This window comes from Dendrobium catenatum, unplaced genomic scaffold, assembly GCF_001605985.2.
Source record: "Dendrobium catenatum unplaced genomic scaffold, ASM160598v2 fragScaff_scaffold_80, whole genome shotgun sequence".
NCBI lineage: Eukaryota > Viridiplantae > Streptophyta > Magnoliopsida > Asparagales > Orchidaceae > Dendrobium > Dendrobium catenatum.
This window is the reverse complement of record NW_021318542.1, coordinates 1148944-1221032: the sequence shown is the minus strand read 5'-3', so window position 1 is coordinate 1221032 and position 72089 is coordinate 1148944. Positions and strand designations below refer to the sequence as shown.

At 35.2% G+C, this 72089-nt stretch overlaps 2 protein-coding genes and 1 pseudogene across 3 annotated transcripts; 1 reads left to right on the top strand and 2 right to left on the bottom strand.

The window, feature by feature from the left end:
• Window positions 1–37537: 37537 nt before the first annotated feature.
• On the top strand, window positions 37538–43345 carry LOC110104488 (type I inositol polyphosphate 5-phosphatase 8). 2 transcript variants are annotated; one of them, XM_020833633.2, is made up of 11 exons: window positions 37538–37718; window positions 38253–38290; window positions 38373–38454; window positions 38537–38614; window positions 38794–38860; window positions 38943–39053; window positions 39146–39491; window positions 39565–39755; window positions 39880–39988; window positions 40225–40373; window positions 42636–43345. In XM_020833633.2, the coding sequence occupies exons 2-11, from the start codon at window positions 38261–38263 to the stop codon at window positions 42877–42879; spliced, it is 1407 nt and encodes a 468-aa protein (XP_020689292.1). In that variant the 5' UTR covers window positions 37538–37718; window positions 38253–38260; the 3' UTR covers window positions 42880–43345. The 2 variants fall into 2 exon arrangements, with proteins under 2 accessions (XP_020689292.1, XP_020689291.1); XM_020833632.2 differs by having other exon boundaries at window positions 38235–38290.
• A 7646-nt stretch (window positions 43346–50991) lies between these two features.
• LOC110104476 (ras-related protein RABE1c) lies at window positions 50992–67863 on the bottom strand. Its single transcript, XM_020833616.2, has 9 exons — window positions 67648–67863; window positions 67393–67553; window positions 52393–52465; window positions 52159–52259; window positions 51971–52036; window positions 51789–51886; window positions 51606–51668; window positions 51428–51520; window positions 50992–51338 (listed from the first exon to the last, which is right to left on the bottom strand). The coding sequence occupies exons 2-9, from the start codon at window positions 67463–67465 to the stop codon at window positions 51255–51257; spliced, it is 651 nt and encodes a 216-aa protein (XP_020689275.1). The 5' UTR covers window positions 67466–67553; window positions 67648–67863; the 3' UTR covers window positions 50992–51254.
• Window positions 56068–58850, bottom strand: LOC110104440 (annotated as a pseudogene).
• Window positions 67864–72089: the final 4226 nt, after the last annotated feature.

Here is a 72089-nt window from a genome sequence, read left to right as displayed (position 1 = left end):
TGACATGTGTCGTTTATATGGGGCTTGATAGGAAATTAAAGAGCCAGCTGCTCGAAGTGTGACATAATGGTACAGTCTAGATATAATGGAAGAGTCCAAACGATTTTTACTATTAAAAAAAAAAATCTTTGAAGTTTAAGTCTCTTCGTGTTGGGGAAAAATTATTGACATCAATTAAAATTCGTCACGTCATTTTTTTTCTTAGTAACATAGTTTGGTACTATTCTATATTGCTCAGTATCGTGATTGGGTACCTCCTGATTCGTCTCCGAACGTAGAGTTACGTCCAACGTTCACACAGAATAATCTCTCTCATTTGGGAAGATTTTCTTACTTTTTAAAGCAATACTATCAACTAAATTTTTGTATTAAAAAATTGTTTTAAAAAACATTAAAAAAATAGTTTCAAAATGAAGCCTAAAGTTAATTTTTAAAAGTTATTTTAAATGTGGATGAAGCTGTGATCTTGTGGTTAAAAAATTAATTATCGCTAATTAATGATTAATAATTACACTAACTGCTCCCCTTCAAAAATTATTATTTATTTAACTTGGTAATATTATATTTCAGGTAGCTTAAATGTGGATAGAGGCCTAACAAATAGTTAATTTTATTTTTTTGTTTTTATTATTGATTTGTGCTTGAACATACTAATCCTTAATAACGGTTAATAATTACACGGAAGCTCACCGTCCAAAGGTAATAATTAACCTGTTAAAAATTATTATCTATTTAATTTTTGTATATTATCTTTAAGACGCTTTAATGACACGTAGCAGTGAGATGTTTTGCTAGAGAAAGAATCTATGCCATTTAGAATAGGCAGCTGGCCGATGATTTTGCTTATAGAGCTTAAGAAATCATTAAGAAATAATATTTTAGGGTATAGGTCTTAAGAAAATATTTGGTCTTTTTTTTTTTTTTAAATTATGAGTGGAAGCATCTTTAAATTTGTTTTTGCTATTTTTGGCATGGATTTTCAAAATTATGTTTTTTTGTATAATTAAAAAAAGTTAGGAGTAAACAAAAAATTATTTCGTAATAATTTTTTTGCATATAATTATGATAAAAATATGAATCTCAATGTCAACATGGTTTTGCTTCTCTCATTGTTTAGGAAACTGCTAAGAAAAGATAGAGATTATTACGTGCGGAATCTGAACATAGAGACCCGTTTTGTTGTGTGATTGTAAACAGTAGAAGAGAAGTAAAAGTACAGCTACTATTCACACTGCACTTTTACTATTCACAGTTACAAAATCGAACGATTCTATATCTAAACTCTACATGTATAATTCCTCAAAAAAAGGAACACTAGGTGAGGAGTAAGAGCATAATAAATACATCAATCGTATCAAAAAAATTAAGTCTTTTTGAAATAAATTTTTTTTCAGAGAGCAACCATATTTTTATCTAGTTATTATTTTCTAACAATTTTTTTTTATGAAAATTTTCTTTTTATAACCAAAATAACTGAATTAGTTTTCCCACATCATCATCATAATTAACTTTATAAACACAACAGTTGTCCAAAAATGCACCCAAGTAAATGAAAGAAGATAAATAAGCAACATGCATCTATAATTTAATATATGATCACTCAATTCATAATTATATCTTATAGTCACATTTTATTTTATTTCTCACATATTAAATCTAATAATAACGCTCACTTTATAATAAAAATGAATACTATTAAAAAATTTAAATATTTTTCTTAAAATAACACATAAATTATTAGTTAGTTTTCTAAATTTGTATCCCCAAACTTCTAAGAGAGAGGTTCAACCCCACAATAATTCTTTTCCTAATCTCCGACCTCATTTGTTTGCTACTCGAATTCTTCATGGTTTAGGTTCTATTTTTGACAAACCGTTGAAAACTGATAACGCTACTTCCATTAGATCAAGGCCATCTGTTGCGCGTGTTTTGATTGAATTGGATGTGTCCAAAAGCTACCTGGACAAAATCTGGATTGGATCGGATTGCCTTGGTTTTGTCCAAAATGTGGTGTTTGAAGACTTTCCTGAATACTGTGTGCATTGTTCGGCCTTGGGACATTCGATGACTGGTTGTAAAATTTTGCATCCTAACATTGAGTCTGCGCCTCCTTTGGGTGTTTGTGTCCCTTAGGTTAGCCCGTCGAATGTGGTGGTTACTGATGTTCTTGAACCCTCTTCTATTGTTGCTCCTTTGTCTGATTCAAAAAATTTTGTTTTGGGCTCGAGTCAGGATGTTGTTGAGGGTGGGCTTATTGTTCTTTCATCTGCGGACATTGCTCCTGTTCTCCCTCTCTCTGTTAATGCTGTTAGTAGCCCGATCTCGAATGCTTCTGTTTCGGAAATTGAGAATTTTGATTTGGATCAATCAGTTTTGGAAAAAATTAAATCCCCTGTTTTGTTGGTCGAATATGTGGGTGTGAGTAATTGTCCAGTTGTGATTGTTGATGATGTTAATCGTTCGGATGATGCTAATGAATTTTTATTATCACCTAATTCTATTTCTTTTGTGCCATCGGCTTTGCTGGATGGTTGTGACCGTGAAGATGTCATTTTGGTTTCTCCGGCGAATTTGGTGTCGAAGGTGGGTTTTGGTGTGGTGAATGTGATGAATTCCGGTGGATCACCTGTCATGGGTGTTGTGACAGCTAATGGAGGTGCTCAAGTTTTAAAGGTTTCAGATAGTGTTGACGTGTTTCCTGCTGGAATTGAGGCGGAGCTTCTATCTCGTGGTCGAGAGGAAGTTATTTCTATTTCTAAAGGTTTAGTTGAGGTCCCTGTAAGTGAGGTTGATACCCAAGTGATGGCTAACTGTGTGGGTAATTCCTCTGGTTTGGATATTAGGAAACAGAATAATTGGTTGGTTGATTCGTCAGAGGATGATTCGGATTTGGAGCCTATGGAATCTGATCTTGATTTTGCTCTTGTGAGTACTTCAAATATTGGCACTCGTGGTAAGTTTTGGGGGAGAGGTAGACGCAGAAGATGATTTTTTCGCTTGGGTTTTTGATCTGCTTGTTGCTTCTAATCGGGATTGGTCGGCGTTACTATTCGTTTTGTTGCTGCGTGAGGCTTAGAGCAATGATGTGGTCGGGGCTCGCGTTTCGGCCGTTTTTGCTTGTGGCAACCGTAGGCGTGTTGATACACTTTACTGGAGGGTCGGTGCGGGCGTCCTGGACGCTGGAAGCCTTGTCCAAATACTGAGCTCGCTTTTAGCTTCTACTTTTCTTTGTTGTATTCTTTTTTCTGCTCATTTTTTCTTTTTCTTTTCCTGATGTAACTTTGGGTTTGATGATTAATATATTATCTTTTGTTAAAAATAAAAAAAAAATTCAGTCCACATAAAATATTTTTTCATAGAATACATTATGCTCCACATTTTTAACATATATCATATTGAAATTTGCCAAAAATAAGAAGGCCAGCTCCAGCATTTCCATTATTTGCTCGGACATAAATATAAAAAGATCCTCGTAATTCAATGACGCTGGGGGATCAGGATGCGTTGAAGTTGGTGCAATTATAGCATCTAAATCTGTTGTTTATTGTTTTAAATAATTTTTATCATAATTAATTATAATTATCATCTTAGATATGATTTGACCTCATTCACCAATAATCTCGTCACAGGTTCCATACTTTCCCACCAAGGTAGCAGTCACTAAAAAAAGAAGTAATAATATATCGCTAAAGATATAAATTCTCCTTCTCAAAACATACAGAAAAATTCTGCTCTCCCTCTCTCCCATCTTCCTCCTTGACTAATTATATTTAGCTATCAAAATTGGGTCATCGGTCGGATTCAGGTCCAATCTTGAACTAACCAACCATAGTTAATTGACCCTACCCAAACTTAACCTCGTTTTTATATATGGGTAAGATTTTCAACAGAACCTGACCCGCACAAGTTGCCGGGTTGACCCAATTAGACCCACAACGGGGTGAGGCGTTAGCGACTCGGCGAGTTGACGACGAACTAGGACTGTGAGGCCACAGGCGGGGTGACGCATCAACGGCTCGACACGACGATGGGGAGGGCACCGACGACGGCGAACACTCGCAACGGGAAGGCATGCCAGCGCGGCCAATTGACGCTACGACAAGGAGGGCACCGACAAGACGTGGGCACTCGACACAATGTGGGCAGTCAGACAAGATCAACACGGACACTATCTCGCATGCAGAGAGCTCGCTCGACACGGGTAGTCAGACAGTTTTTTCGATTTAATCCGGGTTGAGTTCGAGTTTCCATGTCAACCCAAATCCGGTCCGTTTTTCCAAATAGATTGAATTCGGAAACCCGAGCCCGACCCATTTCAAAATCACGTAGGTTCTAACCTGAAATTTTTTGGTTGGATTTCATGTCATCTCAATTGTCAAATATTGACACCTATAATTGAATTTATTTAAATGAAATTATATAAATATATGCATATGATATCTCCTTCTGTCTCCTATGTATCCCTATCTCCTTCTTGCACACGAATATATGTCATCTTATTTTTTTCTAGTTTTTACAAGTATTATTATTCTTAAACGAATTATGACTTTAGTATATTAATTAATCACTAATCACGCATTAGGAGTTGTATAAGTCGGGATTAATTAGTGGAATGAAAGAATAAAAAAAATATATCGAATTCATAGCTTTATAATTAATTATGCGTCTCTATCATTTTTTAATAAAGGCAACAAAAATTTATGAAAGAATTTACTCTATGAAATGTCTTTAAATTCATAATTCAAATATTTAATCATGTTTATAATTTTTGTTAAAATTTTTAAAGTAACATGACTTCACAATTATAAGGCTTATTGACACCGAAGGACGAGCTACACGCTAATATTTTTAATTGACATTATTATGAATAACTTGGGTCATCTAATAATTTTATAATTAAAAAGGTTATAAATGTTTTTTTAGGTACTAAAACTTTCAATTAGGATGGCTTTGCAATAATCTCACTAAGTATCTCAAAACTCAATTTTTCCCAAAAAAAAAAAAAAATTCTTAAGATCTGCTTACAAGACATGAAAAGAACGCTGGGATTCCCCGTATGGAATTTTTATTAGGTATGGTGTCCTGAGGTAGCTCTACGTTCGGACGCCAATAACATGTCGCCACGTGCTCTTACTTTTTACCGCGCGGCCCGACGACCTGACCCAGACCAGACCCGGGATTGCTATGTTCGCGTATTGCTAGGTATTGTTAGGTATTGCTTGGAAATAACAAGAAATACCACTATGTGAAGACCAATACCGAGCAATACCTAGCTAAACCGAGATATTGGTCGGTATTGCTAGGTATTGGTCTTCACATAATGGTATTTCTGGTTATTGCCGAGCAATATCGAGCAATACCTAGCAATACCCCAGTATACACAAATCAGCCAATACATAGCAATCCCGGGTCGAGTACGAGTCGGGTCGTCGGGCCGCGCGGTAAAGAGTAACAGCACGTGGCACCATTTTTATGGCGTCCGAACGTAGAGCTACGTCAGGACACCGGACCTAATAAAAATTCCTCCTGTGACGTATCCCTTAATCAACGTTGTTGAGAACAACACGTCGCCTCTTTAATCTTAATCCTTCTTTTTAATTTTAATTAGTCATTTTCTCAGGTCTTGAATCACCTTTTTGTATCTCGTCGCCAAGTCCTTTAAACTAATTACATTTGTCAACCACTAATACTTGGCTAATTAGCAGAGCTTTCAGCACAAGAAAATCAATTAAAAGTTCTCTCAGTTGCGCCTACTTTTCCACCGTTCATCCGCATCGCCTTCTCCTTCTGCTTTGTTTAAGAGATTGAGTTGATAGAAAGTCGCTATCAGAAAATGTAAGTCCAAAAATCATAATGATTAATTTAAGATAAGTGTGTTTTAGTCAAAGGTGGTTGTAGAATTGCGAGAGAGCTCATCTCTCTACGTATTCAAATTTGGATTACTATCGGCTTAAATATATTGGATTAAAGTTCTAATTAATCAAGCTTGATATGATTATGTGCTAATTAGTACGATTTATCCTAATTTGATTTAAATTTTAATAATTTATTTCGTTTTGAGTTTAAGAAAAAAATAAATTTGTATTTTTAATACTTTTAATCATTTTTATACCAACAGTATCTTTACAAAAAGTATGATGACGGCCGATGTTGATCCACTTGATTCGACCCCTGTCGTCTGCCAACTACGGTTCTTCCGAACTCCATCGCCAGAAGACGGCCTTTCTGACCTCCGTTCCCCGCCGACTACAGTCCTTCTGACCTCCGTCGCCAGACAACGATCTTTCTTAGCTCTGTCATCACCAACATAAGTCAACGACCAAAGTTGGTCCTTCCGGCCAAACGAATACGTCAATAGTGATTCTTCATATTACCACCATATAATGCACTCTATATGATATATATTTGTTATTTCAAGTCAAAGCCTTCCCCGAATGAAGGGTCTCATTTGTAATCAACTACAAATAGTAGTCGATCCATTCAAATTGGGCCCGTGGCTTTTCCCCTATTTATGAATTTCTATGTAAAAAATCTTAGTGCCTCTTATAAATGTTGCATCTTCTATTTTATCTGATTATGTGCTGGATCTTCGTACAAAGCTAAGACGTTAAACTATATTTTTCTCTAACGCCGCGAATATTCCAGGATGCAACAATTATAATAAATTTTAAAATTATGCTGAAAATTTAATATTTTGACACTTAATATTAAGAAAATTGTATCAGAATGTTTTGATATAATTTTTCTTTGAGATTAAAATAATGAAATTGTTTTGAGAAAAGTGTTTTATATGAAAATTTTGAGTAGTGTTAATTTCAAAATAAATTTACTAATTTACATCCTATTTTCTTATAATTTATATTAGGATATGCTAGCGCATATTTTTCTCAATATTTTTATAAGAAAAATCGAATGATACGTCATATTTTAAAATATTAAAATTTAGAAAAAAATTACTCATCAAATATTTTGATGAGGACTAATCTCAAACCGTTAGATTTATTTTGGGATAAATGCAATGTAAATTTTAATTATTTCTCTTATATTGCATTAGTTTCAAATTAAATTCTATAATTTAAAATTCATTTTGATCAAAATAAATGTAAAATTAACATTTAATTAATTGATGTCAGGGCTAAAAAATTTAATTAATAAGAATATTTCAAACATCAAATAGTGCCACATAATGAAACTTATATTTTTGACCAATTCAATTTAATTAGTGGTTCTCATTTGATAAAAAAAATTGGTAAGTTTCGCATAAAGCAGCAACAACAACAACAATATTAAGCATTTATCCCAACATATGGGATCAGTTATATGACCCGACCCGACCCGACCCATAAACTTGAATTTCTATCTTCCTTCCATAATTTTGCGGGCACAGTCGCTTATTAGCGTGGGATAGCGGGCGTGTAGGGCCTGGGCGAGGTCGAGTCATCACACGGACTCGGAGTGAGGCCAACAGGCTGTTTGTGAGGCAAACTGGCATAGGAGGGGATCAAGTCTCAACCTTGAAGGTCGTAGGTGCGTGCGAGGTCGGAGGGGCTCAAGTCTCAAACTTGAAGGTCGTAGGTGCGCGCGAGGTCGGAGGCAACTCAAGAAAGGCTCTACTTGAGGGCAACGAGGCAAGAGTTAGCCGGAGCTGGGGCTGGCGGTCGGGGCCGCTGGCAGGTAGCAGCGCGGGGTAGGTCAAGTTATCACAGAAGCTAAGTCGACACTCAACTAGGCTAAGTCGAGTCATCATGTGGGATCCGAGTTAGTCAGGTCAACTTTGGGTTGTCAGGTCAATCGAAATCCGACCCATTTTTCAGACAAGTCCAAAATCCGAATCTGGATCCGAATCATTTCATAAGCGGGTTGACCTAAACCCAGAATTTTTCAGGTCAGCTTTCGAGTTGTGTCAATTTTCTAACAAAATTTTCTCGCGTCTTCCTCTACCTTTGTTAACTAGGCCAGTACATCTACTCTCCTAACTGAGTCATTGAAAAGCCGACTCTATATAACGCGTAGTAGAAGTAATGTAATTTACTAATTTGTTAATGAATTAGCTTGGTGGTCTGGAAGACAGTCCAGAAGACAACAAGCCCTTCATAGATCATGCATGATAATTAATTACAGATGATTAACCATTCATCTATAAAATACATTAACAAAGAATAGTCAGAGCTTACTAAAATTAAAATATTAATACATTTATTATTAAATTTTGTATGGCTTATATTTTCTTGACCGATTTCTAGGAAGTAGATATTATTTGGCTGAAAGAGCATTATATACGGTTGAATGCAGCGAAGCGGGGTCAGATTTGATATTATATTGTCATTAGGTAAGATTTGGAGGATTTTTTAGTAATCAATGCCTTCATATATGAATATATGATGCGTTCCTGTGCTCGATGAAACGATCTTGAAAAAAACAAAATTATGGACCAAAACAAAGAGGAAAAGGGAGCGGTTAGATATATAAAATACATTCTTGGGACTATGGCAAGATAAATCTTTAAATAAATTATTAATTTAATTGTCGTATCTTCTTTTTGGAGATGTTGTCTTTCACTAAGGTATGTTGTCTATCACTAAGGTAGATCATTTTCTATTTTTTTAAATATTATTTAGTGTGCTTTTAACATTTTTTTAAATAAATCAATTTATTTTAAAAATGCTGAAAAATAATATTAAGATTTTTTTAGTACTTTTTAAAATATTTATTACAAGCAGCCATTGTTGATACTGTGGCTGGTCAATATTGTTCCATTGCATTGGCAGCGACCACCCCTAGCCTATCAATAATCGTTGTTTTAGGATAATTCTTTTTACTGATTTTTAAAGCAAAATTTTAATTTAATTTTTTATACTAAAATTTTGCTTTAAAAGCAGTAAAAAAACCCACCATAAATGAAGTCTAAATTCTATGATAATAATTAAGAATACATGTTTTTAAGATCATCACAAATGACAGTTAAAAAAAATCATTGGAAGGTGTTCGCCCGCTCTGCTAGGGCAAATGCCCTAGCTCTCTTCGGCATGTTCATTTGGCTGGGGTCACTTGTCGTGGTGGTGTCGTCTTCGTCCGTTCCTTTGGGGAAGTTCTCCTCCCTCTCTGGTTGGGTATAGCTTTTGTTGTTTTGGGTATTTATTTTTTCCGGCGTTGTCGGCAAGCCTCCGAAGCTCTGCGAATCTGATATTTTAGAGGGTTCTTCTTCTTCTCGTTTGTTTGTAGATGTCCTTGCGGGCTCGTCAGTTATATCTAATTTTCCGGAGCTTAGGGTTTCTTTTTTTCATGGTATTCCCTCTCTTTGGATCTCGGAACAAGAAATTTCGGCGTTAGCTGCGCTTTTCTAGTTTTCTCTGGTCGGATTTTTCCCCTCTAAACGGCCATCCTTGGACTCTATCCGCCGATTTTTCTTTAATCTTAAGTTGAATGGTGAATTTTCGGTAACTTTGCAGGACCCGACGCATATCCTCATTAAGCTAAAAAACAATCTTGATTATTGCCAGGTTTTCTTCCATGGATCTTACTTAGTTTATAACTGTTACATGAAGCTTACCAAGTGGTCACCCATTGTGGATATTGGGGTCGAGTCACCGATTGTCCCCATTTGGGTGTCTTTCCATCACCTGCGCCCCCATCTCTTCTCTCCCTGCATTCTTCACGGATTGGGTTTGATCTTTGGCAAACCCCTTAAAATTGATACTGCTACCTCCATTGGGTCCAAGCCGTCCCTAGCTCGTGTGTTGGTTGAATTGGACGTTACTAAATCATATCTGATCGAGTCTGGTTAGGCCCTGAATCGTCTGGATATGTTCAGCAAGTGATTTTGGAGGATTTCCCTCCTTTTTATTCTTCGTGTAAAAAATTTGGGCATTTTCGTGGTAATTGCCTCTCGGTGGTTGATATTCTAGTTCCGTGTAAGGTTTCTAACAAGGATTTGATTAATCATGAACCGGTTATTTCTTCTTCTCCCGTTGAGTCTGAACAATTTATTTATGTTCAACCCCCTTGTCCGGCTTCTGCTTTGTGTGTGATGCATGTGGCTCAGTTGGTTAATGAGGATCATGTTTTGCCTTTGGTGGAGGTTGCTGGTATTATGCAGGTGGCTACTTCTTTAGATAATACCAATGTGAATGTTGAGTCTGTGGATAATCGGGTTGTTGTTTGTGAAAATGTCCCGTTAGTTGTGATTGATTTGGGTTTTGTTGATGAGGTTGCTGCTATTTCTAATATGCGTGTTTCTGAGGGTGTGGTGGGTGGGGTGGTTCCTGTTGCTCTAGACTGTCGAGATTGTCCTAGTGCAAGTGGGCGATTGGGTTGTGTTGTTAACTCCTGTCCCATTTTGGGTACTATGTCTGCCCCGTCCTGTTTGTTTGGGTATGTTGGGCCTGGTGTGGCTATGGATTTTTCGGATTCGTCTCGCAAGCCTAATGAATTTTGTCTTGACCGTGTGGTTGAATCTGGTGTTGGCTTGGCGTTTGTGGGCTCTTCCAATGTTGATGCTTCCCCTATTACGCCCATTAACCAAGTTTCTGGTCATTTTGTTGGAGTCTCGGTTAATCTGGTTTCTCCTAAGGCTTTGGTTGATTATGTGGGTACCAATTCGAGGGAGGCTGTTAGGCTGCAACTAGATTGGCTTCAATGCTCGTCGGACTCCTCTTCGGAGGCTAGTGGGGAGGATGAACCTGCTATTAAGTTTGTTTTGCATAAGGACTACCTGGTTGTATCTGCTTCCTCTCGTGGGAAGGGTAGACTTGGTCGAAAATAAATGAGATCGAGGATGCTACGTTGGTTGTTTTTGTTTCTCCTTATCCGCGGATTCTTGTTGCCTTTTTTGGTTATGCTTATGGTGGCTAGCGGTTTCTGGGCAATGATGTGGCTCGGGCTCATCGCTCCAAACCGTGGCTAGTTGGAAACCTTAGGTGGCTATTCTTTTTAGCGATGATGGCGGTCGGTTGGCTTTTGGTGGTTTTTGGCTCTTTTACTCCTCTGGATGGTCTGTGCCCAGATTTGAAGTGGTTCGTAGTATGTGCCTTTGCTGAGCCTAACGGCCGTTGTGCTTTATTCTCCTTGTTTGGGAGTACCCTTTGTGGTGTTTTCTTTGTGTTTTGGCTACCAACGGTTTGTGGCTTGTTGGCCTATGATATATCTTTTGTGCTTTTGGAATAAAATTTCTTGAAAAAAAAATACATGTTTTTAAGATACTAAATATATTTTATTTAATATTAAAATGTAATAATAAATAAATAAAAATAAAAAAAAGAACCCAAACGTCACCTAAGTGATTCGTCATAAGAAAATCATTTAAATAAATAAGAAATTGTATGCAATTTTTTTAATATTAAAAGATATATTATTTGGGCTAAAAGACAATCTAGAGTTAATTGCAATAGCTACAACTCGAGATCCCATATCCAATGCAACATAGAGAACCGTCTAATAAGTGCCAAGTATGTCACTATCAAGCATCTTGATGCCTGTTTTGATGAGTTCCACCTTCATGCTATCTTTCTTACTACGCTCCTGCAGCACCATATAATTGCTTAGTGTAAGGAGAAGGCACCATCCAAGAGAAATCACTCAATTAGTCTTAATTATTAAGGGAACAGATTTATAAATAATACCTTTATATAATATATTTAATTCTGTTATGAGAGGAATTGCCTAAGGATCACAGTTTTTTTTTTGTTGAGAGAACATTGGAAGCTCTATTATTATCTGGATTCTCTTGTTGTTTGCGAAGATAAGTCTTAGCTTTAAGAATTTAACACTATTGGAGAGACCAGTAGTTAGCTTTTTTAGATAGAGGTGCCTCCCTTAATACCTGATGTGGTGGGGCTAGTTTATGTAGATTATCGAGATTGATTCTATTGAGCTTAACTAGATGTAGGGGTGTCAATTTCAGGGAGAGATTATTAGGTGCAAAGTGCACACGGGGAGAACCGTCCGCACACTAGTATAAAATCACCGGTCGGGTTCGGGTAGAACTTGAAATTGACTCGGCACTAATCGGGTCAACCCGAACCCAACCCGTTTTTGCAAACGGGTCGATTTTGCGAACCTGAACATGACCCGCTTTGGGTCCAGGTCAACCCCACCCGACCCGAATGACCCGGTGCCATCCAAAAATGGGTCAATATCCTTTTTTCGGGTAAAAAATAGATCAATCTCGGGTTGTCGGGTCAAAAACGAGGTTTCGGGCTAAAACGAGTCAATTTCGAGTCAACGGAAACCCGAATCGGACCTGATTTTTGAAACTAGTCGAATTGTTTAACCCGAACCCGACCCTTTTCGGTTTCGGGTCAACCCGAACCCAAAATTTTCGGGTCGGATTCAATATTGACACCCCTAACTAGATGTAACATGCAACATTTAAATATGATTCGAATTTCTTTGTTATGTCAATAATTAAAGCCCACTTAAATATAAGTAAGTATACACACCAGATCAAGTAATAAAGTGGTGAAGGAAAGTGTCGAACCCACGAGAAAATGTTATGCTTACATAAAATAAAACTATTATTGTTTACTCTAATTGCATAAGTTATCCTACTAAAAAAAATATTTTTGAAATCCTATATTTGAATAAAAATAAGTAAAATATTTGATATAAATTTAATAAAATGTTTTAGATTGATAGATGTAAATATCATATTTTTTCCAATGATACTGTGAATTTTAGATGTAGATTAGAGCACATGTATTCCTAGATCTCTGTTAAACTCGTAAGAATGAAAGAATATATATTAGCCTTCTATAATTTTATATCTCCATAGAACCTAAAATATTCAAACATCTTATGTCTAGGCATACAAATATTGTATCTCAATACTGCTCTTGCATTCCTCTGTCGAGCACTCGAGCTTATACATCACACTAAAGTTTAACTACACACATAACCATTATGTGCATTAAATGAGGGGGATATATTAAAAAGATTCATAAATTCTTTAAAGTACAAGAATATATATTTATACTTAATATCATCTTTACATCATCAATAAAAAATAAGAGATCTAGCTAAAAAATAAAAAAACAAGCAAATTCATTTTCATTATATTCATAGAAGAATCAAAGTACAAGATAAATAGTGAAATTTTATCATCATGAAGGATCAAATTATTTTCTCTACACTCATTCCTTTACTTACGAAGTTTCTTATACAAATATAGGCTAAACTATCTCAGAGTATCTTGCAGTTCTCTAACCTTTATTTGATTTTACTCAAAGAGAGTACTACAGAATTACATAAAATATACTAAATTTTACTTATGTGATTGAACTCATTTATATACAGAACAGAACATTTATTTAAAAGAAAACACAAAAATGGCCTCAAGCATTGTAGCGCTTGACAAGGTGGTGTCACGGCACTTAAAGTTGAACTAGTGCCTCAGCATTGATAGTTTTGCTCCGCTGCGGTGCTTAATGACGTGAAATGGTTACTAATTAAACACGTGCATACTTTCATTATGTCGATCGTGACTCTAGTACGTTGTAACTGCTATGCCGCGATGCTCAAGAAATCTGGCCGTTGCGGAGCTCATGTGGAGTTTTAGACGTTGAGGTGTTTGAATTGTAGCACTGCGACATTCATTTTCTCGAAACCCAACACTGCCAAGCTGAATGTTCAATGTAGCGGCGCTCTTAACGCGGCGGCACTGCATGTGATACCATTGTAGCTCTCACAAACAGAGAGGATGGCGTTGTAATATCCTAAAATGATGCTTCAATAAAATCGATTTCAACCCAGCGATGTTGTTTTATCTGACGTCGCCATGATATATGATACTTTGTATTTTTTCATCATTTATGAGTATTTCATGTACAAAAATAAGTAAAATAATATATTTTCACTAAAATTCAAATGTAACACAACACATAATTTGCACCTAGCAATACCTTATAATGTTTGAAGTCGCATGTGGAAAAATGATGCCTAGGAGATCCAATAAATTAACTTTGTTAAAGACAAATCCAGCAGGCATATAACTATATCTTTGAGTGAATCTTATTGAACTTTTTTTTTTTGGAATGGGGGTATTGGACCGCTGCCACATCAGCTTGTGACACGTTTGGCAGTGTCCACTAACCCCTTGGAGAGTTTACCAGCAAACAACCCCACAGGTGTAGGACCTACAGTTCTTTTCTCTCCACTTAAGGAGTCGTGCCGTATGAGAGGGGATTTGAACTTGGGATGGGGAGTTCCCAATCAAGCACGCCCACCAACCCATCTAAGCCCGGTGGGTTAATCTTATTGAACTTCATTTGCAACACAATGTCCATATGCCACCTCATTCTAAAGTTCTCTTTTTAAGAAGAACTAGTTACCGTGCAACATGACCTAGTCCAATTCATAAAATTCTACCTCAAATATATGAAGGAAGCCGTTCATCATGCTTGAGAAGAGGGGAAAAAAGTAATAATCGATGTTCTAGCCAACAAAGGAGAGCCATCCATGATGAATTTTAACTAGAACTACTTTTATTAAGTAAATTTTAAGACTTGTTACTTACTTGTAACATGGATGTTTTTTGTATTGGGGAACATACCACTCAGCTATCTTGAATATATGTCAAGTCTTATTTGGCCATATATATAAAGCTTCAGAGTAGGAGTTTAAAAATATTTGATATGAATCGAAAATTCGACTCTAATCTGACCCAAAAATTTTGGGTAAAAGGTCAAACCTGTTTGTGAAACGGGTTAGGTTAGGGTTAATCAAACTGACTCGTTTCAGAAATTGAGTCGGATTCGGGTTGACCTAGAAACCCAAAAATGACCAGGATTGACCCGCGCTGCCCACTGCGCGTCTGCCCGCGTGACCATGACTGCGACTCGTCTGCCCGCTGCCCGCGTCGTGTCTACCCGGATTGACCGCATGGTCTACGTCTGCCCGTTGTGTCGCCATCGATGCAAGCTCCGACCCTGCTATGTTTTGCTAGCCTCGCCTACTGCCGTCAATGCGAGCCCCACTATCCCTCTGTCTCGCGAGCCCTGTCGTCCCACACGTCTGGGTTTGCAAATCCGTGTTGGGTCGGGTCAACCGGTAATCCGACAGGTCGAGTCGGGGTTCATGTTTTTGACCCGTTTGTATAATCTGATCGGGTTCAGGTCAACCTATTTGATCTTTGGTCAGTTCTAAATTCGACCTGAACCCGACCCGAAACCTGATTTTGACACCCCTACCTCAAAGTCCATTTGGATCATTCAAGTGATCAAATTCAAATTTTTATGTTGGAATAGTCTATTTTCATGGGCGGATTGGATCTGAACTAGCTCTTGAAGAAATATAACTCCACTTGTAGAACATATCATCTTCACATAAAACCAACCAACTAATAACAGTCGTATTAAAAAGACGCTTCCCATATGAATATATGCATGATATGAGCTTTGTGGGGCAACCAAGCCTTATTTTAATACTTTAACACGTAGAGGACATCAAGAGTTTAGCGCTATATCAATTATCAATTATCTATATCCGCAGAGCTTTTAGATTTAAAAGGAAAGAAAAGCTTGGTGAAGTTGATACCTACTCCATCAATGGCAACTATATATTATGCTTCATTTCAAAGATATTTATCATCAGAGAATTATTTTTACCCCTCAAATATGATTTTAATTGCTGTAATGCTTTAGGTTCAAACAGAAAACAAAACATAATTAAAATACTAATTAAATACTTTTTAAACGATGATTAGAGCAAATCAATCTCGGTATTATTTTGCTTATTTATTAGTTTGGACTAGTTCTGAAAACAAGAAAAGGTCATTTTAAGGAAATTTATCTGTAGCGCACATTTTTTTAATTCATAAAATTAACAAAAAAAATATTTAAAATGAACAGTCGATTTTATACATTTACTTGCACATATGATGTTGCTGCAACTCTTAGTATGTTGTATAATATTGAAAACAAATAATAAAAAAATTGTTGCAGATATGAGATCTATATATTCTTTAAGCTCAAGCAGGTATTATGGATAAGATGGGGTTAGTGCAAAGTGGAAACTGCCACAAGAATTGTTTAACTTTAAAAGTGCCTTTCCTCTTAGTGTGCAACACATCCTGATTGGTTGGTTGAGAATTTAGTCTATCAATCAAAAGGTCTTTTGTTCTAAGCTTACATATATGATGTGTATGTGAGTTGTGTTTGCCTTTGATTCACTCAAAAATCCCCAAACAAGAGTTTTCCTCCTGAGTTTGACTTCGTTTGAGACGACTTTTTTACTTAGAATTCATAATAAATTATTTCCCACAAAAAAAAAAATTTATTTCCCATCAAATTGTGTAAATTGGTAGTGTAATTACAATATTAAAAACATTTTGTTAATTATTTCTTAAAGATTTTGTTTATATAAACCTTAAGCAAGGATAAGATTAAGCAGAAATTTTATGATATAGTTCTGATGGGAGAATTTTCTATATTCTCACATAGAAAATTATTATTTTTTAAATGATGCAATGATAAAATCGTACAGATATCTGATAACTTTTTTTTAATTAAAAATATCTCATAAGAGATTTATTATTAATTATTTCTTCGAATTTCTTCAAGTCAAACAATGCCATATGTAATTCCTGACAGAAATTCGACGAGGAGCACCTCATTAACACAATTATATCTGATCACTGACAAATTGTGTTTCAGTCAGGTGTAAGAACTTCTTCCCCTCATAGATTTCTCTACAAGAACTATTGGTCAAAAATTGATCATTTTTGGACGGCTTTGTTGTCCGTTTTTTCTTCTAAGTGTATTGGGCACCCTTTGGTTGATTTATGTCATAAGCATTAGCTTCTTAAACTTTCCATCAAAGGGAATGATTGGGCCAATTCCAATTTGCTGAGCAAACATTTGGATTCTCTTCATCATAAGCAAGAAGACCTTCTAAATATGTTGAGTAGGGATTGTTATAACCCAGATCTCTCTCTTGTTCTCAAAAACATCAATAAACAACTTGTGGAGGTCACTTCCAATTGGACTTCTTGGGTCATGCAAAGGGCAAAAACGAAATGGTTGTCGCATGATGAAGATGATTTAAAGTTTCTCTTCTCCAAAATTCAGATTAGAAGAAATTACAAAAAAGCTGCTCTTTCTCTAATCATGTCCACTACTGCCTCTTTGTACTCTGATGCGGTTAATGATACCATCAATCATTTTCAAACTCTATGCAATCCTCAATCTCTCCAACCTGTGGACATCAGTGTTTTCCTCCAGGGAATTGTACCCCGTTAGATCTCATTGACAATCTTATTATACCGATCACAGATCAAGAAATAAATAAGGTAATTTTCTCTGGAGCCTCTTGCTCTGCTCCTGGACTAGATGGTTTCAATTTTGAATTTTATAAGAGCACTTTGATTATCAATGGCCCAACTATTTGTAAAGCTATAAAGGCTTTCTTTCACAACGGTTATATGCTAAGGGTAGTCAAGAATACTGCTATTACTCTAATTCCCAAGAACAGTCATGCATCCTCTTTATCAGATTTCAGGCCTATCTCGCTTTGTAACACCATCTACAAAATTATTGCTAAAATTTTGGCCTCCAGCCTTAAACCCATTTTGCCTATCATTATTAAAGGGAATCAAACTGGGTTCATTCCTAAAATAGTCTCCACCGATAACATCATTCTTGCTCAAGAATTATTATACCATTCCAGACTTTCCTCCAAATATAGAGTCATGTGTGTCATGCTTGACATTAAAAAGGCATTTGACAGTGTTTCTAGAGAATTTATTTATGCTAGACTTCAACAAAAGAGTTTTCCTACCTTGTTTATCAATTGGGTAGATGCCTGCATTAATGATGTCAATTTTTCTCTTTGTATTGATGGTGCTTTAGAGGGTTACTTTACCTCTACTATTGGTATTAGACAAGTCTGTTCTTTAAGCCCTTTACTTTTCAATGTGGTTATGGATGCTTTCTCCTGCCTTTTGGATGATGATTCCAGTTTTCAAGCTCCCATGTTGGAAGATATTCGCATTTCTCATCTTTTATATGCTGACGACCTTCTCTTTTTTGGTAAGGCCGATGTTGATAATTGCAATACCCTGGTTCATATTTTGGATACTTTCTCTGCTGCCTCTGGCCTATTTATTAACTGTAACAAGAGCTTTATCATCTTACCACCCAATTGTCTTAATATTGATGCCATTTGTTTCACTCTTAATATTCATATTTTCTCTAAATGCATTAAATATCTTGGGATCCCTATATCCCCCTACAAGCTGAAAGTATCATATTATGCTGGTTTGATGGAAGTTATTTGCCACAAATTATTTGGTTGGAAAGTTAAATGTTTATTTTTTGCTGCGAGGCTTCAGTATCTTCTCTTTACTATTTTGAATACTATAGCTTATTGGATTAGAGGTTCGATTTTACCAAAATCTATTATGAAGCAATTTGATAAACTCTGTGCCAAATTCCTATATTTTGGCGATGCCTCTATCAAAAAACTGCATATGATTTCTTGGAGAAATACTTGCAAACCCAAACACCATGGGGGTCTTGGCCTTCCCTCCTTTCAAGCTTTACACTTCAGTTATCACTGTGCTCTTATTGTCATGATCTATAATAACAGGAATTTTCTATCCCATTGGCTTATGTCTAAATATATTTCTCCATGGAAACCGCCAACACAAAAAGCTTCCCCTTTTTGGAAATCTCTGTGCGAACATGCGGTGTTTGCAAGAGAGCAGTTCAATTTTAATGTATGCCATAGTTTTCCTATATCTCTGTATTAGGATTATGGATTAACGATAAAATAATTGAGGATGTGCCTGAGTTATCTCACCTGCAGGGGATTTTTCCCTTAAGTGCAACCATTGAAGCTAGGATGGGTGGGTCGTTCCCTTTAATAGCCGCTCGGATGCTCTTGATATTCTGTATCAACTTCCTGTTGACTTCTCAAACTGCTTATATTGTAATGATGGGAATATCAGGGGCTTCAACAAGTTTATTAATTTTTTTATAGACAGCTTCCCACTGTTAATTGGCACCTTCTTGTGTGGCATAATAAACATGCTTTACGTTTCTCTTCCTACTATTGTATGGCGATCTTGAATGGGTTAAAAACTGCGGACAATCTTATTCATAGGGGGATTTATGTTAGTCTGTATTGTGTTCTCTGTAACTTTTGTACTAAGTCATGTTCCCATTTATTTTTTGAATGTGACTTTACATTTGCAATCATTACGTATTTGCTACCTTCTCTTAAAAGCCATATGCTAAGGCCAAATATTCTCCAAGTTTTAGATTGTTTATCTGGGGCTAATGTTAAAGTTCGGCCTTTATATTTTCTCATGGCTTGCTGCTCTGTTTACATGATTTGGAAAGAAAGAAATGAGAGAAAGTTTGGTAACTCTTAGAACTCTATTCTCACGGCTTCTCACATGATCCGGAAGGCTGTATTTTTGAAAATTTCTAAATGGAGAAAATCAGAATTTATGCTAGACTTGTTGTAACTTGCACTGTTGGGTCTTTTGTGTCTACCCTAGTTGTTTCTTGGCTTTGCTGAAACAGTTTGCTGCCTTTATCTGATCCAATTGGAGAGTGGGTTCAATTTTTTGGGGGCAATGATGTTCGAATTGTCCCTCTCCCCTTGGACGGCAATGTTTTGTCCCTCATTGATGCTGCTGCTGAATCCATTTTTGCAACCATGGGAAATTTTCCTTCGAAAATTCTTTTTACTGAGTCCGTCAAACCTCAGGTTATATTGTTCTCTCTCTCTTCTTTTTTGAGTTTTGATTGTATTAGCTCTTTGGGAATGTTTCTTTTTGTTGCGCCTTTCTATTATTTTGATTCTCTTTTTCTTACTGCACATATAACTATTTCCTGATTAATGGAAAAGGGCTCGGCCGATAATTTGTCCCAAAAAAAAAACCAATTTTATATTTAGATAAGTCATCTTTTTATATAGTTTTTTTCCTGTGCTTCCATTTAGTAATCCACCTTGTCCTATTCAAACTTCGCCTATCAAACTCCATCTGCCATTGGAGATTGTGTGCAATCATCAAACGCTGTTCAGATGCGAATCAGGACTCACCAAGTCACCATTTGATGTGTACTCGTGCTATATACTGGGATAATGTGGAACATCTTGATTCGCCTGCTGGACAATCCAATGATCGCATGTAATAATTTCTACTGCCATTGAACGGCAAAAAAACAAAAGCCCCTTTTGAGGTTTTTATATTTCATGAAAATCAATCTCTAAACCTCCATTAAGCCTGCTTTTTGACTGTAATACTTCTCAGTTAATGAAACTTTAATGCGTATTTAGAAAACGTGTTATGCTCGTATTGCCATTTGCCGGTTGATTATTGATGGTTAATGACTTTACTAATATTCATTGTTTATTATATCACCTATCTAATATTTGCGTGCTTCGTAGGCGAAGACCCGCTAATGACTTGCTAATGATTCGTTATTTTTTTTATTTAAGAACGAATTAAAAGTTTTGGCCAAGTAAGAAAATACAAAAGATAGTGGGAAAGCTATTGAGCTTTTCCTTTTTACTAATAGGAAAAGTGTAAAAGCCATTGAGGAGAAGCTCCCACTCTAAAATTAAATTAAAATTCTTGAGATTTGGTGTTAATGTATTCTGATTTCAAGATTTAATGCGATCTGCGTTGGAGACAATTGGGGAAGTATATGAGAGTAAATAGTGAGAGAAAAAAATTATATCAGAGTATTATAATACAAATTATATCAAGTTGAACTAAAATATTATTAAATTTACTCAGAGATTAATATTTTCTATGAAAAATGTATATTGCACTAATCTCAAAATTAATCTTATAACTTCCAAACTTATCCTAAAATAATTTATCTCAAGATAATACAATTTCTTCTTTAGAGAAGCCTTAATGTGAATTTTTAACTATGCAAATATAATTAAAATCCCACAGAAATGATAGTTTTTAATTAAAATTAAAATAATTACATCTTGAAATATATTTTTTCATCTATGGGCGGTTTGAATTGAAATTAAATGGGTGTAAATGCAAGGGTGAAAATATTGGTATTTGGCTTAAAGTAAAAGAAATGCAAAGTAAAATTTTGAAATAGTTAGAATCCATAATTTAGCTCAATTTTGGTGTATTTAAAAATCCTTAGATTTGGTTGAGTTTCAACAACTAAGCAATTATTTGCTATTATCGCATTAGTTGCCATCGTCTCGTAGTCTGTCACTTGTCACCACAACCAACTATAATTGGACACTGCTTCTAGTTGCAACCTATCACTAGCTACCACCACCGGCCACTAGCCCCAGCCAACTCCGTCGCCACCAGCCACCACGACAATTGACCTTAGGCCACCACCCCCACCACGCACTGGCATACCTCGTTGTCGCCACCAACTGACAACCACTGTCGCCCGACATCGACCACCGCACCTTACCATCGCTAGTAATCATTCATCATCATTATTAAGCTTTACAATTCATTCAATTTCCTTCAAGCAAAGAAAAAAAATAATTATTTGTATTTATTTATACTTATTCAAATAACTCCAAACATTTTAAACACATTACATTTATTTTAAATTATATTATTTTACACTACATTTTTTTTTTAGCAAACCAAACAACCCCCTACTAACAAGTAAATGAGAGCTTACATTTAATTTAAATAAAAAAAAAACTTTTCTATTACATTGTGATTCTAACTATCTTTCTCATCTTCTCGCTTCATGAAGACAAATTATTAGCAGTCAATTAATTTAAAAATTAATTTTAACTTATATGACCTCCTAATTAATTATTCGTATCTAATAATTTCATCTTCATCGATTAGATATTGAATAAAATACTTTCTATTCCCACAGCCCACAAGAGTCTAAGTAATCCCATTGATATTTATTGTAAACCTATGAAAGAGTTGTATGTACTGTAGCAAGATGTTGTAGAATGTTCTGTACAGCTAATTGACAACTCAGCATTACTAACTAATCATGTGATTAGTTATAATGAAAAGCTATAAATATGTACTGGATATCAGACTGAGATAATTGAATACAAGAAATCACTTTTCCTTATTTCTCTGTTCTGTTCTGTTTCTCACGTAAAACCTCACATGGTATGAGAGCTTTGAAACTTCTTTTTCCGCTTTTCTTCAAGATCTTTGTTCTTTTCTTTCAAGATCTTCATCGTATCTTTTCGAAGTCATGAATCCGTCAAATGACTCTTCCACAGCTCAGTCTGCAAATGCAAATACTGTAGTCGCCGGAGCTTTTCTTGAAAGTACGGTCATTCCATCACAACTTAAATTTAGTTGATCACAAAATTTGTTATTTCACCGGTTCAAAAAAAGTCAATCGTAAGTACAAATCAAATAATATTTTCCCTTTTAAAATTTTTTATTAAATCTGATAATTATATTTGTAATTTTAAATTTGTTTGATGATCATTCAAATTTTACTCAATTTTAAATTACTCTTGATAAATCATCAAAAATTATCTTGATCGGGCACAAATTTAAAAGTAAAAAGTTAGAAACTTTAAAAATTAGATCAGAGATCATCTAAACTCAATTTTCAACAAACTTATATTCGAACTCAGCGTCTTGGAAATACAAACCCAACGACATCAAATTCGACTCAATATGAGCCCAAAAGAGTCCAAATCAAGGACCCGAAGCAATGTTGAAAGGTTCGAACCTAAATTTGGATTGCCAAAAAGTTTCCAAATAGTACGTTCTTATAATCGAATTGAGCAGCTTGATGAGACGAATCCAACGAGCCCAAGATCGCCAAATTCTAACATCACTAAGACCTTCAAATGTTTGATAAACGATCCATGATCAAGGGATTCAACATCGGCCATCCATCCAACCACTCCCCATTTACCATTGATCTATCACCTATTTACGGGCCATGCCACTCCAGAAATCTATAAATAGGCCCTTCATTTCTCTTGAAAAAAAGAACACAAGCAAGAAGAGAAGAAGAGAAGAAGAGAAGAAGGAAGAAAAGGAAGAAGCTCTTCCTCGACCATTGCCTGACTTCCGCCAGACCACAGCCTGACGTCATTGCTCCGCCGGACCACCACCTAAGGCCCGGACTTCTGCCGGACCACCATTTGTGGTCCTCTCCTTCGCCGAACTACCGCCTCACGCTAGACTTCCGCCGGACCACCGCTAGATGTTGTTGCTTCGCCGGACTATCACCTAAGGCCCGAACTTCTACCGGACCACACCTTCGGCCGGACTTCTGCCGGTCCACCACTTGAGGCCCCTTCTTTCGCCGGACCACCACTTGAGGCCCAGTACACCACCAGGCCACCACCTGATGCCCGGACTTCTGTCGAACCACCATTTGAGTCCCTGAGCTCCACCAGGCCACCACGTGATGCCCAAACTTCTCCCAGACCACCACATGACGCTCGGACTTCTTCCAGACCACCATGTAACGGCCAAACTTCTATCGAACCTCCACGTGACTCTCGGACTTCTGCTGAACCACCACTTGAGGCCTGAACTTCTGTTAGACCACCAATTAAGGCCCGGAACTTATGTTGAACCACCGCTTGATGCATGGAGTTCTACCAAAGTACCACCCTACTACTATGGTCTTTTGGATACTTGTCTTCTGCCAACTTTAGTCCTTCTAATCTCCATTACCTACTATGATCCTTGCAATCTCCATCACCAGACAACGGTCTTTCTAACGCCAGTCTCCTGTCAACTACGGTATATTGAACCTCTGTCTCCTGCCAACTACGATCCTTCTGACCTCCGTCACCTATTATGGTCATTCTAACCTCCATCACTAGGCAATGGTCTTTCCGACATTTATCCTATCGACTATGGTCGTGCCGACTGCCGACCAAACAAACATGTCTATATTGTAACTCCCACCATGTAATGCGCTCTATATGATATACATTTGTACCATTGAGCCAAGGCTTTCTTCCAATGAATGGCTTCATTTGTAATCGACTGCAAATACTAGTGGATTCATTCAAACTGGGCCATGCCCCATGGTTTTTTCTCATTTTTAGGATTCTCCACGTAAAAACTATGGTGTCTCTTATAAACGCTACACCCTCTCTCATATCTACTTGTGTGCTGGATCTTCGTACAACGGTAAAACGCTAAACTTCATATTTCTCTACTGTTGTGAATACTCCAGGATGCAACAACTCTAAAGCCGTTCTACTTATAATATATTCGTATACTTATGATATATTCATAAAGTAAAACAACGAGATCGAGTCAAAATTTTGTTAGTTTAAATTGCCATAAAGATGGAAAATCCATATTAATTGCTACTGTCATTTATATATATAATTAGCTTGGGGTGTATTATGATAGAGACCAACTACCTTATTATATTACTCAAATTTAGTGATAAATAGTAATTACATGCCACCACTTTTTATATTAAGAAGTTCATAACTTAAAAAATAGCCATTTATTGTAAATAGCTCATAAAATGAAACTTTGTAGAGGCTATAATTACTTTAGAAAGTTAAAATATTCATAAACAAGTTGCAAAATAATAAACAAGCACTGACACTATCCTATATTGTTGCACTACTCAAGTTGAGATGGTCCGGTGAGGCAATTGCTTGATCCTAAGGCTCTCAATTGGTGACGACTGCCATTGTCCTCTGTTGCTCAAGCATAGAGAACAAAGCTGCACAGGGTCTTGGTTGGGTACCCATGCTTTACTCGAATTGGCTTCGCCCACCCACGCCCACCCATAGTAACCTTCGGGATTCATCTGATTTTTTGTAAAAACACTATAAAATGAGACCATTAAAAGAAAGATTAAATGCCAAGCTCATTTACATTATTTTGACTTCACTCAATTTACAGTCAAAGAAAAAAGTCCTTTACATTTGTTTGACTTTACTGGAAAAGAACAATGAATATCCCTTACGTTTTTTTGACTTTATTTAATTTACAGTCAAAGAAAATGAATGTCTTTTAGCCTTTCGACTGTACTTAATCTATGGTCAAAGAAAATCAAAGGTCTTTGAAGTTGATCACAAAATTTGTTATTTCACCGGTTCAAAAAAAGTCAATCGTAAGTGCAAATCAAATAATATTTTCCCTTTTAAATTTTTTATTAAATCTGATAATTATATTTGTAATTTTAAATTTGTTTGATAATCATTCAAATTTTACTCAATTTTAAATTACTCTTGATAAATCATAAAAAATTATCTTGACCGGAAACGAATTTCAAAGTAAAACCAAGTTAGAAACTTCAAAAATTAGATCAGAGATCATCTGAACTCAATTTTCAACAAACTTATAGTCGAACTTAGCGTCTTGGAAATACAAACCCAACGACATCAAATTCGACTCAATACGAGTCCAAATCAAGGACTCGAAGCACTGTTGAAAGGTTCGAACCACAATTTTGATTACCAAAAAGTTTCCAAATAGTACGTTCTTATAATCGAATTGAGCAGCTTGATGAGACGAATCCAACGAGCTCAAGATCGCCAAATTCTAACATCACTAAGACCTTCAAATGTTTGATAAACGATTCATGATCAAGGGATTCAACATCGGCCATCCATCCAACCACTCTCCATTTACCATTAATCTATCACCTATTTACGGGCCATGCCACTCCAGAAATCTATAAATAGACTCCTCATTTCTCTTAAAAAAAAGAACACAAGCAAGAAGAGAAGAAGGAAGAGAAGGAAGAAGCTCTTCCTCGACCACTGCCTAACTTCCGCCAGACCACAGCCTGATGTCTTTGCTCCGCCGGACCACCACCTAAGGCCCGGACTTCTGTCGGACAACCATTTGTGGTCCTCTCCTTTGCCGAACCACCGCCTCACGCTAGACTTCCGTCGGACCACCGCTAGACGTTGTTGCTCCGCCGGACCACCACCTTCTGCTGGACCACCACTTGAGGCCCCTACTTCAGCCGGACCACCACTTGAGGCCCTGTGCTCCACCAGGCCACCACCTAATGTCCGGACTTCTGGCGGACCACCATTTGAGTCCCTGAGCTCCACCAGGCCACCACCTGATGCCCAAATTTCTCCCGGACCACCACATGACACCCGGACTTCTTCCAGACCACCACATAACGCCCAAACTTCTATTGAACCTCCACGTGACTCTCAGACTTCTGCTGAACCACCACCTGATCGAGGCCTGAACTTCTGTTAGACCACCAATTAAGGCCTGAAACTTCTGTCGAACCATCGTTTGATGCATGGAGTTCTACCAAAGTACCACCATACTACTATGGTCTTTTGGATCCTTGCCTTCTGCCAACTACGGTCATTCTAATCTCCATTACCTACTATGGTCCTTGCAACCTCCAACACCAGACAACGGTCTTTCTAACCCCTGTCTCCTGTCAACTACGGTCTGTCGAACCTCTATCTCCTGCCAACTACGATCCTTCTGACCTCCATCACCTATTATGGTCATTCTGACCTACATCACTAGACAATGGTCTTTCTGACATTTATCCATCGACTATGGTCGTGCCGACTGCCGACCAAACAAACATGTCTATATTGTAACTCCCATCATGTAATGTGCTCTATATGATGTACATTTGTACCATCGAGCCAAGGCTTTCTTCCAATGAATGGCCTCATTTGTAATCGACTGCAAATACTAGTGGATTCATTCAAACTGGGCTATGTCCCGTGGTTTTTCCTCATTTTTAGGGTTTTCCACGTAAAAACTATGGTGTCTCTTATAAACGCTACACCCTCTCTCATATTTGCTTGTGTGCTGGATCTTCGTACATGCTAAAACGCTAAACTTCATATTTCTCTACTGCCGTGAATACTCTAGGATGCAATAACTCTAAAGCCGTTCTACTTATAATATATTCATATACTTATGATATATTCATAAAGTAAAACAACGAGATTGAGTCAGAATTTTGTTAGTTTAAATTGCCATAAAGGTGGAAAATCCATATTAATTGCTACTGTCATTTATATATATAATTAGCTTGGGGTGTATTATGATAGAGACCAACTACCTTATTATATTACTCAAATTTAGTGATAAATAGTAATTACATGCCACCACTTTTTATATTAAGAAGTTCATAACTTAAAAAATAGCCATTTATTGTAAATAGCTCATAAAATGAAACTTTGTAGAGGCTAGAATTACTTTAGGAAGTTAAAATATTCATAAACAAGTTGCAAAATAATAAACAAGCACTGACACTATCCTATATTGTTGCACTACTCAAGTTGAGATGGTCTGGTGAGGCAATTGCTTAATCCTGAGGCTCTCAATTGGTGACGACTGCCATTGTCCTCTGTTGCTCAAGCATAGAGAACAAAGCTGCACAGGGTCCTGGTTGGGTACCCATTGGGTACCCATGCTTTACTCAAATGGGCTTCGCCCATCCATGCCCACCCATGGTAACCTTCGGGATATCGATTGTACCCCCTATACCCACCGAATTTCCTTACTTTTTGAACACAGTTTGCCACGAACTGATGGCCTTGAGGCTTGTTGTCCTTTGCTATGATTGCAAACTTTGAAGCCGCATATTAGAATGTTTTGTAATCGCAGCATGATTAAGTGTTGTACACTACATACTGAGGATTGCAGTAATATAAGATATATGGTGATTAGCAATGCAAATCAATTTTGTCCCCCGATATTGAGTATACACCTATACCCACTCACAAACCTATAGGCGTACTCATACCCATCCATACCCATTGGGTATGGGTAGGAACATGAGTGGGTGTGAGTATTGGTATCTAATGCAGGGCTCTGATAGAGAAGCATGTGTATGAGAAATAGTGGATCAGGTGTCAAGCCATGCATATGAGCATATCCTTCATGGTTTAGTACATTCATGATTGATTTTTATTTGTGGTCAAAATTATGCATTCATGAGTTAGCTCAGCCTTCTTAGTTTAGTCCATTCGAACTTATTTGGTCTCCAAATTACACTCTTGTTATTCCTAAAATAACTCTCTCCCATTAAGACCATCGCATATGCCATCTTCCTATCGCATATGCCATCTTCCTAATATAATAGCATTATTCACTCTTCAAGCATTATCATTTTCGTGCCTCATCAATCATCACAAAACACAAAAGACACTCTAAAGTCTTCCTTACCGAAACCAAGCTTTAAAACTTAAATCTATTGCTTATCCCAAACAGGAACTATTGCTTATAATACTTCACAACAATCAAATAGATTTTAATGAAGCAAGCAGGCAATTTAATAACAAGATAATTAACAGGGCCCCAATTAGAGAACAGAAGGTAGTGTAATGTAATATCATCCACGCACAAAAATCCAATATCTCAAATTGCTAGAGCCTACCTTCGCCCACCCACAACCCGCCCAAGCTTTCCTGAGCATGTATTGATGTGATCATATTTTAAGCGCATTCATTTGTTTAAAAATAAAAAAGTATAGAAACTTAGGCTTCGTTTGGAACGGCTTTCATACTGCTTCTTAAATTAATTTTTTAGTACAAAAAATTATTTTAAGAAGCAGTACGAAAGCTGCCCAAAAAGAAGCCTTAAAGTCGCCATGATAAGCTTTGCAGGGCCCCAAATGAAGTCTATTTCTCAATTCAAACCTGATGATATATATATATAGTCTTAAATTGCTGATATCTATTCATTTTATTTATAGGTAAAAGGAAAATTATTCTATTAGGATCTCCTGATATATTTTGTGTGAGAATGGCATAAAATTTAGTACATATATATATTATTGATTTTATATGTCATATGTTATCTCTTATTATAATTAAATTATTCGGCGGCATAGTAAAATTTAGAAGATAAATACAACAGGAATATTAGATATTAAAGAGATAATAATAAAAACGAAAGAAGAATTGCGATGATATTTCGTGAAGGAAAATAAATGTTGTCCACAGGATTATATGAAACTTATAAGAGATTTTTTTCTGATTGTTAGTTCAATTAAATTATTAAACATTCATACGTAAGTCAATGTAATTACAAATACATATGACAAAATTAACATCATCTTGATACAAAATGTATCTATAACCTTGATATGTCGCCAAAAATTTCTTTTGATGGGGCACGAATTTCATTGCACATATGAGTCGAAAGCTTTAAAAATTAAATTCAGGATTATCCGAACTCCAATTTGTACAAACTTACAATCAAATTAAATATCTCAAGGAGACGAAACCAACAACACCAAATTCGGTCCAATTTAGGGGTGCAAACGAGTCGAGTCGAGCTCGAGCCAGGGGTTGTTCGAGTCGAGCTCGACTACCAGAAACCAAGTTTGAGCTCGAACTCGAGTCGAGCTCAAAAATCGAGCTCGAGCTCAACTCGTCCCATGTCGAGCGGCTCGTCGAGCTCAATTCGAGCTAAAAATGTCATCGTGTTCGCTATCGTGCCGAACCCCGTCGTCGTCGGATCCGCTTTCGTCTCGAGATCCGTCCGCCTGAGCTCACATGTCGAGACACGTCTGCCTGAGCTCGCTGTCGAGATCTGTCCGCCCGAACTCTCCGTCGCGTTCGTTCGTCGTCTTCATGAGCTCCGGCGTCGAGACACATCCGCCCGAGCTCCGTCGACATGATCCGTCCGCCCGAGCTCGACTCTTCATCGTCCTGAAGTTTTACCGTCGCGATTTGATTCCCGAGCACGTCCAATCGTCGTCATCCCGAGCTTCGCAGTGGAGATATGTTCGCTTGAGCTCGTTCGTCGTCGTCCCGAGCTGCGCCGTTGAGATCCATCCTCCTGAGCTCGTTCGGCATCGTCCCGAGGCTCTACCGTCGAGATCTGTCGTCCGGAACATGTCCGTCATCATCCCGACTCTCGATCACATCTGTTCGTCGTCGTCCCAAGCTCCTTCATCAACCGAGTCTGAGCCCTGTTCGAGCTCGAGCTCGATAAGCTATCGAGCTCGAAACTGTGTTCGAGCTCGACTCGCGAGCTCGATAAGCTCGGCTCGTCGAGCCTGTTATCGAGTTGAGCTCGAGCCGGCTCGCGAGTCGGCTTGACTCGGTTGCACCCCTTGTCCAATTCGAGCCCAAATGGTCCCAAATCAAAGGATCAAAGGCCACATAAAAGTTTCAGAGCATTAATTGGAAGATCAAATAATATACAAATATGACATGCTTATAGTTGAATCGAGTGGCTCGAGAAACGAGCACAAGATCACTTAATTCTAATATCTCTAAGGCACTTAAATGTTTTATAAATGTTTCATGATCAAGGGAGCTAATACTAACCGTCTAATGGAATACTTCCAACATGTCCTTGATCTTCTCTTTATTTGATAGTCATGCCACTTCCATGATTTATTCTAAATTTAACTTAGTATAAAGTCCTAATGGGGAGGTCTATGTTGAATTTTTTTTTTTTTTAAATCCCATGGAAGATGCCTATGCGTTAATATCAAAAAAACATTGCAAGTCCTTAAAGGTTCCAAATCATTCTAAAATACAACAATTGAAACAAAACCTATGAGCCTCAGAAACAAACTAATTACAAAAATCAAAGCAAAAACAAATAAAAAAACAACAGAAGCTCCAAAGCCGCCACCAACCAGTCCCAACATCCTACAAAACAGTTCCGAAATAACAGCATCCAGCCATACATAGCAAAGATGCATAAGAAAAGAAACTCCATGAAACAAAGACTAACTACATGCAGAACGAAAAAGTGCAAATAGTAAAAATCGTCAAGAGAGCACAAACCAAACCGAGAGAATAGCCCACAAAGTAATGAAACACAAGTAACAGAAGGTAGAAACAACCTTAGCTACCGACGCCCATCAACCATAAGATAAAAATCAGAGCAAAGAAAGAGGAAAGCACCAAAAGAAGCTATTTTTTTGTGTTTTCTCCTACTTCTTTTACCAACCTTCTTGTATAATCCACCATGAACAATGTGAATAAATTACATCTAAACCATATAATTCCATAGAATCATACTCTAGCTCCTGAATATCGTCTCCAACAATATCAAGAGCTAAGGATTCCCCACCAGTTAACCAATCACTTTGATCATCATCCTAAGCATTCGAATTAACACCCAAATGAGTAATCAGCTCAGTCTTAGAAAGAAGAGAAACAAAGGTCATCAATAAGAGGCTCATCTTCAATCAAATGCAATGAAGAAGAAGCATTAACCATACTTGTGGAAGTGCCATTTAAATAGACATGGTTAAAACCACAAATAGGAGTTAGTTCATTAGGATTAAGAATATCATTGGACACCAAGCCAGCATTACAAGACGGCACATCCAAGCATTTACCATCGGTTGCAATATTATCGCCACCAGTATAGTCACGAAAACCATTCAAACCTTCACATCAGATCCTTCCAAACCATCATTGTTTCCACCATTCATTTCATTCAATTTGTTATCCTCTAAACTATAAATAACAACATAATGAGGAAGAATAATAATTGAAATAGCAATAGCCTTTTGACCAATAATTAATCCACCAGCAATCGACTCAATAACGAGCAAAATTTTCTGAGAAGGGGAAAATAATTCAACATTTTCAATAGGAGGAACAACCCCACAAGAAAGCGCATCAATGTTTGGGTCATGAAGAACCCACTCATCCAAACCATCTTGAGGAAAACCAGTAATATCAGCATTAACATGGCGTGGCGCGGAATTATCAGACAAAGTTTCCACCGGATTAACATTTAAATGAGTCTAAAGTTGATGACATTCTGCTAGGGAGGTCTATCTTGAGTTTATAAAGTGATCATGCTTTTTAATTTTTAAAAAACTATGATTTAATGCTGCAAAATTTTCATGATTTAATTTTTTTAATGAATTGAAAGCTAGCTAAGGGGGTACCTAATGCCTTTTAAAAAAAATATGACATAATTCATCTTTTATATGAAATTATATAACAATAGTTGAATGATTTCAATTGAGCCAATTCTCATAGTTTTTCTCCTACTCATAATTTAAATATAAAAAACTTTTCTCGTAGGAGATAGCAAGATCAACGAACACTTTTGGCAGCCCTACCATGTGCTGAGCGAGTCAAACTCTAGATAATTCATTCAAGCCTTCGCAGCTTTATCAAACACATCTTGCTATTTTCTAGCAAAAATTTGTTCCTTTTGCTCCCGCTTAAGGGACCAAACAATGAACTTTCTATTACATATCATCAGCCATGGAAGCAAATAAGTAGGAAGTGATTCAGGATAATTTGTGCAATACTGCGTTATGTAAAGCTAGCTGATCCTTATTTTTGTGTTTCTCATTAATAGCAAGCCTTAAGAGACTGTAACACTAACGTCCAAGTTACCTATTAATTGACCGTTACATTTCAGTATCTAATAATGGAGTGGAGATAGTCCTTTCAAATCTAATGGTGCTAATTAGCTTCCATTGAACTGAGTTAACATCAGCTACGTACGCGAATAGATTGGCTAATTAGTAGGTAAGAGATTTAACGAATGAGGGTTGGGAAGAATGAATCTAATCAGCGGATGAAGAAATTTCCGATGGCCTTCCTTAATAAGTTTACTAACGGTGGTGCTGAGTCCACATCCCATATAATAGGCCAACCACTTGGCGTTAGTAAAGAGATGCTTCACTTTTCCTGTTGAGCAAAGGTCCCCAAACAAAATATTCCACTCAGAATTTGGAGTAATTATTACGTCCAGACACCGAATGCATACAAAGACCAATAACCACGCATCACGTCAACTCGGTATTGCTTGGTATACGTCTGGATTTCCGGTTTTTTGTCCAGCTAGACATAATAATTTTCCTAGGATTTGTGAGTCTAAGTTTATTATAAGAAGTATTTAGCAAAAAAAAATTATATAGGGATATTGTAATCAAAATTTAATTAAAATTTAATTTTTTTAAATAAATGGAATATTAAAATTGATTAAATTATACATCTAAAAATAAATACAATAATTTTAAATCACTTTAAGATCAAAGTTTGATCGACCTTATTTGAGATTATTTAGACTTCGTTTAGGATGGTTTTCTTACTGCTTCTTAAAGTAACTTTTTAGCATGAAATTTAAAAAGTTGTTTTAAGAAGCAGTAAGAAAGACGTCCAAAATAAAGCCTTAGAGCCCGTTTGTGATGGTTATAGTTTTGGAAAAGATGATTATAAATTTGTTGAGAGAAAAATAATTTTTTTGAAAACAACTATAACAGTACCAAATAAAAACTATGATTGCAATCTGAAAAATAAATGAATAAAAAAGCTCTCCCAAATTAGCCTTAATATCACTATCAAAATTTCCAACTAAATTAGATGATCTACCCCACAAAATTAAAAAGTCCAATAGTGAATCTTCAGAACTAACAAATCTTCAAGGCACCCGTTTGAGTGGCGGAAGGCTTTTATTTCCAGAAGGTTTTATATTTAAAATATTTATCCACCACTCATTTTCTTCTAATAGTTCTTCGTTGAAGAACCCACCAGCAAAGTCCAAGTCTTTCAGCCTTATTTCACATTGTATAAAAACTTAAAACAACAGAAACAATAGATTCCATTTAATGAGCTCACAATGAGTAGCCATAGATAAGATCTTCATTTCCACCAACCGAGCTTCTTGACCTGTTCATTAATGAGTGGCTGGCAGAGCGTTTAGTTGAGCTTATTAGAAGTGGCAAGCCGAAGTAGCTGAATAGAAAATCGATCCTTAATAATTTTGATAGTATTGAGGATATCTTACTTGGCATGAACAGAGGAGGAGATGCTCACATTGATCTTCTGGTCTTGTCATATTTGTAGTTCTATAAAAAGCTTCACTGCAAGCTGCTTATTCAGTTTTGGAGAACAGAAGAAGATCCGGGGCTACGAGAAGGCACCTCTTTGGCAATCTTCTTTTTTTCTTGATGGCTTCACTACTTTGAATTAGGCTTAGTGCACCTCCATCATCATGTGATCATTATCCAAGTTGCACGTTCAGTATCATTTGACATATTCATTTATTGTTTATCTAAAATGGTAGCATAACTAAAAGGTCCGCACACTTAAATTCATCAGCTAATAAAAATTAAGAGACTAATCCATAAAATTAGATTTATTGCTTTAATCTTTATAATAATGCATCATATGTATGCTTCTAATTTGGAGTGAAAAATTAGATGTCCCATACCAGATTATTAATCAAGGTGGAAACAAAATTCATTGTTAGATTAAAATATAAGGGATAAGGGTATTCTTGTTGAAGGCCATTAGTAGCTAGAGGCAAAGAACACTTCAAGATTGCCACTAATAATGATACAAGAATTTATCGAAATTGTGAATAAAGGAATGTATTTCTCTTAAAGTATATTAAGAAGAGAGTCTACGCTAAAATTATTGAATGTTTTTAGGATATCTAATTTGGTGATGAAATAACTTTTTTTAATTATTTTATTGATGTCTTTCATGATTTGCTTAGCTAGGATGATATTATAAAATATTTTTCTTTGCTTGATGAAGGTAGATTGGGCAGGATGATTAGTTTTGAAAAGCAAACCTTCAACTATTAGTAAATGACCTAGGTATAAATTTATAGAAGCAATTACACAAAAATAAGTCTACAATAAAAATTGACATTAACAAGATTTTTTTTTTTTTTTGAGAAATAAAAGTATTTAATGGCTATACAAACTAGTTCTCAATAAAATCCCAAACAAAAGTTAATAATTCAATTGTGTATTAATCTAGCTTAGAAGTGGAGTTCCATGTGATTAAAAACATTCAACTTTATCTCATCATCATAATGGGACAAATCAAGGTTTGATGAACATAGCTAAAAGCTAGTCATGATGGAATCTAAAATTATTAAATTTACTTTTAAGTGGGTATAATATTTTGATAATAAAAATAAATTTTAAATTATTTTCTTAAAATAATTTCAATAATTGTTATATTCCAAATATTTTAAGAGAAAATTTACTTTATATATTTCATAATACTTAAAATTTGAGAAATGTGCCTATTATTTTATTTATTAAGAAAATTTACCTAAATATTCGGTCTGAACCATTCCTAGAATTGGAAGAGATACTCTAGTTTATATAAGCAACCTTTTGCATAATAGATTCATTGAACATTTTGATTATCAATCAGCCTCCTTCTCCGACAAATCTCATTTTGTGAAAGATGATTTTGTGGCCAAGTTCTAATGCAATGTTTTCTATCTCTGGTTGCTAATGGTTGTCATTGAAGATTAGAGATGTATAATGTTCCATCTCTAACAATGTTATATGTTTACAAGTTGAATATGAAACCTAGAAGGATATTAAATATGATATCACTAACTTGAAAGTTACTAAAAACTTATTCTAGCTATGATCAAAATATGTTTGGCATATGATCATACATTTTGTGAAGTTTATTCAAAGTTTGTTTATATTTCTGAATCAGAATTAGATAATGGTCAAAGAAGTCTCGATCATATTTAAAAAATGGTTCACCTATGATCCAAAAAAGTTTCAATTAACACTAAAACATTGTTCAAACAACTTTTAACAATGTTGATCAAGTTTCAACTATTGGTTGATGAAAGTTCGAGAAAAGTTCACATTTATTATTATGCACTATCTCTTTTGAAATCGACTCATTTGAGTTTTCTTGTTTAAGCATACAAATGTATGCTCAAGACACATATAGAGTCGGAGGTATGATGGAGAAATATTTAAGAAATTTAAGATTTTTGAGGCTATTGACATCATTTTGTTAAAAAATGAGAGGCAAGCACATATGATCATATCTATATAGAGGCATTACACTACTTCATGTGAATGTATTGCTACTTTTAATAGATGTATTGCTAAAAGCCAATGCAAAGCTCAATGGTTTATACTTATGATTATAAATTAAAAGCACACATATTATTGCTTAATAAAAATGATTTTAATCTATATCCGGATAATCTTAAGTTGCATATTTTATCATGCTATAAATGTGATCAAATTTAAGCTCTTTATATTGATTTATTTGTGTTATGCTGATATAAATGTGATCATCAAGAGCACATTTTTTAGTGATATAAATATTATGATTGTACTCAATATATAAGTGTAGAACATTAGTATGACTAATATAATTTAATATAAAGCTTCTTATTAACCTTGGTTCTATTTAGGGCTGCAAGTGAACCAAACGTTCGGCGAGCTACTTGTTGTTCGATTTGATTAAAGCTCGTTTGTGATTGTTTAATTAACTAAACAAACAAACTTGAACAATATTTTAATACTCGTTTCTTAAATAAACAAACTTGAACACGAATGCGTTCGGCTCATTTATGTTCGCGAACAACATCATTTGAAGCTCGTGAGCAAGCTTGACATTAAACTCGATAAGAAGCTTGATAAAAGCTCGATTCGTGTTCGATTTTGAAAATGTGAATAAGCTCGATAAAAATAAATAATATTTGATTTAGAACACTTCTCCTTTTCATTAGAACGCTCTTTCAGATTGTTGCATGTATCAGATATTACTTAAATTGCTATCTAAGTAATTATAGCTTTATATGACTATTTATTTATAAATCATTGCCTTTGTTAATGTTGTTGTTAGAAAAATTCTGTGAAGATGAGATTTGCTTATAAATCATTGCCTTTGTTACATAGAAAATTGCTTTTATTATAAATGTGTTTGTTCGTATATATGTTCATGAACGTGTTTGTTTGATACTTTAAAAAATTTGTTAAATATGTTCGTGAACATGCTCGATGTAATCGTTTGTTAGGAAGCTCGATAATGCTTGTTTGTTAAGTTAATGAACATCTAAAAGTAGAGCTCATTTATAGCTCGTTCATGTTTGTTTGTTTAAAGCTCGATAAGCACTAAACGAACCGAACATGAATTGAACATGAACCGAACATGAACACTCATTAATTTAAATGAACCAAACATGAACACAAATAATAAAACTCGAACAAACATGAATCAAACTTGAACAAGTTGATATTAAATGAACAAAAATATGAACACTCACATACTCGGTTCGGCTCGGTTCGTTTGCAGCCCTAGTTCTATTTACTTTAATGTATTAATTGTTGTGATTTTATTCATATTCCAACATTAAATGAACATTATTTAAAATATATATATAATTTTTTCTAAAAATATTATTTAAATCATGTTTGAATTTTAATTATTTTTTAAAATAAGAATAATTGATAATCAATTCGGGTTGGAATAATTAATATATAATTATGGATTGAAATGTTTATCAAGTATAGTTTTAGTCTTAATCAAATGGTATTGAATCTGATTGGAATATTATCCAATCAATTTGATCACGATGAATTGAAAATAGAGAGTATTTGGATTTGAACAAAAATTTTAAATATTTTTATAAAAAAAAAAGTGAATTATCTAATTCTGAGCATTATTAGACATGTAAAATCAACTTTTTTATTTTAAGTTTCTTAACTCAATTTGTCTTTTGTTTTTTCCCTCCTTTTTTTGTCCTCTAAACCAATAAAAAACTCGCCCAATATACGTTTATACGAACACCTACGCCATTTTTCATAATTTTAAGGGCAGTTCCGTCAAAAAGGATCCAAAGGGTATCAGTCAAAGACGCGACACAAGGGGCTACAACTGTCGAAACAAGGAGACGGCAAATTACGCCACTCCCTCTACTCCGATGTGACCATCCCCTCCATCTTCGCCTTTAAACCCTTTCGTCCCCCGGTACTCCTGGCCTCTCTCCAAAGAAGAAAGACAGCACAGAGAAAATAAGGGAGGAGAGAGGAAATTTACCATTCACCTCGTGGTGGCGGATATAATCGCAACAGAGGACGGTAAAGCTCATTTGATCCTCTAATTACCTGCTACTATTCTTTATCGTTCTCAGTTGCACTCTCTCCCATTCCTTGTTATTCATTCCATGATTTCTGTGCAATTTTCTTCATAAACAAACTTCTTGGATTTTTGTTTTCTTCTAAAATGGTCGCTTCAAAATTCAAAGCAAGGAGAACCGTTTGAGTCTCCCAATATAATGAATATATTGCAAAAATGGCAGCTTTGTGATCCATAAAGGAAGGATGGAATTTTCCTTATATTTGCATTTTCATTTATCTCCTTCTTTGAATTCTGTGGATACTGAGGCGGTGGATAAGGACTTCTCCACTCTCGAGTGGATTTTTACCACTGTCACATCCATTGCTCTCTTCTTCCTCTTCCTGGAAAGCAGCGACCCGAAAAATCCGAACTACAAAAAACGAATATTTGCTCCTCCTAGTTTATCTTTTAACTTGTGGATGGAATGATTAATATTTTTAGTAGAATGTTCATTTTAATGGGTTTTTACTCACCAGGAAACCATCTTTTTTTAGTGGAAGCAATGAGAACAAGGTTCGGCAAAAATCTTAAGGTAGAATTTCTTCCTTATTTAGAGCAATCTTGTGATCACTCTGTAGAAATTTTCTCATCTCATGCTCCTAAAATTATTACAGTCTTACTCTTGGCCGAGGTCAGTGGTGCATAAATTCTTAAAAGGTCAAGACTTAAAGTCTAACACGGAGTGCACGTCTAAGAGTATATTTCAATCACTTCCTCTGTTAATTTATTGCAACTATTACCTTTAGTATTCAATTAATTCATCTTATTCAAAAAGCAGGAGCGATTGAATCCCAACAGAGAACGAAGAGCTTCTCCAATAAAGATGATTCGCTCTTCATTTCAAAAGACTTATCTGGTACTCTATCTTTCTCTATCCACTCTGTTCTGCTCTGTTTCCTAACCATTTCGTAGTCCCATCCCTCCTGTCAACTCTATGCTCTCTGCAGTCCGTAGGGAAACAGGATTACATTCTCGTCTTTTCATTAGAATCTCTCTCTCTCTCTCTCTGACGATTTCTTATCTTTTTCCTTTCAGTGGCAGAGTGGTTAGAGAACAGTTCTGAGTCTCTCAGGCTCGATACTTCCCCGCATCAGAGCGTAAGGTATGCAGTTATTTTCTTCCTCCCAAAGAAACGTCATGTCTGCCCAAAATCTAATTTTTTTTTCTATCGCCGGCGACCACAGAATGTTTGTCGGAACTTGGAACGTTGGCGGCCGAGCTCCCGACTCCGATCTCAACCTCCATGACTGGCTAACATCCTGTTCCTCTTGTCCAGCTGACGTATACGTACTCGGGTAAGTTCTCCTCAATCCTTGTCGATAACAATGCCGAAAATTTCCCCGCTTAAGCTTTATCCCGCCCTCCTAACTATTCTGACGACCGGCAGGTTCCAAGAAATCGTGCCGTTAAACGCCGGCAACGTCCTCGGCGCCGAGAACCGCGTTCCCGCCGGCCAGTGGCTCTCGCTCATAAGGCAGGCACTGAATCCTCACAGAAACGGACAGGCAGTTACGTACGAACCCATCACGTTGGAGGAAGCCGCTGAGGCGGTGCCGTGGACCTGCGAGGAATTGGGTGGCCTCGGGAGCAGAGACGGCTACAGGCTGGTGGCAAGCAAGCAGATGGTGGGGATCTTCTTGTGCGTGTGGGTTCGTGCGAGCTTATTGCCGCACGTGAGCAGTGTCCGCGTCTCGTGCGTAGGGAGGGGCATAATGGGTTACATGGGAAATAAGGTGGGCCTGCTTTCCTAAAAACCGATTAGTAATTAATAAATAATTAGAAGTTAATTAATTATGAATTATGCAGGGTTCAATCTCAATTAGCATGACATTAAGAGGAACAACATTTTGTTTTGTATGCACTCATTTGGCGTCCGGTGAGAGAGAAGGTGATGAGGTGAGAAGGAACGCCGATGTGATGGAGATATTGAAGAAGACTAAGTTCAATAAGTCCAATTGCATCTTCTATGATTCACCCGACACTATTCTGGAACACGAGTAAGTTAGTTTAATCTCTTTTCATTTATAATTAAAACATAATTAAGATGCACTAATTAATTTATGTATTTTTGTTTGAATTGCAAAATTGATCTAATTTTCAATTGATCTTTGGTCTGCACAGTAAAGTAGTCTGGTTGGGGGATTTGAATTATCGCCTTGCGGCCTCGTGGAATGAGATGCTGGAGCTGCTTCTGGAGAAGGATTGGCGAGCGTTATTGGATATGGATCAGGTGAGTTGAAATTAAAGGCTTCGTTTGAGACGGCTTTCTTACTGTTTTTTAAAGCAATTTTTTAGTACAAAAGTTTTCGGCTTTCTTATTGCTTCTTAAAGCAGCTTTCTAGTACTCTAGTTATTAGAAAGCTGCTTTAAGAAACAGCAAAAAAGCTGTCCCAAACGGACAGTAAGTGTAGGGATTATAAGCAGATTAGCTATAGAAGTTGTGATTAATAAATGAATTGATGGCAGCTTAGGAAAGAGCAAAGAGGAGGCCGCGCGCTGGGCGGATGGGAAGAAGGGAAGATAAATTTCCCTCCCACTTACAAATACGTAGCTAATTCCGACTCCTACGCGGTTAGAACGGCTAAGACCGGTGGCAAGCGCCGCGCACCTGCTTGGTGAGTATTTGCCTTTGTTTAATCTTCTTTATTTTGGTAATAATTACGGTAGAAATGCCTATTGAAGGAAAAGAAAATATTACCCTCTGAACTAATTCATTGATCAAATAGAAGCTAACTTCATCAAAATTTATTTATTTTTTTGATACTAAGGTTTAGTTTGTGATGGCTTTCTTGCCGCTTCTTAAAACAGCTTTTTAGTACAAAAATTAAAAAATTTGTGCTAAAAAGCTGTCAAATGGATTATTGTGATCCATAACAATTGGGTTCATTTTGTATCATTTTTCTTGATTATTCATATGCCTTCTTTTATTCGCATTTATAAGTTAATAATTCTCTTCTTTTTGTTCATCAAACGCATCATATCATCTATATCATAATGAGAATTTTGAAGTAATCTCCGTCATTTAATGTAACAGAGAAATCATCAATGGCCCCCACTTTGATTGCCTCCCTTTACTTGTTGGTTAACTATTTCAAATAGGAGTGTCAATTTTTGACACGACCCAAAACACGACCCGAACTTGACCCGAAAAAATCCGGGTTCGGGTCAACCCAAACTCGAAACAGGTCGGGTTCGGGTTGAACAAACCAACCCGCTTTTAGCAACCCGAAATTGACCTGAAAGTAACACGAAAACTCATATTTGACCCAAAAACCCGAGATTGACCCGTTTTTAACCCGATTTTGACCCGAAAATCGAATATTGACCCGATTTGGACCCGAAAATTAGCAATTTTAGGTCAACTTCGGGTCATTCGTGTCGGGTCGGGTTCGGGTTGACCCGAACAGTGCCGGGCCAGTTCCGGGTTCGACCCGAACCCGACCTGCTGACCCGAATTGACACCCCTAATTTCAAACATACTATTTTAAATGTATCAGCTTAGTTCAATATTTGGTATTGCTATCGTTTATCTTTCATTTTCAAATTTTTTGTTGAATTTAATGTTATTTGAAATTTTGAAATGGAAATATAAAATGTCAATGAAATAATTCTTTGGATTATTTTTGGGCAAAAAGATTATTCATTGTTAATTGTGAAAGTCCTTGTGATGAGGCCATGGAGTACTAAGTTTTGTTATCTCCCAACCACTAATTGATAGAAGTCTTGGAGGTGTGTTGTTTGACGATGATCTTAATCTATCCTCTAATGATATTCTCCTGTTATTGGAAGACTTAAAGTGACCGAATCTTCAATTAATCCTTATATCTCCTTCCATTATTTTCATTGGGAAATTGATCATATACCATTGGCAAGCTCACTCATACCCCATAGGATGGATCAATTATTGAAGATTTTGTCTCAAATTAGAGGGGAGATAATATTATGCAGTCTACTTTGGTGTTTGGTGTTAACTAATCTAAGAAGGCTTCTAATGTGATTTTCCTTGTTGGGCTTTCTACCTTTGTTAATGATCTTTTTGTAGACTGTAGTTGAGGGCCTTCAAAAATTCTAGTTATTTTTATAAGCAAATTTGAGGTGTTGACTTGTTTATTGTTTAATTCTAATATTTCTTCATCATTCATAAATATTCATGACATGCACTTTCTTAATAATTATGTAAAGATCTTAATAAATTAAAAATCAGCACAATAATATGAAAGTCATTGGTGCAAAGAGAAATAAATTGATTTTTTTTCGTAATTATACATAGTTTCAGGGGCGGATCCAGCTTCTTTTTTCAGGATGGGCAATTTTTTTTTTTTTTTTTGATGGGCAAAGACACTTATGATTGATAAAATTAGGTCAAAAATTTTTTTTTAGAGGGGGCAAAATACTCAAAATATTCCAAAATATATCCTCTAAAATTTTTTTTAAAAATTTGAACTGAACTTAACCCCCCCCCCCCATCAATACAATGGGGATCTGCCCATACATAGTTTACTTATTTTTTCCATCAAGTAAATGAATTGAAATTCACTAATGGAGGAGAAATTATTTCGAGCGGAGTCTGGACGACAATAATCTTTCGAACATGTGAGTGTATACACTGTATGCAAATTTGTACACAGTATGTATCAATTTTTTGTACACACTATTTGTACATAGTGTGTATATTCACAGTTCAAATGATTCTTCCGTTCAAACTCTGCATGGAATAATTTCTTCTAATGGAGTTGCTGAAGCTAACTTAATAAGCAAAAAGAGAAGAAAATCATTTCCATCCCTTTTTTTAGCTCTTCTTTTTTAATAATTTTTTATTGAAAATATTTTTTAAATGTTCGAAGTTCTCTTAATTAAACTTTTTATCCATCTCGCAGGTGCGACCGCATACTCTGGCGTGGAAAGGGTATGAAGCAGCACTGCTACCTTCGCGGCGAGACCCGTTTCTCCGACCACCGCCCTGTATACGCCCTCTTCACCGTCGATCTCGACGGATACTACGCTCCGGCGAGACCCTCCTCCGGCGGAACCTCGTCGGCGGCGTGGGGCAAGATCCAAGCAGAAGAGATGCTTTTGCTGACGAGAACACAGAGCTGCATACAGACCGCGACCCGGTTCTGACGTGTCGAACCGGGACCAGCTGAACCCATTCGCGAGACCATTGACTTTCTTTTCGGAGCTTTTTTTCCCGTAAAGCAGGCATGAGAGGAGAGGGAGAGAGAGAGGGGGAGAGGCAAAGACGTTAAAGAGAAGGCTACAGCATATACTAACAAAATTTTTTTCTTTCTGTCGCTCGCTGGGGCCACTTACAGGTGGCTGCTAATGGCCAACTGGTATAAAAGACGAGGGATCGAAGTGTAAGAGACGAAGAGAGAGAGAGAGAGAGAGAGAGGGAGAGGGAGAAGAATGATGCCGTCATGATCACGAGCTGATCATGGCCGTTCAGGAGTTCATGGACGGTGTAGGGGCGAAGAGCATATTTTTGATGTGGAAGAGAGGTGAAGCTGTATGAGTTTAATATGTACAAATATTTCAGTGTATATTGCTGAAGCGGATATGACAAGCATAGCTTTTGTTTTGATGTTTAGGATTCGATTTACTGTACAGGGAAAATTTTCATATTAAAATATTCTGATAAATATTAAAATTATTAAATATATCTTAAAACTGGAATGGTTAATTAATTAAATTTTATATTATATTAATATAATAAACTTGAACAAAAGTCATAAGAGGCACTGAAATTTTTACGTGAAAAATCCTGAAAAGAGAAAAAACCACGGGGCCTTAGTTGAAAATTAATCCACCTGTGTTTGTCGTTAATTTCAAATGATGTCCTTCCTCAGAGAAGGTCTTGGCTCAATATAGCAAATATACATCATATAGAGCAAATTACATTGTTGGAGTTGAAAGTATCCAATGACATGAGAGTTTTTATCAAAAGAATATTGGCATGTTCGTTTAGTTGGTAGGACCGTAGTCAGGCCACGGAGGTCGGAGGGACCATAGTCAGGCAAGTGAGGTTGGAGGGACTATAGTAGGGCAATGATGATCGAAGGGACCATTGTCAGATGACCAAAGTTGGAGAGATCGTAGTTGGTGCGTGACGGAGGTCGAATGACAGTTTTCGACAGGCAGCGGAGGTCAAAGGCCTGACCATGGTGTCGGACAGAGGTCCAACTGTGATTGTCGGATAGAGGTCCAACAGCGATCGTCGGATAGAGGTCCAACAGCAGTGGACTAGTGGATAGGGTTTACATGCGGTGCTTAAGGTGAAGCTCTAGGATGCTTCAAGCTTGAGAGCTCTCTTGATTCTCTAGCCAAGGGTATAAGCCTCCAAAAGTTAGAGCCCCTTTCGTGTGGGAAGAGGGGATCCATTTATAGATTTTTTTAGAGTGACATGTTTCATCATAAGTATAGAGAAGATCGGAAAAAAAATCAGAGTGTACCATCGAACGGCCCATATCGATTCCCACAATCAAAGAGCATTTGTTTAGCATTTATGTGTCATAATGATGGATTCCTCTTGCTTAGCCGATTGATTCGAATATATGTATGTTATATTTGGATATCATTTGACTATCCAATTAATATTTTTAAGCTTCCAAATGCGTTTGAGTTCCTCGATTTTGACCCATTGGAGCTTGGATCGGACCAATTTTGGTGTTGTTGGGTTTGTCTTACTGAGTTGCTCGATTTGACAATAAGTTTGCTAAACTTGGAGTTCATATGATCTCAAATTTAATTTTAGAATTTTTTAACTTAACTATGCCTCGAGATTTGTGCTTGATTAAGGCAATTTTTTATGACGCATCATTTTCATTGACAATTTTTTTAGGAAATGCATTGGACATGTGTGATAGAAAGTACCCCTCAAATTTAAAGAAATTTTTTAAATGATGATGGTGAGACATACAATATTTTATGGTGTAGAATGTTGGTCATTAAAAGACAAACATAAATTAAGTATATATAAAGATGCTCAAATGGGTGAGTTGCTTTACACTAAGAGACGAAAAGCGAAACAAGTATAAACATGAAAAGGTTGGAGTAGCTCTATTGGCAAATAGGTGTGTCTTTGATTTCTTGGTCACATAGAACATTAGCCTTCCGATGACCCGGTTAGGAGAGCAGATGTATTAGATATGACATATGTTAAAAAAGATAGAGGTAGACCTTAAAATACTTGGTTAGAAATTATTAGAAAATATATTTTTTAATTAGATTTAAATAAGAATTTGATTGTTAATAGAACAAAATAAAGAAAAAAAGATTCATATAGTCAATCAAAGCCATGTAGTAAGATAAAAGTTTGATGTTGTTATTGACAATTCTACTAAATCTTAGTAAAAGTAGACATTTTTTTATTGGATCATTATCGTAATACATATTCTTCTCTAATAAAATATATATTTTTTATTAGGCAAATGACAAAAAAATATATCTTTTAACTCATTTTTAATTGCATTTCCTCTTCATTTTCTTTCTATCAAATCATTAAAAACAAACACTTGTAGCCTATAAATTTTTTATAAGCCAAATTATTACAATTACATAGCCTATAAATTTATTGGTTAATTTTTGTAGAAAACTTTCGCTTGTTTTTATGAATCCAAAGTTTTAGTTTTGATAATTAAGCTTTCAAAGTTGTAATTGTTATAACCCAAAAGTGTGAAATGAATTTGTTTGAAAAATAAGAAAATTCTAAAGTAGAGTACTCTGATGTTAGGCCACTAACAATATTATATTGTACTATTTCAAACTAAACTGTGTTTTTTTTTCTTATATTAAAATCCCAACAAGGATTAGAAGATGAAAAAGACTTCAAGCCTAAATCATAACATTATCGAAAGGTAATGGTTACCAACCCCAATAATAAACCAATAAAGGCCAAAATATTTTGCAATAGACGCCAACAGAAAAACATAACTAATAAATAATATTATACAATTGATGATATCAACATAAACATACCCATAAAAATCCAAATTACTAACTACTCAATTCAAAAACAACCATGGTGATACCTTCATTAGATAATAAAAATGTTGGCTTATTTTTCCTTATATTATTGTGACTTCTTCATTAGTGCATCTCCAACCAAAACTCTCATTTTTCACTGCAAAATGCAGTAAAATCAAAAAGTGACGTGATTCATCTCCAGTGAAACGCCATTTTGCCACCAAATCATCGTTCATTTCTTTCGCGCCTTTCTCGGACGAGTTCGATAGAGAGAAAGAAATGGCGCAAGTGAACAGTGCGACGCCAATATTGGCGTGGCACTGTTCAACTGCGATCAAATGACGGAAGAAATGGCGTCCCGTTGCGACGTTTGAGGGCCTCCATTCCACTGTTTGCCGAACGGTTGGAGATGGTCTTGGGTAATACCTCAAGGTGAGTATTTTGTCTTTATTTGTGATGAATTTCTTATTATTTATTAAAGCAAATTTTTAGTACAAATTTTTTTTTTTTTTTTTTTTTTTGCACTAAAAAATTGTTTTAAAAAGCAATAAAAAAGTCGCCCTAAATGAAGCCTTTGTCATCTCAATAAAGTGCGTAAATCTTACTAGGGTATGACCCAATACTAAAATTTATTGTGAAAGAACATAATAGGACTTGCAACTTGTGCGACGCCAATATTGGCGTTGTACTGTTCAACTGCGATCAAATGACGGAAGAAATGGCGTTCGGTTGCGACGTTTGAGGGCCTCCATTCGGCTGCTTGCCGAACGGTTGGAAATGGTCTTAGGTAATACCTCAAGTTGAGTATTTTGTCTTTATTTGTGATGAGTTTCTTATTATTTTTTAGTACAAAAAAAAAAAAATTTCACTAAAAAATTGTTTTAAAAACAATAAGAATGTTGTCCTAAATGAAGCCTTTGTCATCTCAATAAAGTGTGTAAATCTTACTAGGGTATGACCCAATACTAAAATTTATTGTGAAAGAACATAATAGGACTTGCAACTTGAAATATCAAAAAGCTAAGAAATCATGATATTTGCCTTACAATATCTTCTAAAAGAGAACAAATTAGACCTTCCTAAACATTTTAAAATTCATTATATTAACTCTAAATGCAAATACAGAATATGACTGATTTGTTATTAATTATGAAGTGGGGCTTATAATATTGCTATTAAAGAAAAGCCAGCTCGACTATTTTGACAAAAATGTGCAATATTATAAATTTTATTGAGTTATATAACCCTAATGTGAGATAAAATATTAATTTATAGGCTTAACTTGTAATGCTTTCACATTCATTTATCAACCATAGGTATTTATTAATTTCTATCAAGCAACACCCATATGAAAAAGATAGTCAATCAAATTTTGGTTATACATCCATGGAACATAAAAGGAGATTATTATTGGTTATTTTGAAATTATTTTCTTAAAGAGAAGTCAAGCTTTAATTAGTTTTACTAAAAATTAATTTTTGTAATTGATTTTAGATATATTGCTTAAATATTATGATAGAATATTTAAATTTTAATATTACAATAGTGATCTATATCATTCATAATATATAAAAAAAAACAAATAAAATATTGGCAACTGAAGTAAAGCAGCATAAAGCAAACAATCATATCGATAGATAATCTTTGGATGCAATAAGCAGGCCCTACTTAATACGACCTAAATCTATATTTTAGGCAAAAATACAAGATATTATGTGGGATCTTCAAATTGAACTCCACCAAGTTCATATAAAGACATCCATCATCTACATCATCCAACATTATTGCAAAGCTCTTCTTTACAATGAATATATAATTAAAGAAAAAAAAAACATGTGCAGCATAAAAAACTATACACATAGCTTTTCTTTGAATATCAATGGGCCTAATACATTTATTTGTTAACCAGTATGTTGTGCCTTCAAAGCACAATAAGAAAAAATGAAATAGAAAAAGAAACATCAATGTTATAGTAAACATAATTACAAGCAAATAATATTACCAACCCATCATATATCACTCAATCATACAAGGGATAAAGAAATATAGTGTAAGATACTTCCTAATCATAGGATGCCTAAGAATGTGTTTATCAAATATCTAGTATGTGCAATGCCAATGCAATTACCATATATTTAAGAGTTTCAAATTTGTCTCCCTCATCAGTGTTAGTTTCAAGTTCTTCCAATAAAAGAATATGTGCCTTATAAATATTTTATATGTATGCTTTTTCATGATATTTAAAGTATAGAATATCTATGATTTTCCTAAGGATTATAATAGTGGGGATCCTAGGAATGGAAATAGTTGGTGACATCGACGATAAATATTATTATATCAATAGAATTGGAAATAGTGCATGGGGTGTAGAACCTTTTGATCTAAAGCTATGAGACCTCTTCTTCTACTTTTCCAAAAGTAATGCACAATGAAATATTTCTTTTAGATGATGGCGATCCTAAAGCTCAAAGTTATTCCTAATCTAAGCTATAAGAACTATAAGAACCTCATTAACTAACTTTTAATTAAAGTGTGGTTGGTCATAGCAACTAGGTCCTCACAAGTGTTCAAATAATTAGTCACATATAGACTCTCTTTTCTTAAGATCATGTTTGGGTTATAGACTTTCTTATCATACTATATTGGACTTTTTTTTTTCTCAAGTGTCTTCTTTATATCTAGCCATTTGAGGGTAGCCCCACCTAACCTTTCATCCTTTGCTTGTACATTATTCTAATAGATATTTGCATCTTTCACAAGCTTCTTTTTAACAAAGGCCACTTTCTAAGAAAAAACCAAAACCATGCCATTCAAAGAATTCATCTAGCTTCAAGTGCAAAACTATTTTAGTTAATTTTTGAGTCATAAATTATTATAATTTCACATATTGGGGTGATAAGATAGCTTACTTATGCACAATTAAAATTATTAATCAATTAAATCAAGAAATTAAGCTTAATTAGAAAATCTATAAGTAAACATATTTTCTAATCAAAGATTATATTTTATGATTAGATTCAATCTTAGTTCAAATTAATTAAATAGGTTTATTAGTTAAGTAATTATTTAGTTAATAAAAATGTTTATTAGTGTCGTACTTTATGAAATGCATTGTATGGTATGATATGTTTATATTGAAATAAATTAACAATATCAAATTGTATTAATTATAATGTTCAAGTTTTAAGCTAACTATACTATATAATACATATATTAACACATCATAGATTTCCTAATTTTATTATTAAATCACACATTTTAAATCAGTCAATATTTATGAGCATATTTTAAATTATTCGTTTATCATGTGATTATGAATATACACCACAATAAGCTAGTTGTTTGAATTTGAAATTTCAATCAGTATTAATTGAGAATTTCATTGATTCGAAGACTAATTGACTATTAATATTATATTATTATGAATGTACGTAAGAGTCCCAAGAAGATTCCAACACTAAACAAATTCTAAGCGAAAAAAATTTTAGAGGGTGGAAAACTATTCATACACTAGACCATTTTTTTTCTTACAAATCTTACCTCTATAAGCTTGAATATTTGAGTTTTGAGATCTTTTTTTTATATATATTTTTGAAAAAGAGGTCTTTGATCTTATAATGAGGTTGATTATGCAATGAGCTGAGCTAAAAGTGAAAAATTTATACTATAGGAAAATCGTCTATTAAAGATGAATTCTCCAGGCAGAAAATGCTCATTTTTCAGCGGATTTTGACGTTTCCAGCAGACTTCATGTAGTGGAATGATTTGGACATTTCCAGCAGACTTTCTGTTGTGTATTTTTTTGGCGCATTTGGAAAGTGATTATGTAATGAGCTTTGCCAAAATTTCCAAACGAAAAATGGACGCCGGAAAAATATAAAAAGAAAATTAAAAAAAAATTCCGCTCCACCCGGCCCGCTCGGGGTATCCCATTGCTAGCTAGCCCTGCTCGCGCTGCATGCTACCTACCCGCAGCACCCCGCTACGCCCTAGCCTGCCCTACCCTCCTGCTACAGACCTGCCCTGGCCATGGTACTCGCTCGCCAGCCCTGCTCCACAGCCTACAATCCCCACACCGCTGCCCGAAAGCCCAGTCGTTCACGCATGAGCGCTGGGAATTAATAGAGACATTGGCACTAGGAATTAGCAAGATTAGCATATTTGACTATGTTTTTTGGAGGAAACAAATAGAAGATTAGCAAAAAGATGCATTTACCCTTGGACAAAAAGTTACTGCCTATAAGACTGCAATCTTCTTGATAGACAAGTTTCAAAGACATAGCTCACAATATGACAATGGAGAAAAACACTATAGGTTTGATGAAGATTTTGTCAGATATATATGAAAAGCCCTTGGCTTATAATAAGGTACACTTATTATAAAAATAGTTTTATTAAATGGTTAAAGGTGATTTGGTGGTTGGGAGTCTAAATAAGTTCAACAGAATAATGAATTAATTGCTCTCAACGCTTCATCACCAAATAGTCGAGAATCTATGAGAGTTATTGGGTGCAATTACATGGTGAATTTAAAATATAAGTTTCATTATGTTTAAGATAATATTTCTATGGAGGGAGTTCTAAGGAGAGATTTTAGAGAATTCTCAACATTGAATTCCACTTTGAATGTTTATGATAATGGTACATAATCGGTATGGGGCCAAACAATTGAATATGCTTGGATTACAAATATGCGAATGCTGTAGAAAATCAGAATTGAATCAAATTTGAGATAACTGAGTCGATCCAATTCAGATTATGGAACCAAAAAAATTCTAAGCCAGTTTAAGAACTTGGATGTAAAGAGTACAAAAGTAGAATCGATCAAATATGCACCCGAATTCATGAAAGCTTTTTGTTCTCAATAATTTTTTTCCTGTGCAAGAATCAGAAGACAGTATATCCAAGTTCGGGTGTAACACATATTTCCATACCTGAAGGCTGGAATCATGAATAATGATCACAGATCCCTTTATACAGGGCATAGTTACTGTAATAAGAAGCATAAAAGCCGTGTATATAAACAGAAAATGGCGTCCGGATTTGTTCGAAGGCGAATCCGGATGCGCCACGTAATAATCTCTCCTAATTCAGTGATGGCTGCAGTGCTAACAGTATCATTCGAGCCCAGTAACAAGTAAAAAAAAGCTGATTTCTGCAGCTCAAATTCTATGGTTGGCCACAAACCTAACAGTATTATTCAAACCCCAACAATATGATGCCTTTTAGCCTATGAAAAGGATAAAACATGGAATGACTTCAGACTTGTCATTATCATAAAGCAACCAAATGAAAAGGAGCACGAGGCCCTGTGATTAAAGGGGACAAATAGGTCAATATAATAACACTTCTCCACCACAGAAAATAACTACATTCCACACGAGAGAAAAATAAAGTTGTAAAGAATGATAGTATGGTATTAAAAATACACATCATCCATCAGATCATCATCACATTCACTACCTATATAAGACTCGAATTAGTTCGAAATAATATTTGATACCAACCCAGAAGTCACCTTCTCTGACCTCTTCTTAAGAACCACAGCAGGCCGATCTCTCCGGAGCTTTGTTTTCACCTGCAGTTTGTTCGGGTTTGTTTATCTTAATTGTCCGTTCCTGCAAAAATTCCAAAGTAATGATTCTTCATGATAAGCTGGACTTGAAAAGGAACCAAGCTCTATTGATCCTATAGTTAAAAATCATACCTCAGGTTTGTTATCGGATTCTGCAAGCCTCTGCTTGATGTCTCTGGCAATTGAAAAGAAAACTTGCTCCACGTTTAGATTTGTTTTTGCACTCTGCAGAGAAAGAGTGACAGTGCAAAAATGTTAAGAAAACAATTCATGAACGTAATGCAGTACCGTCAAAACAATTCCAAATTACAGTTTCAAAGAACTTGATGCCATATTCATCTGCAAGAGCTTGTCCCTTTGAAGTCGGTACAGCCTGGGATGTAGAAATTGCATTCAAGAATCAGTGCTAAGATCAATCATTATTCAAGGTAGAACATTTTAAATAACACGATTGGGAAGAGAGAGAAAATGAGAAGGAGAGAGATGAGGATACCCTTTTGCTTTCATCCATGTCAGCCTTATTACCAACTAGAATTTTGTTAACGTTATCAGAGGCATGTTGTTCAATGTTTCGGATCCAATTCCTAATATCTACATAACATTAAGACTCAAAAAGTTAAGAATTTGACTCAAAAAAAAAAAAAAAACTTAGGGAGAAAAAAGTATGGTGGTTACTGTTGAAGGATGACTCGTCAGTTACATCATAGACGAGTAAAATACCCATGGCACCTCGATAGTAAGCTACAACAAAAGAGATGGAGTATTAGAAACGCCATTAGAAGAAAAATAGAGCCAACATATACGCAAAAACAAATAAATGACTAAAAACAATGGAATAAGCCAAAAAAAAAAAAGAAGCATACCTGTAGTAATAGTTCTAAAACGCTCCTGGCCAGCAGTATCCCAGATTTGTAGTTTAATACGTTTGCCATCTAGCTCAATTGTTCTGATTTTAAAATCAATACTGCATTGACAAACAACAAATTCAGTTAATTAAGAAATTGAACAGAAAAAATGCTTGGCAGTGGTTAAAATGGGATAAACTACTAATTCACAAGCACTTCAAACAATACAAGTATGACGGGAAGGGAACCCACCCGATTGTGGTAATGAAACTAGTGGTGAAGGAGCCATCAGAGAACCGTAAAAGCAAGCAACTCTTGCCGACGCCTATGAAATGAAACATAAATCAGTTTACAATAATTAATACACACTAAAACATGAGTAAGATTTAATCTAAATAATCTAGCATCCAAGACAGTGAATCAAAATGGATAAAAGAAATAAGAACAAGAGCTTATTAAAAAGATTTTTGGCAGGAAGAGTACAAAAATAATTGTGTAAAAAAACAAAAATAGGAACAAGTTTTAACACAAAAATAAGCTTTAGAAACCCCTTTTTATAGAGTTTTGAAAATCCATCCTTATCACTCATAAAACTATATACTAAGATAAAAAAAAACTTGGAACACAACAAAAAAACCAATATATTGGTTTTTTTTTACAGGAAATAACATAGCTGCTAACTTCAATTTTTGTTATTTTGGAGAAGAAGTTAGTTTACTCAAAATATTGATTTTATAAGTAAAGAAATCCTGTAGCAAAATAAACCATGTTTCTTATCTTATTAAATCCCTGACCATCACGAGGAAATGAGCGGAGAAAAGGACGGTGGCAGTGGTTTTGACTGAGGGGCTTCAATTGCTATTCCCCTCTTTTTCCACTATGAAAGCAGATTGATGATCCTCAACAAGGCCTGACGTATATGTGATGAAGAAGAAAAGCACATGATGAGGAGGAAGGGAGATGTGGCAGCTTCTTTCAGTTTGCAACAAAAGAGAAGAGAACTAGTCCACCAAGCTATAGGCCAACCAGTCTAATAGAATGGTTCATTGGATTGATAACAATGAGCCATACACTGGGTAAATTCAAAAATCATCAAATGAACATTGGCTTCACCCCTTTGGGTCCTAAAAGAAAAGAGACTCAGCAGAGGGGGAAACATAGTTGCCCCAAAAAAAAATCCGTAAAAAAAATATCGTTAAAGTCAGGTTCAATAATTTTGTTAAACAAAGAGTAAATTCCAACTAAGAGGTTCAAAGTTCGAGTCTATGTGTATGCGTTGTGTGTGTGAGTTTGCCTTAAATGGCCTAAATGTCCCCCAAAAAAAAAACAAAGAGTAAATTCAAAAATAAAATTAAAAATAAAAAAAATTAAAACAAAGATTATATTATCAGATCATCCCTGTTTTTCAAACACTTGTCTCCTTATCTTTATGAAAGGAGATAATCGTATCCCAGCAAGCTTTCTTTTAATTCTTTGCTATTTACAAGCATAGCCAGGGCAATCATAAAATCAAAGGTCAACCTAAAAGTTAAGATAGCTATTGAAATGCACCAAATGGCGTGCTAACATAGTGGTGCACAACAAAGGTTATAAACCTACATCTTAAGGAATGTTATAACTATTAAGTGGATTGCAAGCACTCTAAGCAAATCAAAACCTAAAACCACGCCTAAATCATCTCTTTCCAAGGTAAAAAAATGTTTGCCACTGCCAAATGATTTGGCAATACTATGGCCCTAACAAGTTATCAATACGCCCAATATTTCAATTTATCTAGTATGACAAACCCCTCTGGCACAAAAAGATAACAAGTTTGCCAATAAAAAGCATATCATTGGCTTAACATCATCCCTCATCCTTAAGGGAATTCCTTGACTAAGGAAACACATGATTGTTAATAAGAAAACTAACAATCATAGCTAAAGCTAGTTGGCTTGAAGCCTAAAATCATAGCTAGCTCCTAACCTAGCACTAATAATGATAAGAGTTAATGATCCAACCCAAAGCCCATGGTCTACATAATGCTCCAGACTTAAAGCTATATTGTTACAATGGTCCCAACTTTTCAGAGTAAAAACCACTTTGGATGATGGAACTATAGGATCTAGGTTGGATTTAAATCTATCCCATAAACATTCACCTAACGTATGAAACACCGTGATAGGACAATTATATGAATGTCTTTTCTCTAATGTGAATACCTAAAGCAATCTCCTCATTCGAGAGCACTCTCTCTTGGGAATGGCAATTAACTATGATAGCTTGTACCATAGGAAGTCTCACGTCCAAGATCCAAACAAACTCAGATTAAAATAATTCTATTCATGATAAAATCAATATACAGCATGAAATACTCTCGAGTTCTCACACACAAGAGCAGAGGATTTTTTCCGAGCAAACCATAGCATTCATGTGCAATGCATACTTTATCATAATATCAAGAAAGATGAAAGAGGCCTACATCAGATATTCCCTAAAAGGAAAAACTAGTGATTATATCCATAGTTTCTTTTCTCTGATTAAAAAATCCAGGGAATTCAAAATTTTGCAGCCGTAAAACCATACAAAAAAATCACACTGAGAGCAACAAAACTATAAAAGAAAACAAAAACAGCCAAATCAAAGTTAATGACAGAACTGAATGTCTAAAAAGAAAGAAATGACACCATTACATCAAAAAATTTATTTAAAACAATTATAATAAAGCAAAATCGGATAGAACAAAAAAAATGTATGCAAGCTTGGGGCATTCAATTGTCAATAACACATGTAAGTGAGGATTGCAAGTGTACATGAGATGGGCACAGTATGCAGTAAATGGTTAAGAAAACTTGTTCTTTTAAGATATAGAGTTTCAAAAAAAAAAAAAAACACGTTAGTACAACAGTGTGAGAAGCACCGACAATCTAATTGACTTCTTAAACTACTTCCTATTAATTATCACTGGACTCAGAAACAGTTACGTACCAAAATGAATGTACTAGGTATAACATTGTATGTCATATATATGAGTCTAGCTTCAAGCTGAAGAAAAAAGACAAAAAATCATTATATATCAAGTTTAAGACAAGATTTTGAACCCTAACTTCATCTATAAATATGTGTACAAATTCAAAATTTTCAAGCTTAATTCTAAACCGAACATAAAGTCCTTCCGCAGAATCCAAAACAAGACGAGTACCCAAAAACCAGTCCTTAAGATGGACCCATCCTTCAAATAAAATGTGGTTCTTTGCCATACATCTAAAAAGGAGAAGGGAACCAGAATTAAGATTAACAAAGAAATAATTTGAATACATATAAGCTGCATCTCAAAGAGGGGAATATAGGAAGTGTTTCATAAAACACTTCCAGATGTTTGGTCATCAACTGAGGTGAGGAAGAAGCCTGATCTAAAGAAGTAACTGAAAAAATTATTCTTTTTACACACAAAATAATCTGGTTTAGTTGATATCAACCTATTAATCTGAAATGTCACTTCTTCCACTTAATAAGGGGTAAAACAAGCCTACGGCCTTCTCAAATAAATTTTGTAATCAATTGAGTAAAAGCCCAAAATAGTCCCTCAACTATTAGCAAATGATCAATTTAATCTCAAACTTTCATGATGACTCAATTTAATCCCCCGACTATTTGAAAATATCCCAATTTGGTCTAAGGCCGAAAGTAATGGTTAAAATTAACCCAAACAACTAAATTTGAGGGCATGTTGGATATTATAGTCTATGTGAGATTATACTTTTTTTTTTTGTTATTCATTATATTAAAATAAACATAAAATCATAATAGAAAATAACCAACTAAATATCAAGAGTGAATAATTAATAAATATGGTTAACTTCCATTTTAATTTTTATATTTATTGTAATATGATAAATGACAAAATATATAAAAAAATAATAATATAATCTTATATATATCCTAATACCCAAAATGTCCTCGCATTTAACTGTTTTGGTTAACTTCAAATGTTATTTTTGGCCTTGGGATCAAATTGAAACTTTTTCTAATAGTAATAGTCAGGGAACTAAATTGAGCCATTATGAAAATCTGGGACCAAATTAGACATTTACTAATAGTCAGGGACTATTTTGAGCTGTAACACAATCAATTCAATGCTAAATATAAATGGATTATAGAGATATGTAAGTTATCCTTTTTCCTAATATTGGTGATGTAAATACTCCATCCGATCGATATCCTAATCTAAAAATTGGACCTTTACTTCAACCTAGATGTTTAGAAATAAATTCAGCCATGTCCACTTTTATGCAATAAAAAAAAATGTATACGACTGAACATGGATGACCAATTTTCTGCACTATAACCAAAACGTTCATATGATGCTTCCACAACATCCAAATATATAAAAAGAACAGTGGACCAGAGAAATTGATATTTTGACATAGACCAAAACAGACGTGGTAACGTATATTACTATTCCCATGATGGCTTACTCCTATGATGGTTTCCTGTAGTGTCTTCTATTAGTATGGCATGACTGTGGCTATACTATTCTTGTGCCCTTCTTGCGAGCTTTACATATTCTCCCATTTCTCCTATGGAATGCTCTAGGACGGGCATGGTTCTCATTCTTTGCGACTTCCAGCAGGTTCTATCTTATGGTAGTGACGTCCGAGCTGAGCTTAAATCCAATTTAACTTCAGGACAGTTTAATTCCCTTTAGTTGTTTGTAGGGCTACATAGGATTAGTATTTTCCTATGTTGTGTGTAGCCTAGTAGGTTGCTATGGTTTGTCTATAAATACATAGACAATAAGTGTAATGGGGGAGATTTTTAGAAATGAATAATATTTGAGTTTACTCTCTTGTGCTTTCCTGTATCCTAAAAGTGATTCTTAGGTGGTGGATCCTTCCTCCAAGAAGTTCTTGGAGCGGTGTCCGGCGACTATCACCGGATCGTCGACGTGGATTAGTCGAGCCTCTCCGGTCCGGTGTCTTTTTTTTTAAAAAAAAACTCTATTCAAAAACAATTTGAATAAAATTCAAGCCTTGCTTGAATATGATTCTAACTCTACAGTTGAACAGACAAAATAACGATCGAAACAGTGCTGGGTTTGAAAACAAGTCCACATAACAGTATTTCCAGATCAAATAGATTCCAATTACTCGGATATTTCAATGACGGCTCGGCCAACAATCATTCCATTATTAAGATCTTTATAGACTTGGTTTGCTTCTTCAAATCTGCACTTTCTTGAAACAGTATTTTGAAGGCTGAATATACCAGTCTCAGCAAGTTTGACGACCTGAGGAAGATCCTGTCTTGCTCTTGCACCATACGAACCAATAATTTTTATTCCGATATTTCAATGACGGCTCAGCCAACAATCTTTCCATTATCAAGATCTTTATAGACTTGGTTTGCTTCTTCAAATCTGCACTTTCTTGAAACAGTATTTTGAAGGCTGAATATGCCGGTCTCAGCAAGCTTGACGACCTGAGGAAGATCCTGTCGTGCTCTTGCGCCATATGAACCAATAATTTTTATCTGTCTGCAGACTAGGCGAGTCATTTCAATCTCCCCCAATGCATTGGTTGGAGCAAGCCCTATGATAACTGCTTTGCCACCATCTCGCACAGCTTTTGTGCATTGCATAAAAGTTAATGGTTTTCCCAATGCTTCTACAGCAATATCAACACCCATTCCACCGGCGATTTCCTTGATCTTCTCAACAACATCATCCCTTGAACTCGGCTTGAAGCATTTATGGTGTGAGTTGCTCCAAGTGTCGTTGCATTGTGCAGTTTTTCATCTTGTACATCAACTGCAATTACCTTAGTAGCACCAAATGCTCGTGCTATCTGTAAACAACTTGCTCCAATACCACCAACTCCTATAACTGCTATAGAATCACCAGCACGCATTTCAGCGGCATGTCTCATAGCTCCATACGCAGTAAAAACTGCACTGCTTAAGATAGCAGATTCAGTATATGGTAGAGAGTTTGGCAGAGTAGCAACTGCATTTGCAGGAATGACACAGTATTCAGCAAGTTCACCCATGCTGTACATGCACACAGGCTTTCCACTATTTCGCAGAAGTAGTCGGGTTTGACCATCGTAAAGTGTTCCTTTTGCTCGATTATAGGCAAAGAAAGCCTCACATAGGTCTTCCTAACGTTTGACACAAAAGAAGCAATTGCCACAAGGCATTATAAATGCTCCAACCACAAGACTTCCAATAGGGAACCTCTTTGTTATGCCAACATCCGTGTGGGCACAAAGTTCAACAACTTCTCCAGTTATTTCATGACCCAAAACGCAAGGACTTCAAAATAGAAGTTCACCTTTCAAGACGTGAAGATCAAAGTGACAAACTCCACAAGCCTTGGTCTTGATGAGGAGCTCCCCTGCCTTTGGCCGAGGCATGTGGAACTCTTCGATGGTGAGAGGTCTATCGGGATCCCAGAATATGGTCCCGCGCATGAAGGAAGGGCCGCCGCTGACATGATAGCCGGCAGCTTCTATCCTCTCATCAGTGGCCACAGCAGTGCAGATCGACCTACGACAGCATGAGAGGTAGGAGGTGGCAATTTGTAGGTGCCGGAGCAAAGAACGACAAGCGGATGAGAAAACCATGAGATAGAAAGGCGGCGCGTAACGCGGTGACGTGTTATGCTAAACAAATCCAGTGGAAACAAATTGAAGAATCTCGACGAATCCACGTCGATGATCCGGTGACAGTCGTCGGACACCGCTCCAAGAACTTCTAGGAGGAAGGATCCACCACCTAAGAATCACTCTTAGGATACAGGAAAATACAAGAGAGTAAACTCAAATATTATTAATTTCTAAAAATCTCCCCCATTACACTTAATGGCTATATATTTATTGACAAACCATAGCAACCTACTAGGCTAGACACAACATAGGCAAACACTAATTGTATATAGCCCTACAAACAACTAAAGGGAATTAAAATGTCATGAAGTTAAATCGGATTTAAGCTCAGCTCCACCGTCATACTAACGGGGTAGGAGGAACTTCAGGCTCATAGGAATATGTCCGGTTTTTTCCCTACTAGTTGCACATTAAGTCTAAATGGTAATGATGTTTTGAATGGTATACGAGTAAATAATGTGTATATGTTAGACTTGAATTGTATTCAAACTCTTACTGCTTTTTGTTTAAAACTATTTTTTGATGAATCAGGATAGGTCCACCCAATGTCCATTTGTCTACCAACCTTTGATATCTCAAGTTTAGCCCAAGTGGATGGACCGTTTGTGATTGTGAGATTATTTGAAATCATTTGTGTTTCTTTCAGAATCCTAGAGAAGTAGGTGGAAGCTTCAATATCCAACCCATTTGAGAGATCTTGAATTGCAATTTTTTTATCAATGATGACGATCAAGTTTGTTGCCTTACTAGGAGTGAATAGTTCTTGCTGGACATCCGGCTCGCTCTGATCATCATCATATATTGGCTTATCAAAATCAAGAACTTCACCGAACATGTCATCATCATATACGTCATACAAGGCTCATAATAGATAGGTAATGAATCCGATTTCAGCAACAGATCTTTAAACCCATCGAAGATGGACTCGATCAAGGATGAGGAAGACTTACAGGGTGACCCTTCAAAAATGTCTTCGTAGGAAGGACTCTGATCTTCCAATATATCCTCTCTTTCATCGGTTCGTAGGGATTCGGCCAGAATAGCGGATCTATATGCCGCCTTGTGAGCATATATGCTCGGTGTTCGGACAACAATGTCACGGCCAAATGGGCTCAAGTCTTTTTTTAGTTCGAGCCTTGACAATCGCTGTTGGAGTTGGGAAATTTCTCGTTAAAGGTCTTCAATCACTGCTCGTTGAAGTGGTCGCTATCGAGTCCAACGAGGCCACATCTTGCTCTTTTTAGCTAATTTCTTGACCAAGAATCAGGAATTATTTTGTTCTTGGTGCTTTGAATAGCATCATACGTGGGCTGGGGAGGAGGAAAAACAAGTGGTTGTAGCTTTCTAGATGAGAGGAAGGGACGAGCACTATAAAGATAACAATATAAAGATAAATTGTGGTTGAAACAACAGCATGGGAGGAAAAAAATATGGAGAGTGCAGATGGCTGGGCAGCTAATTATTGGACAGAAAAACGACTGCAATTATCTGTGGAAAGGAGGCGATCGTCTGGAGAAGACAGCACCAAGAATCCAGCGGCTGAAATTTTTGTGGGTGCTATAGAAAACAGAGAACTAAACAAGAATTATTTCTTTATTCTTTACCACGTGACACCATCCTAGGCTTGCGACAAGTCTCTACAAGGCGGAGTCGGTTGGCTGATCCAAGAACAAGGTAGGGAGACCACCACTTAAAAAGAATCAAGATACATAACGGGAGAGACTTCGCTCTCTAAACCGAACTCAAGCCAAAATTCTCTCCGGCATCTTGTCGACTCTGATACCAAAATGACACCGAACCGGAGAGGCTCGACAAATCCACGTTGACGATCCGATGACGTTCACCAGACACCGCTCTAATAACTTCTTGGAGGAAGGATCCACCACCTAAGAATCACTCTTAGGATACATGAAAACACAAGAGAGTAAACTCAAATATCATTCATTTCTAAAAATCTCCCCCATTACACTTAATGGCTATGTATTTATAGACAAATCATAGCAACCTACTAGGCTACATACAACATAGGCAAACACTAATCCTATGTAGCCCTACAAACAACTAAAGGGAATTAAACTGTCCTGAAGTTAAATCGGATTTAAGCTCAGCTCCGGCGTCAGGCAGTTTCTCTGATGTTTGGGTAAGTCTACTCCAATGTCTCTATCCCTTTCCTACAAAACGCTTCTATCCTTTTTAATGCTGCCTCAGAATTATAAATGTGCTTTGAGGCATGTGGGAATTTTATCCTAATTTCCTCTTTTTTCCAAGGATTATGATCCTCAAAGTGTGCTCAGTAAGGGTGAGATTTGAAGCATTTCAAGAGAGATCTTTTGTGATTGGTTGAAAAAGCTGATAGCTTCTTTTATATCTTACAATTTTAATTTTTTTCCCAATGCAAAAAATCAAAATCACATGATATTTAATTTCTTACTATTAATTCTGTTAAAAAGGTCAATATCTTATCATTGAAATTGAATTTAATATGTTTTCTCCTTTCAAAGCTGGTATTAAATAGTTGTTTAAGTAATAGCTTGCTTTCTCAAGAAATTAGCATGTTTTATTTCAAAAGAATCATTGCATATAACTTTATTGTATACAAGATTTGCATCAGAAATCTTATACCTTAAAACATCCCTACAACAAGAACTCAAACATAACACCAACAAGGCTAAATTTAGATCTACAAAAGGTTATCTAGCACCAAAGTGGACATCAAAACAAGACCTCCTTTGAAAGAAATGTTAGAACATGTCAAAGTCTAGTGTGACAAAAACTCAAATAATAATAACCAAAGAGAAAAAGCTAAAAATAGTCCTCCGACTCTTCGATGTGTCCAATTTAATCATAAAGCATTACATTTCTCCAATTTAGTCTCTCAACTATACAAAATTGATCATAAATTATCTCTCGGGTAGACATTGAAGGAAATTGGGATACAATTGATCCCAATTTTGTCCTTAGCGGCCATTTGGGATCAATTTTTTGTAGTCAAAGACTAAATTAGAGAATCGTAATACTCTGGGACTGATTGGTAACATATAAATAGACGGGGGATAATTATCAAACCACTATTTTTCCCAAGTCTCAAAACCACCGACAACAAAAGACTTGTTACAACCACAAGTTTCTAATTTTAAAGACCACTTTAAACCTAGCCATATTCGTTAGTATATTCACTAAATACAAAGCTAAAAACATAGAGATCAAGGACACAATTGAATTTTCTTTTTTTTTTTTTTGTTATTTTTACTGGAGTGAAATATTTTTAATGGTGATTTATAACTATGTACAAGGTGTTAGAGCTTCGAGAAAAATCAGAATTTTAACAGGGACATACTACATGGTATCATGGCCTAAAATCACTTTTCACCTATTTAGATAATAAAATGGAAATATTGCTTCTTTACTTGGCTAATGCTCTCTATTCAAACCCCTTTACATAAAACATCTCTTTTTCCAGAATTCTAGTTTTCTAATGGAACTGGACCTTTTGGGAAAATTACAAAATCCATGGGCAGTCATTAAATGATGCCTTTTAGAGGAGAACAATAAAGTGCAGCAAGGCCCAGCCACATTAACGGTTCGCTCTCCACTGCATTGAAATAAACAAACAAGAACTCCCACCTCTCCAATAAATGCCTCAATTTCTAAGAATGTGTAGTTTCCGCCTCAAAATTTAGTAAGTGATAATGTTGCGTGAAGTGGACATCAAATTAAACATAAAATTGATTGATTTCCTGAACAAAAAAAAACAATTGAATCCAGAACTCTCAGTCACAGAAGGTAAAAGGTACCCAAAAAATGTTATTGAGGATGAAAAGTGATGCACAGAAATAGGGCCGGTGAAGCTCGACATTTGATCAAAATTACTTCTACTCAACTCGAAATGGATTCAACATATGCATAGATGCACACGTTTATTTATTAGGAATTTAGAAAATAATTTTTTAAATTAAGATGAAGTTTTATTATAATATATCTTATAAACTAAGAGATTTATCTCAAATCATCTTTAAGATCAACTCATAACTGATCTTTTTTTTTTCTCAATTCAAACTTCACTCGAGTTGAAATTGAAACTTTTGATTTTGAGTAGAAGCCAGCTTGTACTAACTCAACTCAAGACCACCTCTATGTGAAATATACAAGTTTTATGTCAAAAACAATATGAAATGCTAACAAGAATGCAATAGCTTCCTAAAGGGCAAGCAGTCTTAATGGAAATCTTCGCATTTATTCTCATCAAAAGAATTGCATCCAGGATAAATTTATGTGCAATTATTTTTTAATAGTTGGTTTATTTTATATATGTATCTGAGTGCATGCCGAGATGATTCTATATCTTAAGATTTTGTCAATGCATGAGGAAGCAAATATTATGTGGGAAAAATAGCTTAGTGATATTAAGAATGTTGCAAAAGATATACTTTGATTATCAAAGAAAAAAAAAACTCTAATAATAAAAAATAGTTGATGGTGGAATCAAAATGTGCAAGAAAAAAATAAAAAATAAAAAGATTTGTTATAAAAATTGGTCTGCATGTAAAAATTCTGATAATTGGAAAAAATATAAAGAGAGACCCGTAAGAAGTCTAAAAAAGCAATATGCGATACAAAGATTTTAGCTTTTAATGATTTATATAATAGATTAGAAATTAAGGAAGACAAATATATGTGCATAAGTTAGCCAAATAAAGAGATAGGAGTGGTAAGGATTTAATTCAAGTGACATGTATTAAAGATAAAGATCAAAAAGTGTTTTTATTAGAAATGGATATTCAACAAAGGTGGATAAGATATTTTGTTAAACTTTTCAATGAAGATTGTGATAATGCAATTGATTTAAGTGGTCTTAGCATCCTAAATGAAAATAAAAGATTTTTGTTTTTATCAGCGTATTAGTAAAACCGAAGTTAAAGAGGTTTTAAAGAAAATGAAGTGTTGAAATGTTTAGGAGATTAAAGAATTTCTTGGCTTACTAAATTTTTTAATATTATTTTGAAGACTAAAAAGATGTCATATGAGTAGAGAATGAGTGTGTTGATTCCTATTTTTAAGAATAAAGGTGATGCACAAGATTATGTGAATTATATAAGAATTAAATTAATGTACCATAGTTTAAAACTATGGGAGAGATTTATGGAGCATAGGTTGCAGCGCGACACTAATGTTTCTCAAAATCAATTTGGATTCATGCTGATGATATTTTTCTTGTTGATAAGACTAGAGAGGGAGTTGAAGGTAAACATGAATTATGCAGGTTAACCTTAGAGTCTAAAGACTTTCGTTTGAGTAGATCTAAAAATGAATATATTGAATGTAATTTTAGTAATACTATATCTGGAGTGGGGATTGTGACTTTGGGCGATCAAGTCATTAATAAGAGCACAAGTTTTAGATATCTTGGGTTTATTGTGCAGAGTGATGGTGAAATATATGGGAATATTAGTAGTATAATTCAAGTTGGATGGTTGAAGTGGAGGAATGCATCGGGCTTGTTATGTGATAAAAAGGTCCCTCTCATACTTGAGGGAAAATTATATAAGATGGTAGTGAGACATGCAATGCTTTATGGAGCAGAATGCTGCCCGTTAAAAGAGAAGAATAATATTAAGTTAAGTGTTGCAGAGATTAGGAGGATGCTCAGGTGGATGAGTGGATTTACTCTTAAAGACAGAATACGAAATGAGCACATACGTGAAAAGGTTGGAGTAGCCCCAGTAGAAGATAAGATTAGAGAGAGCCGCCTTAGATGGTTTGGTCACATAAAACGACGACCTTCAGATAACCTGGTTAGAAAAGTAGATGTATTATATTTGACTAATATTAAGAAAGGTAGAGGCGAACCTAAAAATATTTGGTTAGAATATATTAGAAATGACATTTCTTTATTAGATTTAGATGAGAATTTGATCCTTAAAAGGATACAATGGAGAAAAAGGATTCATGTGGCCGACCCCAAATAGTGAGATAAAGGCTTGTTGTTGTTGTAGTAGTTATTGTTGTATCTTTACTTGCAAATTTTAATTCTATCACCAACTATTTTTACTAATAAGGGTTTTTTCTTTTGATATTGTCAGCACATCATTTACAACATTCTTAATATAATAGTTATTTTTTTCTACTTAACATTAATTTTCTAGAACACAATCAAAATCTTAAGATCTTGAATATTACTCTCCAAAATATATTTTTTTTGTGTTCTTTAAATACCACGATCTAATCCTAAGACAACATTGTACTGTTTTTTTCATATTATGCCCCTTCATCTTAAAGTACAGAACTAATAAATAATGTTGGATACATACATTTTCACTCGAAATGACTTTACAATCTTTGTGATTTAAACGGTTTAATTTTCTTGTAAAAAAATAATCAAAATTTTATTATATCCATTCTTATAAGTGATGATGTACTCCTTTTTTTTCTTAAATAAGCTATTAACAATCAAAATATTATAAGCTAAAGCAAAATCTATAGCAATCATGAAAGCTTTTAAAATATTTTATCACTCTACCAAAATGTCCATTTTAAATCTCTAATAAAAACTTTTTCTTCAAGAGGTATAATTTGTATTAAGTCTTCTAAGTCATTACAAAATTTTAATTTTGATCACATATGCAAACCTACTTGAGAAGCAGAAACACTTATAATGTTAATAATCTAATCATCAATAACAATCTTTGACGTTATAATTTTATCTCCAATTCTATTAATTTCTATAATATTATCCTTCAAACTCTTATCTATAATGACATCCACACTATTTCCAGTATAACTCTTACTCGAATATCATAGTTTTAATCCTCAACTATCAATCTCCTTAGCTTTCTCTCCAACCCATTTAGTCTCTTGAATGCATAAAATATTTATCTTCCTATAAATCATAATATCTTTTAATTTCATTAATTTACCAGTAAGAGAACATATATTCCAAGTTTCTATCATGATCCTAATTTCATGGACTAGATTCTTTGCTCACACCCGTCCATGATGTGGGAACGCTTGCTAATTTAATAATGCATCAGGGCGCTAGTGTAGCGGCCCTTGCACATTTCTTGTTGTATTCAAGTCATACAGCGTGTCATTTTCACAGAACGCCCTAACATTAACACAATATATTAAATGATTCATTTCATGATTATTCAACATGTTTTACAGTAGTTGTCAACTACCCAACACAACCCTTCACTTTTCTCGTCCTGGGCTTGGGATCTAGTAAAGGCAAAAGATAAAAAATGAAAAATAGAAGATGTACATAAATATGTTTCATAACAAACAACAAAACCAAATAATTTAAAGTTTTTGAATTTATATATAAAGAAACAAAAGGAATAAAACCATACAACAATGGCTAAAATGTGACTTCCCAATAGATAGATATATAGCAACAAGATGGCACTGGTAGCCAAATTATAGTTAAAAATGGTAAGAATGAAGCAAGAAAAATATTACATATAGCCCAAGTATTATAACAAATTTTAATAGTTATCATCTGATTAAGTTCAAAGACCACAAATTGGCTCATGTAAATTTTGCAGCAGTCTGCATAATCTATTGGTGTTAGATGAAAGTAGGTCGTTGCAGTGTGTAAGCTTTGTACATGGAAAATGAATCATCTAAATACTTTGCCCAACACATGAAGCGTAAGATATGATAAGAAGTAATCATGATACTTAATCCTGCATGTCTATGCATGGCATATCATATTAGCTTTATCAAGAATTCCCAAAATATATTTCAAACTACAAAAGAAAGTTTGTATGCATCTTTTAGCATTCATAATATGTCACCACAGTCAAAGCAATGTTCACAAAAAGAAGTTCCTTAGGTTTAGCATGGCAATATAGATTCCTCGGTAGCTAAATAAGTAAATGAGGATTATTCTTTACCTACAAATGAACAGACAGTTAGGAAATGAACCATTGCTGCACAATTGCTTAGACTGGAAACAGAAAAAGATCTAAATTTTGCATCGAATACAACGGAACAAGAAGAAAAAGGAGTTGAGAAAACCCCAGCCAAAAAAGTGGACAGAAAGGGGGTAAGGCAAAGAATACAGTAGACTACCACGACTAGAAAATCATATGCTGATGATAGAGAACATGGAAAACAACAGTATTTTTGGGATATTAGAGGACAAAGAACTCAAAAAAAGGCCAAGAGATTAGATCGCCTATGTTTTACAACTAAGATTAAACAAGAAAAAGAAGCATGACAAAAAGTAAACAAACTTCCATGCAATACTTTTTAGGGCAAAGGTCAACAGCTAATACCCCCTGATCTTTGAGAAAAACATACAATAAATATAATTGCTCCTGAATACGAATACCAGATCACTGACGGAAACTCCGAATTTCCAAAAACCTTGCAAGCAATCGGAGATCTTACAACTTTCAGTCCGTAGAATCCATCCCAAAACCCAGGAAAAGCTTACAATAACGAATTCCCAAACTAAATAAACCAGCCCTCAAAAATGCCAAACCAAATAAATCATGGGAAAAAAAAAACTAACCAATCCCATGCCTTTATATGCCAAAATAACCAAAAGCTTAACAGAGCGATCGGATTCACAAGCAGCATAGAAAAAGGAAACGTAAACTCTCACCGCTATCGCCAATCAGAAGGAGCTTTATGAGATAATCGTAATCCGCCCGAGCCCTAGCAGGTGGAGCAGCCATGGAAGAATCGTACGAAGCGTTGCAGGAGAAACACACCGGTCAACGCGCTAAGAACCGTATTTCCCTTTGGAAAACCTCAGATCCGCTTCTGCAAGAGCGGCGCAATCACACGATCAAATCAAGAAAGCTTAAGACGAATCAAAAATTTCCTGGACGAGAATCGAAGATTGCGAAGACAATACCAGATTGCAAGCAATTATGAAGTGCAGAAAGGGTCAATCGATGTGGGTCGGCAATTGAAAAGCTTCGGAAGAGAGATTGAGAGAGGGAGGACAAATGAGTCCAATGAAGTTCTCGGTTATAAAAGGAAATACAGTCCAGAGAAAAGAGACTCGCCCGCGAGCTGTGCGCCCCTGGCCATTTCTGATTCTCTGTCTCCCTCTCTGCCTGGATGGGCTCATTGCTTGGTTGCCACCCAGGCTCGGTCGCCTTGGCGCCTAGACACTATTTCTAATTCTGGTTGCCTGCCACATGCAACATTTTCTTTTTTTTTTCTTTTTTCGACACCCCTCTGCCACGTCAGCCTGTGACGCGCTTGGCGATGTCCACTAATCCCTCGGCGAGTCTGCAGCAACCAACCCCACAGGTGCAGGACCCACAGTTTTTTCTCTCCACTTAAGAAGTCGTGCCATATGAGAGAGGATTCGAACTTAGGATGGGGGTTCCCAACTAAGCACGCCCACCAACCCACCTAAGCCCGGTGGGGTACAGCATTTTCTTACATCCATAACACTTACAATTATTTTATTTATACATTTAAAATCTAAATTTTACTATTTAGATAATATAACACTATAAATTTTCTTTCTGTTTATATTGTATCCGCATTTTGAAACACCTAATATCATCATCAATCAAAATACATATGGTGGTATGTTATCCGATCGGTCATTCACTCCATTCAAACACTAAATCGTACGCCGAAATTCAAAAGAGAACAGAGTGACGGCAATACTGGCATCGCACTGTTCACAGATGCCAATTTTATATGTTAAAAAATAAATATTAAAAAATGTAAAAAAAAAATAGACACATATTTTTTTTTTGTTAAGAAATAAAATTTAGTTAGAGAGATATAATACTATATTTTTTAACTTTGCTGTATTTTGGAGTGAAAAATGAGTTTTACTGTTGGAGATGCCCTAATCACAAAAAAAAAGATGTTGTGATAGAGACGAAAGGGGTGAGAAAGTCATGACGGGATCAAATTTAAATTTTTTATGATTCAAATAATTATATAAAAATGATTACGTGATATGACTCAAAAATAGCATGAAAAAATATATATATTTTCTATCAAATCAAAATCAATAAAAAAAAATACTTAGAGATGCAACTTTGACTCTAATCACAGTTGAATTGAGACAAGCATGGAAAATTAAGTTGGTTTAAAATCATATTGAAGAGTGAGTATAATTGAGTCATCATACAACATTAAAGCAACCCAGATGACTTTGAATTGAGTTCAAATCATCCTTGAGGCCACACTTTGGTGCTTGAACCTAATTCATATCTTGAGAACCCATAGGGTTACTTATTTTCCATCATTCAAGGAGACAAAATCCTCACTTTCACTAACAACCAAATTACTCATATATATGGAGTATCAAAGTAAACAACTATGTTTTAGAATTATACTATATTTTTTGGAGGTCACAATGATTACAAAAGATGTATTTATAATTTACTCTAAAGAAATGATCAATAATTCTAAAACATAATGAGCACATAAATCTATTATTATTATTACTATTATTATATACACGCACATTCACTCTGAATAATTTCTCATTTAAAACCACCATAATCTCGAGTATCTAAGAAATTTATAACTAGCCATTTATCTTCACATAATATGCCCAAAAAAGAAAAAAACCTATCTGAATATTCAATTAATCAGTTGGTTATATCATAGTTGTGATATTATCCAACCACTTAGAAGATTTTAAAATATTTAAAGTTGGCCATATGAGTTGAGGAACTTTACAAAGGAAAAATGTTTGAATTACAGACTATTTGGTTTGTTGTAAAAGGATGTAGGATAAAGAAAATGTAATATAAAAAAATATAGTGTATTTCAAATGTTTTTGGAGTTGTTTGGATTATTGTAAAATAAATACAAATAATTATTTTTTCATTTGGCTTGAAATAAAATGAACATGGCATAAAGCCCAACAATAGTAGGTAGTGAGCAGTGGTTGACAGGAGACAATAATTGGCATGGTCTATATATAGCTGGTGGTCGGCAAGCGTAGTGATGATGACCAATAGCTAGCAGTAATTGGCAAAGAGAGATTATGGTTAGTCGGCATAGGCAACGACAACAAGCTATGCAACAATGACAAATAGTTTATAGTGGATTGCTTATAACAACTAAAACTCTTAACTATCAATATATTGTCGGCTTTGACTTAAGGGCTTCACAATTTTGTCATGTTAGTTAACTTTTGAGGAGGTCACCCATGTGAAAACCCTTTTTTTTTTACCTAGAACAATACAAAATTATTTCAGAGCAATTATAAGTCCAAATCACAAACCGTCTTCATCATAACATATATATTATAATAGAAATTGCATACTTGTTATAAGTTTCTTTATTGTCTATGCATGTGTCAGGTTTTGATTAGGCTTTTAGGAATACAATATTTTTTATTCATAACTTAAAAATAAAATTTTAGAAATAAAATAACATATAAAGATATCATTCTAATAAAATAAACTAAAGAATGTCCAAGGTCGCATGTATATTTTTCATAGTTCTACTCTCATTTTAGACACTTTCCTTTCTGAGTGTAGAGTTCAAAGAATTTGATCTATGAGAATGAGGTATTGAACTTGGGGAAGCTCTGATACCCATACCCACCCATACCCAATGGGTATGGGTGGGTATGGGTACGCCCATGACCTTGTGGGTGGGTACTAAACATCGAGGAATAAATCGATTTACATTGATATTCATTGTATATCTTACTTATACTATTACAATCATCAGTAAGTATTGTTTAGCACTTAACCACGCTACGAGTATGATAAATTTTGATATGCAACTTAAAAGTTTGCCATCATAGCAAATGACAACAAGCCTCAAGGCCAATCAGTCTGTGGCAGACTATGTTCAAAAAACATGAAAAGTGGGTGGGTATAGGTGGGTACGAAATCCAGAAAGTCAACATGGGTGGGTGTGGGTGGGCGAAGCCCGTCCGAGTAAAACATGAGTCTCTATTTTAGGCAAGATATAAGTCTATATTGTATTTTTTCAGATAGGTTTGGGTTACTACATTGTAGTCATAACTTAGATCTAGGTTCTGAGATAGATCAAAGATTATAAGTCATCATTCTCCAAAAATGCAATCCCACATTTCTAATAAAATGTTAACTTGAATAATAAATCACCTCTTGAATTGTAAAGGCCAACATAGATTAGACTGGAGTTATCTCTGAGCTTCTTAAAATCTGACACATCCTACTTTTTCTCCTTTGACTCGCTAAGAACTGTTCAACATGTAACTTTCTCTTTAAAAATTTTTTATTTCTTTCCTTGTCTTCTACGTTGTAATCAAAGGGTATGAAATTACTGTTTTAATTGAGAGTCTTCTTAAGAGTACCCCTCTTAAGATGTAATTAACTACATAGGCTTATTTTTATGGAGAATTGAGAACTTCATATTAAAAAAAAAATCCTATTTTATACTTTAGCAAAAATCTCTATTAATGAAGATATTCTTTTTTAAACATATTTTTATGTTAAAATATATTAGTAGAATGTCATTATTATCTTCCAAGAAGATATGATATTTTTATTGCTACATTTGATTTTATAAATAATGCATTTTTTAAAACTCATTCTTATCTTTAGATCCCCTATAGAATATTATGTTTATCTCTTGAGGTACTATAATATTCTTTTTGTTGTATTTAATTATAGAAATGGCAGAATTTAAAAAAAAAAAACTCATTTTTCTATTCAAACATTTTCTATAAAAATTTATGTTCATCTTCTGATATGATATGCTATTTTTTGAATTGTGTTTTATATACCATAAAAATAATATTTTGTTAAAACACTATTTTGATATTGAAATCATTATCGATTATAGTTTTAGTCTTTCGAGATAGTGTTTTATTCTTAATGTAGTATTTGATCTCAAAATAGGATAACACCAATTCTGCATGGCATTTATTCTTCTCATAGCTATAAGTCATGTTCTAATGTCTACAGGCATATTCTGATGTTATAAGCACAAAAGAGAGTTATAACGGTCTAGAATTCTTTGAGATTTTATCTAGATCCAAGAAATGTGTATAAATTGTTCTATGATATGAATTTTAATTTATTTATCTACTTAGTATTATTATTTAAATAATTAGATAATTATTATTTTCTTATTATATTTCGTGGTATAGTAATTTATTATACTACATTTAATCACTTTTAAATTCCTAAGAAAATATTTAATAAAAAGAATTTAAAATTTTAGATAGATTTGTGTGACATGTTGAGCTGTTGTAACTCATTGTGGTTTTGCTTATGATTTTAAAGATTTGGAAAAAAGAATGAGCTTGTTGATTATTAATTTAGGATCATATCTCAATTAAAGTTTTTTTTTATTTTCATTTTTATTTAA

What these genes read in the sequence shown, in the direction of transcription:
- LOC110104488 (XM_020833633.2), top strand. Translation starts at nt 38,261, where the DNA reads ATGAGAACAAGGTTCGGCAAAAATCTTAAG. An exon ending in CACGGAGTGCACGTCTAAGA is followed by an intron (nt 38,455 to 38,536) that starts GTATATTTCAAT and finishes TTCAAAAAGCAG; the next exon opens with GAGCGATTGAATCCCAACAG. An exon ending in TGGGTTACATGGGAAATAAG is followed by an intron (nt 39,492 to 39,564) that starts GTGGGCCTGCTT and finishes TGAATTATGCAG; the next exon opens with GGTTCAATCTCAATTAGCAT.
- LOC110104476 (XM_020833616.2), bottom strand. Translation starts at nt 67,465, where the DNA reads ATGGCTGCTCCACCTGCTAGGGCTCGGGCGGATTACGATTATCTCATA. An exon ending in ACATGGATGAAAGCAAAAGG is followed by an intron (nt 51,669 to 51,788) that starts GTATCCTCATCT and finishes TCTACATCCCAG; the next exon opens with GCTGTACCGACTTCAAAGGG. An exon ending in AATCCGATAACAAACCTGAG is followed by an intron (nt 51,339 to 51,427) that starts GTATGATTTTTA and finishes GAATTTTTGCAG; the next exon opens with GAACGGACAATTAAGATAAA.